The 68,240-nt window shown below is 57.6% G+C and overlaps 2 protein-coding genes across 4 annotated transcripts; one reads left to right on the top strand and one right to left on the bottom strand.

Annotated features, from left to right (window-relative positions):
• Nucleotides 1–15,048: 15,048 nt before the first annotated feature.
• Nucleotides 15,049–27,306, bottom strand: MRPL21 (mitochondrial ribosomal protein L21). Its single transcript, XM_059399392.1, has 7 exons — nucleotides 27,163–27,306; nucleotides 23,327–23,384; nucleotides 21,359–21,444; nucleotides 19,856–20,019; nucleotides 17,303–17,355; nucleotides 16,321–16,424; nucleotides 15,049–15,163 (listed from the first exon to the last, which is right to left on the bottom strand). Exons 1-7 carry the CDS (start codon nucleotides 27,260–27,262, stop codon nucleotides 15,099–15,101), a joined length of 630 nt encoding a protein of 209 aa, XP_059255375.1. The 5' UTR covers nucleotides 27,263–27,306; the 3' UTR covers nucleotides 15,049–15,098.
• A 17-nt stretch (nucleotides 27,307–27,323) lies between these two features.
• On the top strand, nucleotides 27,324–52,295 carry IGHMBP2 (immunoglobulin mu DNA binding protein 2). Of its 3 annotated transcripts, none has more exons than XM_059399367.1 (15): nucleotides 27,326–27,485; nucleotides 29,613–29,782; nucleotides 32,527–32,710; nucleotides 32,940–33,037; nucleotides 34,969–35,132; nucleotides 36,364–36,564; nucleotides 37,982–38,129; nucleotides 40,440–40,614; nucleotides 42,230–42,412; nucleotides 42,728–42,846; nucleotides 43,338–43,432; nucleotides 44,175–44,298; nucleotides 45,100–46,035; nucleotides 48,504–48,676; nucleotides 51,190–52,295. In XM_059399367.1, exons 1-15 carry the CDS (start codon nucleotides 27,400–27,402, stop codon nucleotides 51,385–51,387), a joined length of 3,054 nt encoding a protein of 1,017 aa, XP_059255350.1. In that variant the 5' UTR covers nucleotides 27,326–27,399; the 3' UTR covers nucleotides 51,388–52,295. The 3 variants fall into 3 exon arrangements, with proteins under 3 accessions (XP_059255360.1, XP_059255350.1, XP_059255343.1); XM_059399360.1 differs by having other exon boundaries at nucleotides 36,364–36,594; XM_059399377.1 differs by lacking the exons at nucleotides 32,527–32,710; nucleotides 32,940–33,037 and having other exon boundaries at nucleotides 27,324–27,485; nucleotides 36,364–36,594.
• The last annotated feature ends 15,945 nt before the right edge of the window (nucleotides 52,296–68,240 follow it).

Below are 68,240 nucleotides of genomic sequence, written 5' to 3'. Positions count from 1 at the left end.
TGGTGGGCTGAGGTCCGGAGCCGATGACCAAGAAAGAATTCTTGAGACCTCTTTGGTGCAAAATGGTGGTTTATTTAAGCACGGGGACAGGACCCGTGGGCAGGAAGAGCTGCTGCTCCGGGTTGTGAGGGATGGCAGGTTATGTACCCTGCTGTTGGGGGAAGGTGAGGGGAAGGGAGCTTTCAGTGGAGTTTTCATATGCTAAAGAGGGCCTACAAGGTGCCAGGGTGTTCCAGGCCTGCCGGAGGCCTTGCCCTTGCTGCTGGATCAGTGTTGTCTTCAGAGCAGCCATTAACATTAAGATAGTTGGGAGACTTTTGGTGGGGTGTCACAATCCTGCTATCAATCGTCTTTGTTAGTGAGATTTAGGACTAACAAAGACGATTGAAGGGAGACTCCTGTCTAGCAGGATTCTGAGCTCTGCAAGTTAACTATTTGCTTATTGTTCATGGCAGTCAGGGCTGCCTGAGGGATGCTACACTTATGGAGGGGAAAGGGTGAAGAGGGGGTGCGAGGCGCCAGCTCCTGCTTTGTCCTCAGCCAGCCTCCTGCTCCCTCATCATTCCCCCCTGAACAATTTTGACCCTTAAATCTTTAAGGTGGTTGAAGGTGGAAGGTCACATCTTCTGTACCTTCTTCCTGCTGAATAGGGGCGTAGAGCTGTCCCTACCTACTGGGGTCAATATTGATCAGTGGAGGAATGTATAGGGGAGTTACGAAAGGCGGAGGCAGCCGAATCCAGCGCTGACAGTGAAGGAGTGTCTTTGCGCGCGGTAAGGATCATCTGTCGTGGTGAAGTCATTGCAGCAATGGAGTCTCGGCACCAAGTAGAAAAACATGGAACAAAGCAACATATTAAAGTTAATAAGGCGATAAGAATGAGAAGCCCGAAAAGGAGATTTGGCCATAGCCCTCCTTCAAGCCAGGAACTTAACTAATCACTAAAAGAGAGAGAGACCTTGTAGAGCCTTAATCTGGCCATTCATATCCTTTATTAGTCCTGTGATACTTTTGTGATAGTCTGGGATGTACACACAACATTCTGTCTTGATAATTGCACATGTGCCACCCTGGGCTGCTGTCAGGACATCTAAGGCCATCCTATTTTCTGGAGTGCCTTGGTATCTGTGAGACTTCGGTATTAAGTAGAGAGATTAGCTGGAGTGGTGATAAGTTTTAGTAATGTGCCCATGAATCCAGGCAAGTCCTAAAGCACAGCGACCTATCCCACCCTGGAGGAAGCCAGGGCCACAGGTTGGTTCCACATATCCAGTGGGTTCCATTTGGAGCTGGCCATCTAATGCCAGGTCGCCTTGCCCAGTCGGTAGCAAACCAGTCAGTAGCCTGGAGTACTATTACTTGGGAACACATTTCTAGTGATAGCCATCCCAGATACCGTGCGTTCTTTGCCCAAGTATCACTTGTATGATTTCTTTTGTTCCCAGCATAAAACTGCCTTCTGAGTGAGCTGTCCAATGGGTGTGGGTATGAAACACAAATATGTATCCTAGATTTGATATATGCCATCCTTAGTATAGCCATACGGAGGGTCTTGTAATTTAGACCTATATTTGATTGGGGAGTTATGGCTTGACAGCAATCCCCTTTCCTTCCAAATAGCTCCATGGGCATGTAATACCAGGAAGGCATATTTGGAGTCAGTGTTAATGTTTTTAGGCTTTGGCAATTGAAAAGTGCTAGTGAGCACTACAGTATACCTAGCTTTTCTTATTCTTTCTATGAACACTACTCTCATCAGAAAACCAACTGTCATTCATATTTTTAACCGGGGCATCTTAAATCTGGACAAATAGAGTAAGCAAGATCAATAACCTTTTTTGCTCTATAGAGAAAGAAGTACAGGTCAGGTTCAGGCATACAGGTAACTAGGTTTAAAGTCTGACAAGTTTTAAGTATTATTTCTGGCATATCTGTTAGTGTAGCCCAGTATTTAATAAGTCGGCCTCCATCATCCATTGGTGGCCTTTGGCTTCTAAGACAAGTCTGGACCTGATGTGACATCTTTACAGTCAGGGACTGTCCCATAGTGAGCTTTGAGGCTCTTTTTATGAGGGCTGTTCTATGCTTAGCTAAAGCATCTGTTTGCAATCGCACCTCAACAGAGGTGGCCTCTAGGATAAATACGACTAAGGGATGAAACCAATAAGACGACCTTTGAGTGGTCCAGCCTTAACAATATCCTGATTACAGAGGATCACTGGCAAGTGAGAAAACTTGTCAAGAGATAAGGGGAGTCCCCCATGGATCATTCAATCCAATCATAAAGAATGTGGGGTCATCCATTATCTCCACAAGTCCATAGTTAATCCTATGGAGTGCAGTATGCTGGCTTTTAGGCAATTTCATTATTCCAGTTGTTTAATCATGTGCTGTGGGGTCTGCTAATATCCCCACAAAATAAAAAAGCAAGAAGATCATCTAAATGAGCTATTGTGTAACTTCTCTGAAGTTTACCTCAAATTGTTTAGCTTAGGTAAACAAACATTTAAAGACAATCAAATCTAGAATTTAACACCCATAAAGGTGTGTTACTAAAGCAATTTTTCTCTCTAAAATAACCCTCATTTACAGAGATAGCCAAATCAGGACTAATTCACTTGTGAAACAAGTCCAGTTTTAACAAACTTGGCCCATTATTTACATAAGCTCAGCAAGAACAGTTGAGTGTGATCAATAGATCTTTTAGAATCTGCTTTGCTGGAACTTCTTATAAGGAATCTCTAGGTTGAACTTTTAGTAGCCTCTCCGGGCCAGAAGCCAAGCCCTGTACTTGCCATCAGGCATGCCTGGAATACCTGTTGATTTGGGCGAGTTCTTCTTCTGAGTCTCCGCACCTACCAAGGAGTGACATTCTTTACTCACCTGGTGGGGCTGCTGGGAACTCTGTAAGCAAGGTATCAGGCCAACAGTCCCAAGGGGCTTTATGGCTCCAGGTTTCATAAAGTCAACCTTAGTTCCTTTAAACTGTCTGGTCATATCTGAGTCTTTTCAAATATGACATCCCAGTCAAAGCCTTGGTAAAATAACCAGTTTCCAATGGTGTCCTGTTACAAGGAGAACAGATTCTTATTGAACTTATGCAAATGACTGATTGCCATGGAAGAAAGAATACTTAACTAAGACCTTTTGGTTTCAGAGGGTTCAGATAGAGAGAAAAGGTGAATGCTTTGAGCACTTTACAAATGAGCACTTTTACATCTCTGTAAAGTTACAGATAACTTAAGAAAAAGTATCCCTAGTCTGGAAGAGCAAACATTAGAGAGAACCAGCAATGTTTAAAGTAAGATAAAACATTAAGAGACACAACACTATAATCTTTTAGTTCATTTAGTCCCATGTTACGAATTCTGGTGAATGCGGCTTTAGTCAGTTCTGGAAATTCTTACCCATACTTGCCCATGGCTCAAACCCCAAGGGTGCACAACGGCGAACATGAAAAGCCTGCGTCCCCGCCCTCTGGTCTCCCCGCTCCCCACTCTGAAGAGACGCGCTCCCGTCCGCCAGAGACAGTCCGAAGTTGGACACACACATGCTTTTCTGCAATTTTTGCCCAAGTGAAATGGTATCTTAGGACAGCTCGTTCGTCGTGAACAAACATTTCCTGATAACTAGACGAGACATGGGCCAGACCGGATTGCGAGACCCTCAAGGAAAAGTGTCCTGTTGTGATTTGAAGACCCTCAACCCTGAATGCAGTGTGAACAGGGCAGCTTCCCCTGCCAGGAACTGGGTAAGTGTGTGTTCGAACCCATCACAGACACGGTCTTCGATGATGAGAGACATCAAGACAGGCCCTCTCCTCAAGCTTGGCTTTGGTCCCAACTATCCCATGTCTGTCTGTGGCAACGAAAACAATCAGAACAAGGCCCCTGGGGGTCTCCGTCCGTCGGTCCAGCATCTGACTCTTGATTTCGGCTCAGGTCATGATCACAGGGTTATGAGATCGAGCCCCCTGTGGGGCTCCTTGCTCAGTGGGGAATCTGCTTGGGGTTCTCTCTCTCCCTCTCTGACTGCCCCGTCTCCCTACCGCCTCCCCCTACCCAGCCCGTGCTTAGGTGCACTCTCTCTTTCTCTCCGTCTCTCTAAAATAAATGAATAAAATGTTAAAACAAGAAACAAAGTGACCAACCAGCACGACTGGCTTTGTTCTCAGAGGGCGTCCCCGCCCTGGCTCCCTGCATCTCCACAGTGGCACGGCGGGGGCCCTACCCAGGAATCTGGTCCCGTCCGCGTGGGAATATCTTCTATGAGCGTAACTGGACTGAGAAATCACCTGGCCAGGACTCTCTCCCAGCACGATGTATCTGTTGTTCAGTCGCTCATTCTGCCATTTATTTACACAGACTTCACAGGAATATATTTTTAACTTTTTATTTTAAGTAGTCTCCATCCCCGATGTGGGGCTTGAACTCGGGACCCTGAGATTAAGAGCTGGATGTTCTGGGGCACCTGGGTGGCTCCGTGGGTTAAAGCCTCTGCCTCCGGCTTAGGTCACCATCTTGGGGTCCTGGGATGGAGTCCTGCATTGGGCTCTCTGCTCGGCAGGGAGCCTGCTTCTCCCTCCGTCTGCGGCTCTGCCTGCTTGTAATCTCTTACTCTGCCAAATAAGTAAATAAAATCTAAAAAAAAAAAAAAAAGTATGAGACTCTGATCTTAGGGACATAGGTTCCAGCCCCATATTGTGTGTGGAGCCTACTGGAAAAAAAAAAAAAAAAAAAAGGAAGAAAAAAATCTTGGTTTACCCACAGTTATTTTGCCCATTTTGCAGCAAACATCTAGCCAGAGACAGGCTGAGCCACTTTGTCCCAGCTTCCACGGCTTACGAGGGCAGAGCTGGGGGCTGACCCCGCAGGTAGGCTCCGTGGCCGGTGGCGACAGACAGCAGCGGGCTCCACCAGCCCGGGTTGGCCAACAGTTTGTCACCAGGGTGGGGCGCCCGGCCGGGCTTTCCGAAGGACGCCGAAGCTATAATTATGTTGTCCTCGTCTGCTGGTGTCTCGGCCTCCCCGGGGGACAAAGAGCAAGGCTTGGAGACCGAGTGCGTGGGCTGGGGCTGCGTCTGCAGAGAAGGACAAACACGGAGGCAGGAAGGCTGGGCCGGAGGCTCGCACAGTGCTCAGGCATCAGCTCGCCGCTCTGCTGCCAAAGGAAACAGGTCCAGGAGGAACCATCCAAGCACCGCTGTGAAGGGTCGAGTGAGTGGCAGGGCACATGACCCGCTGGTCCAAGCAGGAGGAGGAGGGGTGTGTCGGGTCCTGGCAGGGTTGCTGGAAAAGTACATGGCTGGGGGCCAGGTCCATAGTCCTAGAGAGATTTCTGAAAGAGCTCCCGATCTCTCTACACATCCCCTCGCCCTGGCCTCGGGTCCCTACATTTGAAAGGTGACCTTTCATTACCAAGGGTGACCTAGAGTGGCTTCAAGCACACACAGCCTGGGTTCCGTTCGGGACACCCCTGGGGTCCGTGGCTGCCTTCGGGGTTAAGGGATCAGTAGGGATAGGAGTTAGAGGGAAGGAAAAGTTGCTGCGACTGCAGTCTTTGCTCCTAGCGGCCCCTGGGAGGTCCGACGCGAGGTGCTTTGGGTTAAGTCTTAGCGGCGGGGGCTGGTCGGGGCCACACCCTGTCGAGGTGAAGAGCGGACAAGCCGGCGGGTGTGTCTTTGGGACTGATGGGTTTGCTCCTCCGTGACTCTAGGCAGCTCACGCTGGGCAGTCCCTGGAGGGACGCCGGCCACCAGAGCGAGGAAGAGCCCGGTCTCTGTGAGCTGGCTCAGCTTTTGAAGGAAAATGAAGAGCACGTGTGGCTCAAGCCCAGGGCTAGACGCAGGGAGCCAGGTGGGACATCAGACGGTGGGCATCGGAGTTCCGGGCTCAAGAATGTGTTCACCACCACCCCCCCCCACCATCTTCACCACCGTCTTCGTGTCCTGGGGCTGCTGGATGAAGGTCCTGCAGACCCCGGGGCTCACGCAGCGGGCGTCTGTCTGTGGTCGCATGGTGCAGGAGGCCCGGAGTCTGAGATCACTGGGTGGGCAGGGCCGGGCTCCGCGGCAAGTGCCAGGAGGGGCAGTCCCAGGCCTCACCCCCTGAAGCGGCCGTGGCTGTGTCGCTCCCGATGTCACAGTGTGTCCTCCCGGTGTGCGTGCTCACGTTTCCCCTTTCCTAAGGACACCCAGTCTCAAGGGATCAGGACCCACCCTAGCCCAGTGCGACGTCATCTGAACGGGTCACATCTGCAATGACACTGTCTAAATAAGGCCACATTCTGCCATGCCAGGGGTAAGGGATCCAACATAAGAATTTTGAGGGAACACAATTCAACGCAGCACGACCGTCTAATGGGGCTGCCTCCCTTCTCCGTGTCGGCCCTGGCAGCAGGATGCACCTGTGTGCGCTCAGGGCTGGGCTGTGACGTGTCTTGCTGCCCTGAGGCTGCTTGAGCTTGGACTTGGGCTTCCCTTGAGTGGCCAGAGGCCCTGGGCTTGTGTTCTGGGTGACGATAGGATGCCTGAGTCCCCCAGGAGCAGAAGCAGAGAGTGTGGTCCGAGAACCGCGTACATGGAGGTGGCCTTTCTCCCTCCTTGCTGTGAGCAGAGAACGGGAGACTCCGGCAGGAGACTGACATGCCACGGCCGCTCCTGCTCCACGAGTGGCCAAGAAAGGCCAGAGTTCCTTTAATCTCTGTTGATGCCCAAGGCCCAGTTACCCAACAGGTACTTGTACTTACCAAGGGTCTGCTGTGCGCCAGCGCAGACTTCGCCCGGAGCCGGAGGCTTCTGCATGCCGCCTGGACACCCTGGCAGGGCTCCGCTCTGGGAAACTGGCCCCAAGTGGCAGTTAGTTTGACACGGGGCACAGAATGTGGCTCAGCTGCTTCCCGAAGCAGAGAAACAGCATGAGACACATCGAAATGCGCTTGCAACAAAGCCTATAGTTACTCTTAAAAAAAAAAAAAAAAAGATTTTATCTATTTGAGAGAGAGAGAGTGAGAGTTAGCAGAAGAGAGAGCAGCAGAGGCAGAGGGCGAAGCAGACTCCCTTTGGGGCCTGACATGGGGCTCGATCCCAGCACCCTGGGATCATGACCAGAGCTAAAGGCAGAGGCTTAATCAGCTGGGCCACCCAGGTGCTCCCGCGTGTTTACTGTGGCCACAAAAGGGATTTATTCTCTCCAGTCCAGCTTTTCGTAATGGTGTCTCTTGGCCTCTTGGTCCCCTCCCCCGTAGTGACCGCCTGATGGACAATTCCCAGAACCTTCGAGCTCTTTCCTTCCTCCAGGGCGCTGGGAACTCGGTGCTGTTTATTTCCTCTGAGTGGCATCACGGTCAGTGTCCTGCTGAGGGGTCCTCTCCTGGCCCCACGCTGCTCCTACCTTGTCGGTCGAAGGGTCAGCCAGTGGCCCAGCTGACTGCAGTGTCCCCTGCCTGGGCCTCCTGCATGACGCCGGGTCTCAGTGAGGACTTGAGAGAGGAGCGAGTCTCCCGGCTACTGTGTGCGTTTGTGTGTGTGCATACGTATGTGCGTGTGTACACACGTGGGTGTGCATGCATGGGTGTGTGCACATAGGTGCATGTGGGTGTGCACATGTGTGCGTGTGCATATGTGTGGGTGTGTGCATGTGTGTGAGCACTAGGCGGCTGTCCTGGGAGAAAGGCAGCATGGACAGGGCTTGGCCATGTTCTGGGCGTCACCACGCACGTGGCCGTATTGGACTTGGCCCCAGTGGGCAAGGGGGTTGTTTGCTCTGATTCGTGTGCAGGCACTAGAGGCTCACAAATTTTCCGTGCTATTGGCCTGCGTGTGTGTCAACCGCGTCTTTTATCTTCTGTGTTTCTGAAACTCTGGCGCTGGGGGCCTCGCTGACTCTGGGGGGACGGCGCCTCTAGGGTTAGTGATTCCTAGAGACAGTGAATAACGAGCCCGAGAGGGCGACTTTCCAGTGCCAAGAAGCCCACATAGAGCCTCACCCCCCCACCTGTCTTACTGGGCTCTCCCGCTCGAGGCCTCTGTCTCCCGTCCTAAGGCGCCCACGGCAGGTCCAGACAGCCAGGGACAGCCCCTGGGTCCCAGATCCCCTGAAATTATCCAGACTAGCCAAGCCTCTGCCTGTTCATTCTGCCCCCGCCTGTTTGTCCTGCAGAAACCACAGGGAAGGCTCCTGCCCACAGCTCCTGTCTCCCTCTGCCTCCTGACCACCCCTGGTGCTTTCCTGTGTGCCCCCCGTGGCAGTGCGCCCCTGCCTCTCGGGATCTGTGAGCAGCACACGGTCTTTTCAAGGACAGCAGACTCCGGATCTGACGGCCTCGCTGTACCTCACTGGTGACGGATCCGGGGGGGCTCCGTTGGTGAAGCGTCTGCCTTTGACTCACGTCATGATCCCAGGGTCCTGGGATCAAATTCTACACCAGGCCCCCTGCTCAGCGGGGAGTCTGCTTCTCCCTCTAACTCTGCCCCTCCCCCCTGCTTGGGCTCACTCTTAAATAGATAGAGAGGTAAATAAATAAATCTTAGAGAAAAGAGCTCTGTTTTTTGAAACCGTGGGATGCGGAAGGGAGGAAGGTGGCGGCAGCTTAGGAGGACCCCAGGCCTGTCTTGTCCCTTGAGCACGACTAGGTAATTATCAAATCATCCTGAATGTCCCAGAAACTGACCTGAAGACGGACAGAACAAGCCCCACAACTAAAGACGGAGAAGAGACCGCTTCGAAGAATGGTTTTTGTTTTTTTTTTTTTTTAAGATTTTATTTATTTATTTGACAGAGAGAGATCACAAGTAGATGGAGAGGCAGGCAGAGAGAGAGAGGGAAGCAAGCTCTCCGCTGAGCAGAGAGCCCGATGCGGGACTCGATCCCAGGACCCTGAGATCATGACCTGAGCCGAAGGCAGCGGCTTAACCCACTGAGCCACCCAGGCGCCCCCCGAAGAATGGTTTTTATTCCGTAGAATCCCACTCGGCATGACTTGTTACCGGAGAGTGTGATGCATAATTTAACAAAATCAGTTATAAAAGATGTAAACCATATGCCAAATGGAATAAAATAAAAGAAGATAAAATAAAATAAAATGAAACAAGGCAGAGGGCTGCAGCTCCCCCAGCCAGGAGGAGAGGCTCGCCCAGGTGACCACCGGGCACGGGCCCTGAGGTCCTGGCCAGGTGGACTGAATGGCCAGGGAAGGGCTCACGGGTCCTTCTGGAGACTAAGACTGATGGCTCAGGAGGATGAAGTGTTCACCCGTGAGAACCGGAACTCTTACAGGGCCGCCCGTCCTGAGCTGGTGAAGGGATCCCACCAAGAGAACCCCGCCCAGACCCTGCGTCATGAACACGGCAAGCTCAGCAAGGCTACGTGCTCATACGGTAACTTTTTTTTTTTTTTTTTTTTTTTTACAGATTTTATTTATTTGACAGAGATCACAAGTAGGCGGAGAGGAAGGCAGAGAGAGGAGGAAGCAGGCTCCCTGCCGAGCAGAGTGCCCGATGTAGGCCTTGATCCCAGGACCCTGAGATCATGACCTGAGCTGAAGGCAGAGGCTTTAACCCACTGAGCCACCCTTCAGGCGCCTCTTCATACAGTAACATTAACCCTGTGATCACTGGGGAGGGCACAGGAACAGGGGGGTGTTAGCCGGAGGCGAAGGCGCAGTGGGGGGAGGGTATTTTCTGGGGTGATGGAGGGGTCTGAGCCCAGGCCTCGAATTCTGCTGCTTGAAATGGCTCCGCTTTGAGAATCTTAGTTTTTGTTTTTTTTTTTTTTTTTTTAAGATTTTATTTATTTATTTGACAGAGAGAAATCACAAGTAGGCAGAGAGGCAGGCAGAGAGAGACAGAGAGGAGGAAGCAGGCTCTCCGCTGAGCAGAGAGCCCGACGCGGGACTCGATCCCGGGACCCTGAGATCATGACCTGAGCCGAAGGCAGCGGCCTAACCCACTGAGCCACCCAGGTGCCCCGAATCTTAGTTTTTTTTTGTTTTTGTTTTGTTTTGTCTTGTTTTGTTTTTTTAAAAACAAACAAAAGTAGGCTCTACAGCCCAGAGCAGAGCCCAGTGTGGGGCTCGAACTCGTGACCCTGAGATCATGACCTGAGTGGAGATCAAGAGTGGGACGCCTAACCGCCGGAGCCATCCTAGGACATTTTATTCCAGTCCAAACATTCCAGGAGAGAGAACTCTACAAGCCTCAGCTGAGCCCCAGAAAGTTCTGGGCAACAGATGGGGGCGGGGCCTGGGGCTGTTCGCAGAAGGGGGGACATCAGAAGACACACTTGGCTCCCACGTCCAGCCTCAGGCTGTTCAAGGGAACAGGTTCCCTTTGGCACCTTCAGAGACTTAGAAGGTTTTCTTAAAGAAAACATCCCTTACCAGTGGAAATACCAGTTTCTTTACAAAGCCTGGACTTGGCAGTTTCAGTGGAGACCCCCGGGAGGGGCGGACATACCAGGTGTGCCCACCTGCATGCACGGCGTCATCCCTGGAGAACTTTTCCGGAGGGCCAGACCCGGGGCGCAGCACGTGCGTCCGCCGTCAGCCAGGCCCGTGCCGATGAGGACGTTTCCCCCAGCACAGGCGCTGGTGCGGGGCTAGGCCGGCGCTGCCCCTGGGCCCCCAGCACAGACAGGAAACCGAGGAGTCTCCTGGGCTCACTCGGGGCACGGAGGCCGACCTCCCCGGCCGACAGACCCTCTCCTTTGAACGATTCAGAAACCCCCCTCGAAAAGACAATTATCGTATGATCTCACTGATATGTGGAATTTTAGAAACAAAACAGAGGATCATAGGGTAGGAGTGGAAAAAACAAAACAAGATGAAACCAGAGAGGGAGACAAACCATAAGAGACTCTTAATCATAGGAAAGAAACAAACTGAGGGTTGCTGGCCTGGCTGGGGGAGGGGAAGGGGGGGGTGACTGGGGGACGGGCATGAAGGAGGTCACGTGATGGGATGAGCGCTGGGTGTTACATGCAGCGGATGAGTCACTGACCTCCCCCTCTGAAGCCAACCATACATTATATGTCCATTAAAAATAAAATAAAATAAAATAAAATAATCCTTGCCGATGTGCTCTGTCCCTCAGAGATTGTTCCCGGAGACAATCTGATAGACTCTGCCGGCCCTGAAGTTTGGTGAGAAGCTCGGTGGGGCAGGGCAAGACCCCCACCTCGCCATTCTGTTCTCACGTGGACCTTGAACTCTTGGCCGGGCCGAGAAGGGGGTGCTGCATCGCCCGGCAGCAGGAGCAGGAGCAAAGAGAGAAGAAACCCGGAGGGCATCTCTAGGGGACATTAGGTGTCCCTAGTTAATGTGTCCTCAGTCCCCACAGTGTCGCCGCACAGGAAGTGGGTCGAAGTGCACCCAGACTCCCGGGGTGTGGCACCGGTCCCCTAGAGCCATGGTCTGTGCCCCGCCTTCACGGAAGTGGCCCTTGGCCCCTGGAGTCTGAGGCCCAGGGTGTGTGCATGGCGGGAGGAAAGGTCAGCGTGGCAGCCACGTGAAGCCTTTCCTGCGGGCTCCCGGGAGCCCTGGGCCTCCCTCCGTCGCTGAGTTCCTCCTGTGCCTGCGCAGTTTACATCTCTGATGCTCCTAGAGCTCGGTCTGAGCGTGGTTCCCGTAGACACGGCTCATCTCCCCCACGAAACCCCTGGGCCATCAGCATCGCTAGGGAGCCAGGCAGAGTCATCCTCGTCCTGGGGCTGGCCGTCCAGGGAGGGCAGGAGGGAGGCCAGCGGGGAACCTGGGGCAAATGAATACACATGCACTGACCCCAGGGAGAAGGCAGGGATCCACAGTGACCCGGGGAAGTGTCCCCTGAGGTGGGATGGCCCAGCAGCCCCATCCGAGCTGGTGACTCATACCCACAGCAGCCTGGCGTGCGGGTTAGTGGTGGGGGGGACCACAAGGGGTGGGTTAGTGGGTTAGTGGTAGAGGGGACCTAGCCCTTGTGCCTAACCTTGGGGCTGTCCTGCCTCCCACTGGCCCCTTCCACGGTCTCCTTACAACACCTGATACCCCCCTGTGTTCTTGGGACATGCTGGGATCGGCCGAGAGTTCTCATGGTGGCCTGGAGAGGGTGAGCGCACTCTGCAGGCCAGGGGGGCACACTGGGGCGCCACGTTGAGGGGCAGCGGTCAGAGAGGGTCAGGCCAAGGTCGGTGCCGCTGTGCAGAGGGGCTAACAGGTGAGGTGGGCGGGTGCTTGGAGGCCCTGGGTGAAGCCCAGGCCGTTCCCGGAGCTGCAAGGCGTTCCTGCGGAAAAGCACGCAGAAAGCTGGCCTGAGGGAGCTGGGGGCAGCTGGATGGGGACAGAGCAGGAGCAGGGCTAGGGTGCCCTGCCAACCCTGGGGCGCCCGTCCACCATCCGTTGCCAGAACTGCACTGCTGTGTCGCAAAGAACCCATGAGCTCATGTTCATACTCTGCAAAAACACAGACGTGGGTCATTTTTTTTTTTTAAGTCAAGGGATATCATTAACCTAGTCCGATTTTCTTCTTCTTTTTTTTTTTTTTTTTTTTACTGTGGCATAATCTATGTCCCATAGAATTTACCATCTTCACCATTTTCTTGGGAGAGAGAGAAGGTGAGAAGAGGGAGGAGGCGACGCAGAGGGAGAGAAGATCTCCAGCAGACCCCGCGCGCTGAGCCAGGAGCCCGCGTGGGGCTCGGTCCCAGGACCTGACATCAAGACCTGAGCTGAAACCAAGAGTCCGCTGCTCCGCTGACTGAGCCCCCCTGGCGCCCCCTCCTCAACCATTTTGAAGATTATTTATTTGACAGACAGAGATCACGAGTAGGCAGAGAGGCAGGCAGAGAAAGGGGGAGGCAGGCTCCCCGCGGAGCAGAGAGCCTGATGTGGGGCTCCATCCCAGGACCCTGGGATCATGACCTGAGCCGAAGGCAGAGGCTTTAACCCACTGAGCCCCCCAGGCACCCCTCCTCAACTATTTTAAAGTGACAATTCAGTCACTTTAAAGTTATGACATTCCCAATGTTGTGTAACCTTCACCCCCATCTGCTTGCAGATTTCCCATGACCTCCGACATCAAGCAATAGCTCCCTCTTCCCCAGGGCTTGTAGCCCTGGGAGCCTCTCTCCGGCTTTCTCTGCGATTTGCAAATCCCAGGTGTTTCATTCAAGTGCAATCACACAACACGTGTCCTTTTGTGACCGGCTTCTTCCACTCAGGGTCACTCAAGGTCCATCCACGCGGCGGCCGCGTGGGCCTTCGTCATCGTTGTGGCTGAACAACGTCCTACCGTACGAGGGGCCACCTATGTCTCTCCACCCACCTGCGGACCCTGGAGTTCTGTCCACACTTTGGCTGCTATGAACAAGCCCAGTCCAATTTTTTGTGATTTTTTTTTTTTAAAGTTTACTTATTTATTTGTGGGAGAAAGAGGGGGCATGCATGCACAAGAGTCAGGGGAGCAGAGTGTGAGGAACAAGCAGACGTGGGGCTTGAACCCACGACCTGGAGATCATGACCTGAACTGAAATCAAGAGTCAGATGCTTAGCTGAGCCCCCCAGTTGCCCCAAGCCTAGCCCAGCTTGTAAAAGCAGTGAATGTTCACGAGCTCAACAGCCCTGCTGATGCCCGGAAGGCCCATCCCGTTTCCCAGAGCAGCGGCCGCGTCTCGTTCTGGGTGATGCGCTCAGCGGACACAGACCCAGCACTTCCCTTCACCCGGCGTCCCCGGCGTCCCCGCGGTGGTCCAGTGAAGCGGGTACTGCGATCTCCCCCATTGGACGGGGGGAGGCAGTCTCAAGGCCCAGGGTGCACGGGTCTGGGGCTCACACCCCAGCTGTGTGGCCCAGAACCACCCCGAGCCCCAGAGCTATACTGCTGGCTGGAGCAGGCGTTCCAGAACAGGCTTTCCGGAACCTACTGGATGCTTCCAGCATGTGGCTGTGCCAGAGGCAAAAACGTGGAAGGGGAATCCTGCCGGCCTGAGGGACATCCACGGAAGTTCGCAGCGTGGCCCTGGGGGAGAGCAGTCCTGGTCTGGGGTCTGGGTCCCGCCACCCCTCACACCCCAGCATCACAGCCCCCACCAGCCCCCTTGGGCCTCCTCGTCCTGCAGGACTGCGCCCCCTGCCGTCCACGGAGGGTACTACAGGGGGAGTGTCCCCAGGGGCCACCGGCTCTGCGGCCACCAAATCCACGTGGTAGGGACGGCCCCCGACCCCCACGGGACTGTCCGAACACTCCTGCAGAAGGAAACATCCACTACGGTTCCACAGAAGGTCCTCTGTGTGGCTCGCAAGCCCCGGCTGTCCTCTGGGAGGAAGGCCCTGCCTCTGGGAAGGACACAGCTCAGGGGGCCCAGCCGCCAAAGAGCCCCTCCTCCCTACCCGCTCTCCTGTTCCCGCAGCCACTCAGGGGCTCAGGACCTGCTGTCCCTCCTTGCCCGACAGGTCCCACACAGATCTGGGCCACCCCAAAGCCTCCCAAGACAGGTGGCTTTTTTGGATCCATCCCCGCAAGGCCTCTGGCCCCTCGCCTGTCTCTGCCACTGTCCCTCCACCCCCCCTGCCCCCCGCTGCCTGTCCTTCCGCGTCCTGGTCGGAGTACCAGCCCCTGCACTGTGACCCTCCTCCTCTGCTGGACCAGGAGCAAAGGACAAGAATAAGAGCTCTGGGCCCAGACTGGTTTGAATCCAAGCTTCTCAAAAGAGCAGAACCCTAGCAACCGGTCCGCTCAGAGACGGGGTTTGCTCAGGCCTTGTGCACCCCACCAGAAGCGGAATCCAGACTGTTTCTCTTGGCCTTAGCTCCTGGGTCCCAGCTGCGCCCCCTGCACCACGCCCTTGGGCCCTGCCACCTTCGGGGCGGTGGAGTAGCCAAGAACACGACCTTGTCTCCCGAGCAGGCCTCCGGGCTGCAGCCCTGGGAGGGCCGTGCTTGTCACTCCTCCCAAATCCCAGCTTCTCCAGCTCAGGGAGCTGCTTACGGAACGAAGCTCACAGACACGGTGCTCAGGTTCGAACAACTGGCCAAAGGAATGCCAAGCTTTTTGTATCAGAACTCAGAAACACGGTCTCCAGAAAACAGGCGTTTATTTTTATATTCTGTAAACATGGCCTTCGTGGTTAGCACAAACGTGGAGCAATCTCGATGGTGTTTATCCGGAGGACAGTCTGCGGGTTCACGATCACTGGGAGGGAGAGAGCAGGGTCACAGCTTGGCCGCACCCGGCGTGCTCATGAGCCGCGGTGAGACCCTGCTGCCGGACCACCTGCCCTTTGCGAGTGAGTGCGGGTCAGCCTGGCACCAGCCCTTCCCAGATGGCACCCAGACCCCGTGTGGGCCCTGCCAGCCACATGCCATGAGGGCCTCCTGAGGGTGCTCCGTGAGCCCCCATCAGAAGCAGCACAGGCTGTAAGACCCGGGGCCTCGGAGGCCGGGAGCAGCCCGGCCCTCCTCCTGGCATGCGGTGAGACCTGAGGGCTGCCTGGGGGTGACAGAGGGCGGAGGAGAGTCTCCTGTGGCCCTGACCTGTGGTAAAGGCCACCCCACGGTGTCAGGGTATTTTACCAACTCCCCACTACTGGTAGTTCAGGCCAGCAGTTCCCGTGGTGACCAAGGACTGTGAGGGCTACAGGTTTCCCCAGACAGGCTGCCGCAGCCCATGAGCCCAGCCTTGAGCAGCCTCACAAGGTGACTTCCAGCAGAAGCTCCTGCGGGCACGGCCCTGCAGAGAGCCAAGCTCCCGTCGAGGCGTCCCCCGACCGCGGGCACACCGAAGCCCACGCTCCCCCCCCCCGGCTCCCCCCGGCCCCTCTGGCTCTCCCTTCTCTATCAACAGCCCCCACCTTCTGGCCTCCCTGCTCCCCTGGAGGCTCTGCAGACGGGCTCGCCCTCCCATGTTCCGTCACACACACGTGTGGGTACAAGCGTATGTGGACGGACATATGTGCCCGGAGGCACAAGGTCAGGTGTTGCTCCAAGATTCGTTCCCGTTCTCTGTGACGTTGCGCTGAGAGGACCCCCTGGCAACCACCACGTCCCGTTTCTCTGTCCAGTCTGTGTGGGACGTGACTGCTGCCTCTGGCGTCTGCGTCCGTGTCTCCCGGGGCACGCGGCGTCAGGCTGTGGCGAGGGCCTGAAGCTCCCGGGGTCCTCTCCCTCCACACCTCTGGCCTGTTTAAGACGGGCCTCCATCTGCCCCTCCACACCGGAGTACTGGGGCAGAGCTCTCTCCCCCATGTCTGTGGCTGGTGCATCCCAGTGGCCCCAGACCCCCAACAGCCGCAGGACCATCCGACGGAGCAGGGTGGGGACATGACACCTGCCACGCTTTCTCTAACTTACCTTTTTTCCTCTTGTAGTTCTTCCTTTTCCTAAATTTCATATTGATTTTTGGCCATGATTCTGTCTTTTCAATGACTGTGGCCTCTACACGAACGAGATCCTTTCTAGGAGGGAGAAAGATAATCAATGACACACCTTCTCAATTATTTTTCGATCTTACTAATGCTCTATGTAAGAATTTCCAAAACAAACCTTTACTTTCTTTTTCGCCAATTATAAAAGTAACACGTCCTTCCTGCAGGTATTTTTTGAAAACCACCAAGAAGCATGATCGAGCCCGGTATAGAAGGAAGGGGCGAAGGCTGAGGGGACGGGGACCAAGGGTGTGAACTTCTGGTCACGAAATAAATCAGTCACGGGGCTGTGACTCCGCTCGGGGAATCCAACTGATCAGACTGTAATCATTTTGGGAGGAGACAGAGGGTAACTAGGCCGATGGAGGTCTGCACTTGGTAAGGTATAGAGAACAGATATGATACTGTAAGTGAGCTGTAATTTAATAAGAATAATAAAAAAACAGGAGCGCCTGGGTGGCTCAGTGGGTTAAAGCCTCTGCCTTCAGCTCAAGTCATGGTCTCAGGGTCCTGGGATCGAGTCCCGCATCGGGCTCTCTGCTCAGCAGGGAGCCCGCTTCTCCCTCTCTCTCTGCCTGCCTGTCTGCTTACTTGTGATCTCTGTCAAACAAATAAATAGAACCTTAAAAAAAAAAAAAACCAAAAAACAGCACATGGGCCCTTGGCTCTCTCGGTTGGAAGGGCACAGGACTTGATTCTGGGATTGCGAGTTCAAGTCCCACATAGGGGAGGTAGTATTTACTTAAAAAAACAAACAAACAAACAAAAGAACAGGGTAGTCTGTCAACAAATCTTACACGCCCCACAGTAAGAAATTAGCAGCACTAGTTGGGCCCGGGCGTCCTCTATCTGGCCTCCCCCCACAGCCCACTGAGTCCCAGAAAAAGCCCCACACAAGTGCGCGTTACCCGAGGAGCGGCTTGCCGAGTAACGTGAAGTTGTCAGCTCCAACCAGCAGGACCTGTGAACGAAGCGGGCGTGTCACCAAGTGCCAGGAGAGTCAGTGGCGCAAACACCGGAGCAGGAAGGAGGTACCAGCCACCTCATGTTTCCCGGGATTCGAACTGGTGGGGAGGCAGCCAGCTCTGGCCCCAGTGCTGGGTCTACCTTCCTGGGCCGGCCCAATGGCAGAGCCCGGACCGGTGTCCCCTGAGCACTTGACATGCTGATTGCCCGCCCGGAGGACAGTGTCAACCGTCCCGTGCAAACAACGATGTCCTTTTTTTTTTAACTTTTCATGGGAAGGTACAATGTATGCGGGAAAGCCACACCGTGGCGTCCCTGAGGCGGTTCACAACTGCTGACCCCGCAGAGACGGAGGCTCAGGTGTGTTCTTTTAAAGACTGGGAAAGTCCACGTGGACGGTCCAGAAACCGTCCTCGGCGCGGCCAGGCGTGGCCAAGTGTGGCCTCAGATGAAGACATCTTTGCATTGCGAGGACAGCGGTGTTTTTAGCAGATGTTGGAAGGCCATCTTAAATTTTACTGATAAGAAAAATCCCTGATCAGGGCGCCCAGGGGGGCTCAGTCAGTTAGGTGCCTTCAGCTCAGGTCATGACCCGGGGTCCTGGGATCGAGCCCCGCACTGGGCTCCCTGCTCAGTGGGGACCCTGCTTCTCCCTCGGACCCTCTCCCGCTCATGCTCTCTTGCTCTCAAGTAAATAAAATCTTCAACAACAACAACAAAAAAAAAGAAAGAAAGAAAAAGAAAAAAGGAAAATACTGGATCGTGTAAAACCGAAACATCGACAGACGAAGCGTACTTTATAGCGACTTCAGCGACAAATAACCGAGACACCGTCTCACAGTGACTTTCAGGCTGACGCGTTCTCTGCCACTCAACCTAAGTGAGGACAAGCAATCGGATCGCGTGGTCCTTTTGAGAATGTTTCTGTTCATGCGACAGGTTTCAAAACAGTATCTTTCTGGGGGGCGTCTGCCGGCTCAATTGGTAGAATGCGTGACTCCTGATCTTGGGGCCGTGAGTTCAAGCCCCACATGGGGTGTAGGGATTACTAAAAAAAGCAAACTTCAAAAAAAATGTCTTTTTAGAAATATTCTCAGATACACTCGAGTCTCCTACTTATTTTATTTTTAAAGGTTTTATTTATTTGACAGAGAGAGACACAGCGAGAGAGGGAACACAAGCAGGGGGAGTGGGAGAGGGAGAAGCAGGCTTCCCGCCCAGCAGGGAGCCCGATGAGGGGCTGGATCCCAGGACTTTGGGACCATGACCTGAGCTGAAGGCAGACACTAACGACTGAGCCCCCGGGCGGCCCCCTCCTACTTTAGACGTTATGGAGTAAACGAGCCCATGCTGAGGAGCTCACGACAGAGCCCCCGTGGCATTCGGGAGAAGGGAGCTCTGGTGGCTCTTGCAGTCCACACAGTCAGTCAGCGCAGCTCGGAGCTCAGACTGAAGGCGGGGATGACACCATCTTAGAAACAGAGTTTAGGGGTGCCTGAGTGGCTCAGCCGGTTAAGCTGCTGCCTTCGGCTCAGGTCATGGTCCCAGGGTCCTAGGATCAAGCCCCGTATCGGGCTCCCTGCTCAGCGGGAAGCCTGCTTCTCTCTCTCTGCCTGCAGCTCTGCCTGCTTGTGCGCGCTCTGACAAATAAATAAATATAATCTTTAAACGAAACAAAAGAGCATTTAATGCTCCCCTTGGTGTACAGACTCGAAGAGTCTGCAGTCACAAAAGAAGAAAGGTATAGAAAGTTAGTGCAGAACACTTGAGTAAATATATATTTTAAGCTTTATTTGAGAGAAACAGAGTGAGCTCGATCGAGTGCACAGATGGAGAAGTCCCAAGCAGACCCTGTGCCAAGCGGGGAGCCCAAGGCGGGGCTTGATCCCGCGACCCTGAGACCATGACCTGAACCAAAACCAAGAGTCAGACACTTCACTGACTGTGCATCCCAGGCACCCCTGAAAACTTAGACTTTATATGCTTTTATAAACAGAGTAAGAGAAAAAACAAAAAGGCCACCCGAAACAGCAGGAAGCATTTTAAGTGGTGGGTGGAAACGCCAGACTCGCAGACCAAGGGCGTGGAATGGCCAGTAAAGCCCACCAGTGCCAGCCAGATGCCCCGGGATTAGCCGCCGTCCATCTGACACCAGCGCAGCGCTCCCGCCGAGACACTCTCCACGGCCATGCGGCTGCAAACCCTCTGCCTGTACCTGGGAGGCTCATTCTTTTTTCCGGGAGAACATTCCCGAGACGTGGGACCTCAGCACACATATTTTCCTGCACGGAAGGAAACCCTGGAGACCCTGGGTTGGGGCCAGCCACCCGCACCTCCCCTTGCTCCGCTGGCCGCCTGCACCCAGGGGGGACACCTGGCTCCTGCCTTTGGCTCTGCTCGCCTTCGCCTGCCGACCTGAGAAAGCCTCCTGAGGACGAACCCGGGGGCAGGAGGGCACATTTGGTGACCGCGCCCTGAGATGTGGATGCTCTCACCTTCTCCAGCCGTATCCGCTCTCCACACGCGATGTCTAACTTGTTATTGATTAAAATCAGGTCCTCGGAGGTCACTTTCCACTGCTGGCTGGCGAAGTGCACCACGGCGAAGAGCCGGCCGTACTGGCCCGTGGCGATCAGCTCGTTCACCTTCCCCACGACCTCTGTGGGGGAGAAAGCCAGGATGGTGGCGGGCCGGTCGGCCACTCACACCGGGCATGGCAGCCACGCGGCCCCACACAGCCCAGGCCCGCAGCGATGGTCATATGAGGCCCCGTGCCCCCGCTCTCCCTCACAGGACGGCAAGCTCCAGTGGCGGTGGGGGTGGGTGTGACAGCTGTCACCGTGCCTCTCTGCACAGCTGGGGCTCAACCTGCCCTTCCCAGGGGCATGGGCTCCTCGGCACGGGGGGCACCTAAAGACACGTGTCCCCCAGACCTCACGGAATGCCCCACGGCCGCCTGTGTCCTCTGGCCTGAGCACTCAGCGTGCCTGACTCGGTCTCTCTGACTGGGTAGGGCAGGGGGCAGACCTTCACCCTGTGGAGCTCCCGGTCTTTATTAAGAAAAAGCCAGAGGACTGGCCAAGTGAAGGAGAGGCCTTTCTGCACCCAGGAGAAGCTAGAATGACCCCCCACCCTGTGCTAGATTCTACCTTCAAGCTGCTGCCCGCACAGCTCTGGGCTCCACGGCCTCACCTCGGCTCATCACCTGCTCTTTCCCACCCTGGTCATTGTCTGGTAAGCGTCTATGAGCCCTGACCCTCCCCGCCTGGCCTGGGGCCGGCGCTCGGAGAGGAACACACACTTCTTGTTCCCGAAGCAGAGTCAGGCCAGAGCCGTGGCTGGAGAAGGGGCAGATCACCGCGGATCTCGCGCCGCATCTCAAATGGTACTTTAAACCTGGAAGATGGGGCGTCTGGGGGGCTCAGTCATTAAGCGGCTGCCTTCGGCTCTGGTCATGATCCCGGGGCCCTGGGATCGAGCCCCGCATCGGGCTCCCTGCTCAGCGGGAGGCCTGCTTCTCCCTCTCGCACTCCCCCTGCTTGTGTCCCCTCTCTCGCTGTCTTTATCAAATAAATAAGTAAAATCTTTTAAAAACAGAACAAAATAAACTGGAAGACGCCCCACGCGGACCTGCATCTCCAGCCTTGTGAGGGAAACAGAGCCCTGCGCTCGCTCACACACTGGTGGCCGGCCACCTAGTCCCTCCTCCTGTCGCAGCACCCTGACAGTCTCGCCACCCCCCAGGGCAGCACCAGCACCCAGTGCTCCCCCGGCTGCGGAGATGGAGAGGCCCCGGGCCGCTCCCTCGCTGGTCTGCCTCTTTGACCTCGGCGGGTGCGAAATGAACGAGGGGTGACGTTTTTGTGTCCAGTGGCAAAAATGAGCCTAAGCGTTCACCCCACGCTGGGTCTCAGGGCATGTGAAGACGTGAGATCCTGTTCTGTGGCCGGGGACAGGCCCTCCTCCCCGCCCCTCCCTCCGGCGTCCGCCTGGGTCACCTGCATGGCGTTTGGTCTCCTCAGCGGGGTCTGGCAGGACAACTTCTGGCCAAGGCGGTGAACTCAGCGATGTTTTAGGAACGTATCTGTAAAACACGTGACGCGTGTGTGGCCCGTCCGTGGGAAAAGACAGTTCAGAGTCTGTAAGAAATGGCTGTGCTCGGGTCGGAGGGCCGTCACTGCCTGCCGACATGGGACTCTTTGGTACAGACCCGCCCCCTGGTGGCACTGGGGACAGCTCCCACATGACCCCGTGTTTCAAGAAACACCCGCTTATCCCTCAGTAATCAAAACGGGAAATCCAAACATTTTATTCCAGAAGAGTCCCTCCTGGGAATAACTTACCCCCCCCCCCCGGCCATCCAACACCTCCCCCCCGCCAGGCCATGAGTTCTCTGCCTCCCCACCGGGCTCCTGCGTGTCACCCCAACATTCCGGGGTTCTGTAGGCAGGGCTCCCACGACAGGAACACCACTGCTCTGCCCCTAGCAGGTCTGCCCTGACCCCTAACTCCTCTACCAGGCACGTGCCTGCTTGGCCTTCATGCCCAGACAGGAGCCCCGGGACTGAACCCCGCCTCGGCCACCAGGTGAACATGACCTTGGCAAGCCCCTCATGACTCCGCGCTCCAGTTTCTTTCACGGAGCAAATGGGTTCAAAAGCACCTGCCCCCAGGGCCGCGCGGACTGGGTGGTATGGGGACGTGCTCAGGGCCACGGCACTGCCTTCCGTCTGTCCTGTAGCAGAGGAGTCAGCTGTGCGTGGAGCGCAGCCCATGGGCAAAAGGAGGAGGCAAAGTCTGTCTCATTTCCTGCCCTCATTTGGCCTTGAATTTCTGTAGACTACAAAGAGGGGAGAGTTCAGGAGAACCCACATCGGATTCAGTTACTCAGAACCATTTTAAAGCTCTTGCTGCTGTTTGCCGCCAGAAGGAAAGGTCAGTCTTTCTGTAGCAGAGCTCCTGCAAGGAACAAAGGCAGCTCGCCAGGGAAGAGCCGCTTCTGCAGCCACCCCGGGCCCCTGTGCTGTGCGGGGAGCCAGCAGGCGCTTCTCACAGCGGAGCTCTGGGCGCCGTGGCGTCAACTGGCCAAGGAAATGAAATGGAGCTCGTCCACTGCGCTCAGCTCAGAGCACCTGGAAACACGCTCCTGAACTGTGGCCTGGGGACCTCTGATGGACAAGGAGGAACGGGGTCGGACGGGGGAGCCCCGGCGTCCTCGCGGGGCCTGGCCATCCCCTGCTACAGACAGCGAAACAACGGACGCTGGAAACCCGAACTCCAAGGGGAAGAGACAGAAAGGGCAAAGTAACGGACATTCCCCCTTAGGATCTCTCTCTATCACCTGGTTCTGTTTTTTGAGAAACCTAAGAGCCCCCTGATCTCCCCACTTCTGAGCCTGTGATGCCAACACTTGACAAGTCGCTGCCCGGCGCGGTCCTAAGCTCTTCAGATGCAGGAATCTACTGCAGGCGCACAGAACCCTACACAGAACCCTACGGAGAGAGACACTAACAACATCTCCATCTGGCAGGACGGGAAACAAAGCTCAAGGACCCTGGCCGGCAAGGGGCGGGGCCAGCAGAGGGCCCAGGAGCTTCCTAATTCCTAACTGCTATCCTCCACTGCTCCTGGATATTCCTACGAGTGGGTGTGATTTTTCTTCCAAATGGTATTTAAGTTCTCCCTAAAAATTCTGATCCAACCTTCCTGTGATTCCATCTTCTCAGAAGTTTCTAATTAGGAGCCATGAACCTTCCTTAACAGAATCAGCTGCATAAGCCCTAGCAGCACATTTGTCCGGACACTCAAAGTCCTGTCTAAGTTTATGTCAAGGGTTTTTGAAAAAATACCATCAAAAAGTTAAGAGAAAATGTAGATGTTCTTGAAAACCCACGCATCTGCTGTTTTGACTTGAGAAAGACAGTCCTACAAAGGACAAGTCACCCAAACCCACATCTCGGTATTACCCTTCCGGAACCGTGGTGCTCTGCGAACCGAACCTTCGGGAAGCGGACTCCAGGGAAGCTGAGGGAACAAGAAACAGCAATCGTCACCGGTAAGAAAGGCCACCGCTCTTCAGAAGGCAAAACACACAAGAACTGCTTCTGCGGGCGCCCGTGTCAGGGCGCCGGCTCCCCACGCACCTGCGGGAAGGCCAGGTCAGCAGCGCTGGGACAGCAGCGCCCAGTTACAGCTCGCGCGTGCCGAGATGTGTTCATCACACCACGGGAAAGCGCCTAAACCCAGAACCACTCACCCACTGATCTGTTCCTTGACCGCCACATGCCTGGTGGGCTCAGATCCAGCTCTGTCCCCCCGAGACAGCCTGCAGAGCCCACCTCCTGAACACAGCTGGTTTCTGCGGCCAATGGCATGCGGCAGAAGGAAGAGCACGGCACTTTTTTTTTTTTTTTAAAGATTTTATTTTTTTATTTGACAGAGAGATAGAGAGCACAAATAGGCAGAGTGGCAGGCAAGGGGAGAGGGAGAGGAAGAAGCAGGCTCTCCACGGACCAGGGAGCCCGATGTGGGGCTCGATCCCAGGACCCTGAGATCATGGCCTGAGCTGAAGGCAGATGCTTAACCCACTGAGTCACCCAGGCGCACCAAGGGCATGGCATTTCTGAGATTAAATTCTAAGACTGGCACGGAGGCCGCCTGCTCATGGCCAAGGTGTGAGCTTGGAAACAGAAAGTCCAGCCCCAGCTGACGAGAGTTCCAGAACCATCCAGCTAAGCGGCCCCCGGACTCCTGACCATTGGAAATGGTGCGCACGACAAATGCTGGTCATCTCAAGCTGCTATGTTTTGGGGTAACTCTTGTTCTGCAGCGACAGGCGACTACTACGCCAAGGGACAAAGGCAATCACGGTCTACCCGGTGAAGGGCCGGGAATGCAGAGCTTAGGAGTGAGAGGCAGAGGACGGCAACGCAGGAACTGTCGAGGGTTTATTTATTCTTTCGTCTGAAGATGTCCTGTTCCCGAAGTTTCCTTCGTGGGGGCTCCTGGCTGGCCCAGATGGTAGAGCACATGGCCCTTGATCTCAGGGTTGTTCCGAGCCCCATGTTGGGCATGGAGCCAACTTAAATTAAAAAAAATAAAAGTTTCATCTGCATCTATCTGAGTTTTTGTTACCAACGCATGTCGACTTTCGTCAACTACTTCCTGCATCTACTGATGCATTTTTTTTTTACGTTGAGCTGCGATTTACATTTCCTGAAATTCACCTTTCTGTAGTTACCTGTTAGCAGATATTCCCAGTTATTGGTGTCGTGGGCTGGTTTCTCCCCTACTGCCTTGCCCTACCTTCGGCTTTATCTCTTCTTTCTCTATGACCATTCCTCCGCTGACTGACCCCAGAGGAATGACTTTTAAATATCCCGTCTACACTGGCGACTCCCAGGTTTACACCCGCAGCCTGGATTTGACGATCCACTTGTGTATTTGCTATCGCCACTCGCAACTCTAGGAGGCATCTCAAAACCTGCGAAGGCTCCAGACCCCCCCACCCCCCACGCCTGCTTCTTCACCCCACCCCCCACCATGGCATCCTCATCCCCCCAGGGCACAGGCCAGAAATCTCAGTCACTCTGGACCCTTCCTCTGGCATGCCCTCAGAGCTGTCGGCAAATCCTCCTGGCTCTCTCTTCAAGAGATCCAGGCTCTGCCCACGCACACCCTCCAAGCCACCCCCCCTTGCCCGACTGGTTACGGACACCCTGCCTTCCCCATTACCTCCTTTCTCTGCAGCCGCTAAAGTGATCCTGGGAAAACTTAGGTCAGATCCTGTCACTATTTTGCTGAAACTCTCACAAGAGCTTTCTGTTTAACTCAGAGAAAAAGCCAAAGCCCTTACAGGGGCCTCTAGGGCGTGGCTGCATGATGCGTCCCTCCACCCCCCATGTCTCCGGCCCTACCTCTTGTTCACTCTGCATCTGCCACTCCAGCTTCCTGGCCATTCCCATAACGTACCAGGCACGCGCCTGCCTTGAAGCCTGGGTGCCCGGACAGCTGTTCCTCTGGCTCCCCTCCCCCATTTTCTCTTTGTGTCCATTCAAACAGCATCTCAGTGGAGAGGCCTTCCCTGACTGTCCTATTTAAAACTGACCCCCTCTCTCCACTGCACCCTTTATCTTTCTGTATAAGACTGAACGGCTTCTAACACACTATGTCACTTATTTTTAGACACTGCCTGTCTTGCCACGCCCCCCTCCCCCACCCAAATGCCACCTCATTAAAGCAGGGCTTATCTATGCTTGTTACTCCTGTATTCCACCCCCTCCCCACCCCTGCTTGACCCAGAAAAGGTGCTCAATAAATGGTGGGTGAATGAAGGAAGCCCAGTCTGCTGAGTCAGCACACGAAGCCCCGGTTGGGAAGATGCTCTGACGGGGGACTCCGCGCCTCTCCTGGGGGCCGCCCCACTGCGGAAGGCTCAGCTGCAAAGTTTCTGCACCTGATCTGCTTCCCTGTAACTCTGAGCTACGGTCCTGCCTTAGCCCTGGACCCCAGAAGGAACAAATGTGCTCCTTCCTCTCCTGGGGGCGGGGGGGGGGGGTCGTCCTTTAGCTCTATAAGGACAAGGACTGTGGTGCGCCTTCCATCCTGCTTCCCTCTCTCAGTCTTCACGGTCCCATCTGCCTATCACTCCGGCCCCTTCTCTGTACTCCATGGAACTTGTGTTTCCGAACGCGGGGGGGGGGGGTCGTCTGGCATCGAACACAGCATTCCAGAGGCGGTTTTGCGTCCGTAGGCCCCGGTAACTCCCCCTGCTTTTGCGAGAACGTCCCTCCCGGCTTCAACCCGGGCTTCACTAATGGAAGACGTCGGGCGCACAGAAGGAAAGAAAGCCGAATGGTGGGTCTGGAGCCCTCCGGCAGCCGCCTGGCCAGTTACCAGCTCACCACCGGGATTTTGGATTCCCACGGCCTCGGGCCCCACTTGGCAATTTCTTCTAAGCAAAGCCCAGGAACACGGCTCCATCGGAAGGTCGCCAGCGCTTCTATCCGAAGTAGACACCGTCACCAAGAACTGCAGGCCTCCGAGGCGCTGTGTCCACGCCCAGGAAGAGAACAATTCTTTACTATCCAACATACACTCGGACTTAGTTTTAAAACACAATGAAACGGGCGCCTGGGTGGCTCAGTGGGTTAAGCCGCTCAGGTCATGATCTCAGGGTCCTGGGATCGAGGCCCGCATGGGGCTCTCTGCTCGGCAGGGAGCCTGCTTCCCCCTCTCTCTCTGCCTGCCTCTCTGCCTACTTGTGATCTCTGTCTGTCAAATAAATACATAAAATCTTTAAAAAAAAAAAAACACGACGAAACGCTTCCGGACACAGATACCCACACCCACCACTTCGAGCAGCAATCCACGGTCTCTGCCGGACCGAACCGCTCGGCCCTGCCGGAGAACGGGGCCGCTGCTTCGGACGCAGGCGTTAAGGTCCGGGTTGGGCCCGGCCGCTCAGCACCGGCTTCCGGAGGCCCCGGCGGGCGCGCAGGGCGGCGGGAGGGCCGGGGCCGCGGTCCCGCCCAGCTCGCGGCCGGACACACCCGCCGCCCGGCCGCGGCACCCGGGCGAGCCACGTCGGTCGGCTCCCCCGGCCACACAGGCTCCGAGCGAGCTGCGGAGCCGACGGCAGCCGCGAAGCCGCTAACCGAAGGAACCGGCTCCCAACCCGGGTTTCCGCGGCTGCAAAGCGAGTACTCTCCTCGCGCACCAAAAAATAGGGGTCAACACCGAAGCGGCGGACACGGACCCGCGCGCCCCGCTCCCTCTTCTCACCCCGCCGCCAGGGTCTCACCGGCTCCGGGCCCTGGCGCTCTCAGGACGCCGCGGCTGCACGCGGACACCAGCCGTCCGAGGGCCACCGTCGCGGCCCGCGTCGTCACGGCCGCCGCCATCTTCCCGCGGCTTCGGCCGGAAGCGGAAACGGCGTCGGCCCGAACCTCGTGCGTCGACGCACAGGGTCCGGCCCGGGAACTCCGCCCCGCGCGGCAGCCGGCCCTCCGTTCCCCCGGGCCCCGGCCCGGCGGCGGCCATGGCCTCGGCGGCTGTGGAGAGCTTCGTGACCAAGCACTTGGACCTGCTGGAGCTCGAGAGAGACGCGGAGGTCGAGGAGCGCAGGTACGGGGTCGGTCGGCAGTTCCCCGGCGCGGCCGGCCTCGGGCACAGACTTTCCCCTGCCACCCTGAGGCCCGCCCGGGGCGCTGGGGGGTTCGGCGGCCGCTGGAGCTGGGACTGTCGCCTCCCGGGCGGCCCGGCCCGTCTCGGGGCCCTTGAGGAGCCTTTTCTTTTCGGCCGGGAGCCCCCACTCCGACCTTTCCGTCCCGGGTCTTAACTAGCGTCAGCGCGTCCTCAGCCCTTTTCCCTCCTCCGGTGCGGGCCGGTGGGAGGGCGCGAGGCTGCGGCCGCCGGGGCGGGGCGGGGGAGGGGGCGGCCGGGGGTCCTGGGAGAGGGGTTGGGCCCGGGCAGGGGTCCTGGGAGAGGGGTTGGGCCCGGGCAGGGGTCCTGGGCAGAGGGGTTGGGCCCGGCCGGGGGTCCTGGGAGCGGGGTTGGGCCCGGGCAGGGGTCCTGGGCAGGGGTGGGTCTGGCCGTGGGCAGGGGTGTGGGCAGGGATTGGGCCTGGTCGGGGGACCTGGGCCAGGGAGTGGGCTCGGGTGCTTGTGAACGGGGCCTTCCCAGCCGATGTGCTCCCACCGTGAGCGTCGTGGGGACGGGAGCGCGCAGGCGGGGGGAAAGACCAGCCCCCGGGCCCGGTGAGGCCAAGGCTGGCTTCGGGGACAGGTGGTGCCAGGCTCACAGAAAAATGGGTGCAGTGGGTGGAGGGGGAGGCTTCCTGGAGGCGGTGCAGGGACAGGGGCTGCGGAGCGAGCTCTGCTTGCTCCTGAAGGTGGAGACGCATTTAGCTGAAATAGTAGCATCGAGCGCTCACCGAGGGCCGCGCGGGCTCCTGGAACCCTCTGTGTTGTTAAGATTTTGTGCCCGAGGAGCTGTGACAGCGGGTGCTTCGGTGACTTGCCCGGGGTTGGAGGGGAGGCAGTCTGATTCTGGGCCTGGCAGCGAGTCGCTGCACTGCAGACGGGCAGGGGTTTGTGCGAGAGGCTTTGGCTCCGGAGGCTCCGAGCGTTTGCGGTGGCAGGACCTACGTAGAACCGCAGCTCCACGTGTGGCTGTGGGACCTCGCAGGGTCCGTCCCTGAGCCGCAGCCACCTCGCCTGCAAAGTGGGAATGTTCCCACCTCGCAGGTTTGCTGTGAGCGCAGGACGGGCCTCGGTCAGGCCCTCCGCGCGGTACCCAGAGCAGTGACCACCCGCGGAGAGGTCGGCAGCGCTCAGACTGAGCAGGGCCTCGTGGGCGAGCGTGTGCTGTTCCGTGCCCAGCGATGGCTCTCTGGGCAGGGGGAGGGGCGGCATTAACCTTAAAAATAAAACAGCCAGATGGGTTTATCCGTCCCAGCAGAGAGTTGCAGTTCGGGCTGAGGGAGCTGTGGCCCACGCTCTGGGCTAGTGTAGCCGGTGACGGAGAGGACCTTCAGTTCACGGAGAAGGAGGGCGTGGGAGGGGTCTCTTTGAAGGGAAGCCCGTTCCGGAAAGGCAGGAGTTCACGTGGGTGACTGTTGCTCACTGCCTGAGTTGCAGGGGTGGCTGGTTTCTTGAGGGTGTGCGATGTGCATCTCTCCCTGCTGCGTGATGGAGGGTTCTGTCCTGTCAGGGTCTGTAACTGACGGGGCGGTGCTGCTCCTGCTGGTCTCCCCCCTCCACTTTGGTGAGGCTTCCCTCTATTAACTTCCATAGATTTCTATTTCAGGTGGATCGTGTGGGCGCTGCTGCTTGTGACTGGTCGGGGCAAGCCCCCGAGGTCAGCCAGTCTGGAGGCAGGAGGCTCTGTCTGGTCCAGACGATGAGGGGTGTGGCTTGAAGCAGGGGTGTGGTGGTGAGGATGAGAGGCAGAGTGGATTCGTGTGGGTACAGATGGCAGGCGTTGGTGGGGGGGCACCGATGGGCTTAGTGACCCAGGGGAACCAGGGTGCAGAGTGCGGGTAGAGCAGGTAAAGAGACCAGCTGTACCAGCAGGACAGGATGGGGAGGGGCAGGACGCCAGGGACAGGTACAGAGCCCGTTGGGGTTTTATTTAGAGCCTGGGCACAGATCCTTGTCTGTTTCCCTCTCCCTTTTACGTTCATCCCGGGTAGGTGGAAGTGAAAGCTGGTGGAGTGTAAATACTGAACCCTCAGTGTTGGGTGTCTTCCAGGTCCTGGCAGGAAAACATCTCCCTGAGAGAACTCCAGAGCCGAGGCGTGTGTTTGCTGAAGCTGCAGGTGTCCAGCCAGCGGACGGGGCTCTACGGGCGGCTGCTGGTCACCTTGGAGCCCAGGAGATGTGTGGCGGCCGTGGTGCTTCCCAGCAACAGCTTTACGTCAGGTCTGTGCGTTTGCAGCGGAGGCGCGTGCTGCACCCGCTGGCCTCCGGGCCGTGCCTGGTACTCCGTGAAGCCCGGCTCGCACGGGGCTAGCGGGAGAGTTAACGCGGACAGTGAACGCTTAGAGAAGTTTGCCTCTCACGTGGCTTCTCGGTAGTCCAGGTCAGCGTGTCCAGGATGGCAGCCGCGAGCCGCAGGTGGTTCGGGGCGCCCGGACTGCGGCCGTGAGTGCTGTGTGTGCGGTGCTCATCGGATTTTGAAGCCCCAGTACAGAAAAATTCAGATTATCTCCAGAGTCATTTCTGATACATGTGGAAATAGTATCTGTCGTGTGTTGAGTTAAAATATGTTGTTATTAAAATTAATTCAGTTGTGTCTTTAAGAAAAATTTTTTTAAAAGATTTTATTTATTTGATAGAGCATGAGCGGGGCAAAGGCAGAGGGGGAAGCAGGCCCCGCAGAGCAGGGAGCCCCGCATGGCTCCATCCCAGGACCCTGAGATCATGCTGAAGGCGGATGCTTCCCTGGCTGAGCCACACAGGCGCCCCTTAAATTTTTTTATCGCGGCTCCTAGAAAGTGCAGAACTCCACGCGACTGCCGTCATATTTGTCTCGGACCGCCGTGGTGCTGTGTGCAGTTCTGTCTTCCCCGGCTTCCTGAGCCCAGCTCGCCCGGGGGCCGCTCGTGCCCGCCCTGCTGGGGAGGAGCAGTGGCGGTGAGGAGCTGCTGAACCCACATGAGGGGTGCCTGGTGTCGCCCTCAGACCTGGGGACAGCAGCCTTGCCACCGCTGTACTTGGCTCTAGAAAACTCTCCATCTTGTTTTGGTGGTGATGGGGGTTTCTCATTTGCTGTTCGGATTTCCCAAACTCTTGCGCAACGTTGTAGGAGTACCAGCTGGATTCGGAGACAGGGGGGATGGAGGGGCTGCTGGTTGGAGTCCGGTCTTCCACGTTCTTGTTAAGTGAGCGAGAGCTCTTCGCCGCCCCGCGTCGGTAGGTGGGGCTGGGGGCGATATGGTGGCCCCTTTCCGATTTGCCGTCAGGGTCGAATGTCCATGTGGGGGACACTCTGCAGTCCGAGAGTGGACGCACGTTCAGTAGTAGATGCAGCAGCCCGCACCGTGCGCTGTGACCGCAGAAACTGCTGAGTGGTTCATATACGGGAAGCCAAGGAAGCGGCATTTCTGTGGAAATCTGGTGTGTCACTGCAACTGTGGATCAGATTGAGGTGGGTTGTCACCTCTTCATCCTCTGAAGAGCAGTTTGCAGGCTCGGCCTAGAAACATGGACCCCTTGCAGGGCGCTGGTGGGGAGGTCCCAGCAGGCGTGGGGTCAGTATGCTCAACCCCATAGTGGGCCCCGCACACAGAACCAGACCCTGCCCCAGGAGCACTGCTGCCGCCTGCTGCTTGTCTCTGTAACGTTGGGAAGGAGCCCGAGAGAGGTTCTAGGTGCAGATGAAGCTCATCGCCTGGCGGAAAACAGCCTGGGCTAGGAGCGCGCCTGGTGCCTGGTTGTTCCAGGCACCCGTGGTGTTCACTTTCTGACGCAGAATAAGGGGAGTGTGGGGGGTGGAAATCTGTGAGTAGCTCTGGCTTTATCTGAGTGGGGTCTGTTTGGGTCAGAACTGTCTTCTGTTCCAGGTGATGAAAAGCCAAGCCAGGGATGCCTGGGTGGCTCAGTCGGTGAGGCATCTGCCTTCGGCTCAGGTCATGATCTGAGAGTCCTGGGATTGAGCCCTGCGTCGGGCTCCCTGCTCAGTGGGCAGCCTGCTTCTCCCTCCGCCAGCCACTCCTCCTGCTTGTGCTCCTTCTCTTTCTCTGACAGATAAATAAATAAAAATCTTTAAAATAATTTTTTTTAAAGCCAACCCAAATTGACTTGGGGAAGAAGGATTGCATTGGTTGCAATACTAGGAAGTTGACTTCAGGGCTCACAGGAGGTCGCTTGGACTTAGTTTCTCTCCATTTCTTGGATTTGCCCTCTTCTGGGTTGGCTTCCTTCTCAGGCGACACATGATAGCCCTTCCGGCCCGACATGCCCTCAGGTTCCTGATCCGGCGGGACAGACGGGGGCCTCTTCGCATTCTGCTTGGAACGTTCCTCCCTAGATGTGCTTGTGGCCCCCACTTTGTTCAGGGCCCTCCTGCTTACCTGTCACCACTCAGGGGCCCTCGCCGTACTGTTTCTAAAATGATGTCCTCGTCTCTCCCCATCGCCTCCTGGCTTCATCTTCCTTAAAACCTCTGGTGCGGATGTCTGTGTCCTGTTCCCAGTCAGACCCCTGCCTAGAGCGGTGTCTGGCACAGAGCGAGCGGCTCTTGAAGTGTTCTATTGACGGGTGTGTTTGTCTTAAATAGTTCATTGGTCTCAAGTCAGTTTTCATGTTTAATTGAGGGATTGGTTAAAAGGCTTTTACTGTGGGCACCTGGGTGGCTCAGTGAGTTAAAGCCTTTGCCTTTGGCTCAGGTCATGATCCCAGGGTCCAGGGACCGAGCCCAGCATTGGGCTCTCTGCTCAGCAGGGAGCCTGCTTCCCTTCCTGCCTCTCTGCCTACCTGTGATCTCTCTCTGTCAAATAAATAAATAAAATCTTAAAAAAGAAATTTTTTTACCGTTACTGATTTCATTTCTAAAGAAAGCAGTGTAGATGGGATATTTGAAACATGCTGGAATTTATTACATAAAATAATCCACGGCTTAAGTCTGCTCAGTGTTCGTGTAACGTGAATCTGTGTTTCTGCAGGCGATATAGTGGGTCTGTACGACGAAGGGAGTCAGCTGGCCACGGGGATCCTGACCCGGATCTCGCAGAGATCGGTCACGGTGGCCTTTGACGAGTCCCATGACTTCCAGCTGAACTTGGACAGGGAGCAGACCTACAGGCTGTTAAAACTGGCCAATGATGTCACTTACAAGCGACTGAAAAAGTAAGGGGGTGTGCGTGTGACTGGGAGTCCCATGTTCCTTTTCCTCAAGCAGCGCGCCCTGACCGCGCGTCCCGCTGGACACAAGAGAGCTGTTGGGCTGAGTGTGCAGTCACTGGGGGCCGCTCGTGCGAGACGGTGGCTGTGGTGGCCGTGCTGGGCAGAGGCTTGGGCAGGGAATCTATGTCTGGTTTTCACCAAAGCTCCTAATTCTAGTTTTCTCCCTTGGCAGGGCTCTGATCACACTGAAGAAGTACCATTCCGGCCCCGCGCGCTCACTCGTAGACGTTCTCTTCGGTGGCTCCGCCCCCAGTGCCGCCAGTGAGATCCGTAAGAACCTCTGTGTTTTCTTTTCTGCTCAGAGTCACTGCGGAAGCTCTGAGAACAGCAGGGCCTCGGGTGTCGGAGCGAGAGTTGGAGGACACACGGTTAGACGGCGTCTTTGTGTCTTCTGTAAACCTGAGTGACTCGTGTGGACTAGACTCTCATACTCCGCGCAGAGATGCAGCTCGTTCTGCTGACTTTACAATGTCCTCTCGAACGAATGTATGTTCTTTTAGGATGTAAGATGTTCTAGCTCAGTGGTCTGTGGAAATAGGATGGCTGAGCACAGTCTGTGCTTAATAGTGTTCTTGTGTTTGTTTGAGAAGTTCAGATTCTAAAGGCATTTGATCGTTTCTCGACGTCCTTCAAATTGAAGGTTGTTTCTTTCTGATGAGAAGAGTACTGTGTTAGGTGTTAATTATAGAATATTTGGAAATGAAGACCTGTGTTAACGAGGGAAACAGAAGCCTTGCGAACCTGCCATCTGGAGTTAACCTCCCTGTGTTTGTGTCTAGTCTACTCTTTTCCATGTGGGAACACCAGGTCTTTCTCATACAGACACGTGCACACACGTGCTCACACGCACCCCTTCCTTGTAGGTGCGCTTTCTCCCAGCCTTCTGTGGTCTTGAAGAACTCCAGTTTTGAGGGGAGCATGTTGTCTCAAGCGGCTGCCATGACTTGTCAATCTACATTCTGATTTTGCCACCTTCCCAGCATGCCCTCAGTGAAGCCTTCGGTCTCCTGCTGCCTGGGGGGATGGGGGTCATCCTGGGCCCACGTGATGTCGTGCCTGTGCCAACCACGCAGGGTCGTGTTGGCTTTAAACACAGGGCTGCTGGGTGGCCCCTGTCTGGGTTCTGAAGGCATGACGTTTCAGTGTTTTATTCTGTCAAATATTTATCGAGAGGCTGCTGTGCAGTAGAAGCTGAATTAGAAATTTATATACTGTATTTTAGGGAGCACGGTACGTTGTGGTTAGGCGGGCGTTTAAGGAAAAGGGAAGCAGTGCGGAGTGGGACATGCTGGGACTTTGGGTCAGGTCTGCTGCTGCTTTTCAGCTTTGTGTCTGTCTGGCCAGCCTGGACGAGGGTGCTGTGCCCGGGAGTTCTCACTCACGGGTCCGGTGTCTCCACGTACAGGGGCCCTGCAACTCTGGACACGCAGTAGCTACTCTCAGAGCATCCAGCACGGGAGGCAGATGACTGGTCCTTGTGGAAGATTCAGCGGAGAAACAGGATTCCAAAATTTGCTCCTAATTCTTTTTTGTCATTTTATGGGCACTTAAAAAGGGGCAACGTGGTAGAAATAAATAACTTATTTTAGTTTTTGTTGATTTTTAATTTTCTTTTTAGTTTTGAGAGAGTGAGCTGGAGTGGGCGCACGTGGAGGGGAGGGGCAGAGAGGAGAGAGCATCCTAAGCAGGCCCCCTGCTGAGCACGGAGCCTCACGTGGGGCTCATCTGTCTGGTGACCTTTAGATCATGACCTGAACCGAAATCACGAGTCCGATGCTTAAATGAGCCACCCAGGCGCCCCTGGGAGAAACAGGTTCCAAGAAACATTTACTTGAGGAAAATCTGTTATCGTGGAGCCTGAGTTGGCAAACTTTTCAAATAAAGGGATGGATTGTACATATTTTCGGCTTTGTGGGCGCTGTGGCAGCCAGAGACCGTGGGCCAGTGAACGGGCGTGGCTGGGCCCCCGAAAACTGCACTCATGGAAGTAGGCGGCCGGCTGCATTGGGCCTGTGGTCCGTGGTCTGCCACTTCCTCTCCTGGTGGGAGACCCAGCAGGTTGCTCCTGTGTCGCCTGGCTGGCTCCAGGGAGGTTCCGAGCCCCACGGGCGGTGCTTCCTTCCACCGGCTCCGTCTGCCGGGAGCAGTCGCCAGCCGTGCCGAGCCAGAGCCTAACACTGTCCCACTGTCCTCTCCCGCAGAGCCGCTGCCGTTCTGCAACCCGTGCCTGGATGCCTCCCAGAAGGAAGCCGTCTCCTTCGCGCTGTCCCAGAAAGAGCTTGCCATCATCCACGGGCCTCCTGGCACCGGGAAGACCACCACCGTGGTCGAGATCATTCTTCAGGCTGTGAGGCAGGGCTTAAAGGTGGGCCCCGTGAACACGCATGAGCTCCTGTGAACACGCGTGAGCTCCTGTGCCTGGCTCGCGGGTGCGCGGCTGGGTCCCAGCCTGGTCAGGACCGCGCTTGCCTGTGTGCTGTGCGCCACTGTCCGACCTTCCGAGGCGAGTGTTGTGTGTCACTGCTCACTTACGTTTTTTTGGCTGGGAAAGGGTCTTTTTTCTTCCCGCGTCATCGTGAGTCATCATGGATTCTGAGCACGTGCGAAACTTTTAGAAAATCTTTCTTGTTTGTAGGTGTCAGATCATGGTAAGAATTAGAATAATGTCAACATTGTACTGGGTGTTTTTTATGAAGCAGTTCCCCTTCTGAGTGCTGTCTGGTAATCCTCACAGAAACCCTGGGTGCTGGGGATGGCCGGTGCCCCCCATTTCCGGAGGACACAGAGCTCAGGGCACACGCCCCAGTCCCGAGCTACGGGTGGCAAGGCCAGGGTGTGCGCTCAGGGCGACGCTCTCCAGGGCCCGGTTCCAAGCCCCACGCTCCTCTGCAGGCAGAAGTGCTGCTGCTTCGGGGCGAAGGTGGGTCTGGCGCTGGGTCCCGGAGCTGGCCAGTAGTTTCCTACGAGTGAGTGACTTGGTGGAGGCACTGGAAAACTTGAGGGAGTGACGACTCACCGGTAGGAAGCGGGTCTGGAGGTGTGATTGGACGGCCTCTGTGTGCACAGGCAGACGGAACACGCCCCTGTTCCCGCTCAGGCCCTGGGTGGGGGTCGGGGGTCAGCTGCAGCGGCCCCTCCCCGCCGCCCCTGCCGGCTGTCACCTGCTCCTCACAGCGGCACTTGAGGCTTTTCTCTCCTGATTGAAATCACTGCAGAAAATAGTTTTAGGAACAGGACTGAGCCCACCAGAAAGATGTTCCCTCTTTCCACTTTGTCAGACGATGAGGTGATTCCACTGGTGGTGCGCTGGTCACCAGACCCGGTCACCTCAGGGCCTGCTTTCACCTTCGAGGCCTTTCTTCCCTGGTCGCAGATGATTTAAACTTCTGGTGCTTCGGTGACTAGTTCTGCAGACCCACGTTCCAGCTCCCGTAGAGTCTGCGGCGGTCCGAGTCCTCTAGGCCGCGCCCACCCATCCCGCCAGCCCTGTGTTTGCGTTCTGACCACTTGTGCACACTCCGGCCTCCTCTGCCTTCAAGACTGTCTCTTTGTTTTCTCGCGAGCTTAAGTGGTTAAGTGGAGCTGTGCTCCCGCAGGTTCTGTGCTGTGCTCCCTCCAACGTCGCCGTGGACAACCTGGTGGAGCGTCTGGCCCGCAGCAAGCAGAGGATCGTGCGCCTCGGGCACCCTGCCCGCCTGCTGGACTCCATTCAGCAGCATTCCCTCGACGCGGTGTTAGCGCGGAGTGACAGCGCCCAGATTGTCGCAGACATCAGGAAGGACATCGATCAGGCCTTCGTACGCGCTTCCTCCCTGCCACTGCTCTGCGTGGGTTCTGACCCGCAGACTTTTCTAGGAGTCACTTCTGTCTGTGTTCCTCTCGCTTTTTTTGGTCTCTTGTCAGTTCTATTAAGGATTTCAGATGTCAGGGAGGCTCAGTCCATTAAGTGTCTGGCTCTTGATAGCTCAGGTTTTGGTCTCAGGGTCATGGGTTCAAGCCTCGTGTTGGGGTTCGCACTGGGCCTGGAGTCTACTTAAAAAAAAAAAAAAAAGGAATTTCAACTTCAGGACTGCTCATTAAAAAAAAGTTTTCTCCCAGTTTTATTAAGAAATAAAGGACTGGCCGCTTTTGATAGAAACTTATACTCAGCATGTAATAGGGACTCTACTGTTTTCTGAGTAGTTTCGTGAGCAGGTGAGGGTCGTCTTCAGGAAGCATCCCTGGGTCTGGTCATGGCTGGGTAACGTCAGCAAGAAAAACCCCAGCAGCCTGAAAGTGAAAATTCAAAAACTCATCTTCCCAATTTTTGGTCCATTTTATACCTCCCTGTGGGACAGACGCAGCAGTGACAGGTTCCTTGGAGACATGTTTTATCTTGCAGTCCAGTACTCGGGAGCTCGCTGGTTCTCTGAGCCTCACGTCCCCTCCGCGTGCTCGCCGTCAGCTGGTCTCACGGCCTCACGGTGGTGCCGGAGTGGTGGGGTGGTGCTTCAGATGCCCCTGTTGGCCCAGCAGAGGTGGGGACAGATGAGGCATGTCACGTGAGGGTCGAGGGGTTAGCAGTACGCACAGATGGTGTTGCCTCCGCCACAGTGTGGAGGACTCTGCCTCTTGTCCCCATCGACCTGGGTCTTCTCCGGGAGGGAGGCGCAGGAAGACCCTTCCGGCCGACCCGGCCACACCCCGTCCTCCACAGCGGAAATCACACGTAGGAAGGGTGTCTTATTTAGTATTACAGAAAGTCGAGGCTTAGGTAAGCATTTTATAGGCTGAAGATTTGTTGTTCTCTTGGCAAGTGTGGAATCCCCGCTGAAGGGTGGCCTCACTGGGAAGCAGCGGGGACCCAGGTCTGGACGGCAGGGGCCCTTCTTGCGTGGAGCCTGTGTGGGGCCTGTGCTCGGGAGCGTGGGTCCCGGTTCCTGGTTTCATCTGAGTTAAGCTCAAAATGCCGTGTGGGTCGAGGGCCTGGACTCCACCCTTTGCCTGTCCCTGTGCAGGTGACACTGGCTGGAGGGCCACATGGGGTGTCAGGCACTTGCTCACCTGTATGGGTCTGTTGCTCCTTTAAGACAGGTTTTGAACATTTTAGTGCCTTTCGAGAAACTTATGAAGTGCGCCAGCTGGTCATGAACTCAGTCGCTTCATGAGCGTGAAAGAGCGAAGTAGGTGCAGAGTCGGTGCACATACGTGTGTGTTCTTGGTTTTCCTTCGCAGGCGAAGAACAGGCAGACCCAGGAGAAGAGAGAGAAGAGCGGCGTTTGGGGTGAAATCAAGCTGTTGAGGAAGGAGCTGAAGGAGAGGGAGGAGGCCGCGATGCTGGAGAGCCTCAGGTCGGCTGCGGTGGTGCTGGCGACAAACACAGGTGAGAGGGCCGGGGCCGGCCGGCTCTGACCCCCAGGGGCTGGAACGCGCCCTCCTGCTTCCTGGGGCAGGCTGGAGTGGTGTAGAGTTGTCCGGAGAGGGTGGGTAGGGTCCGCCGGGGAGTTGTCCTGGTAAGGAAGTTTTGGTAGTGACACAGGAACAGGTGTCTTCTTGAGCGAGCTGCTCTCTTCGAGAAATTTGTTCGTATTCTCACCGATCGAATGCGTAGGTCTGGAGCTGTCTGTGTCATCTCCTAGTGGTAAGAACATCTGTGTGGTCTGTAACTGGTTTGGAAATCGGGACCCCTCCTCCCCGGGGCTTGCTGTGCTCCGTGTTGAGTGACTTTGCAGTGCTGACTCTGAAAGGCCTGTGTCGTCCCACGAGGCCACGGAAGCCGCCGGCTTGGGCAGGAAGGACTGTGCTGAGTCCCTCCTCCAGAAGCAGCACGTCTGCTGGGCTTGGCCAGGGGGCTCAGTGTACGTGTTGGGGTGCACTTTTTACAGCCCTTAGGCCTCACTTTCTGTTGGTGCAGAGCCAGGGGTGGGCCAGCTGGTAGCATTGGGGGCTTCCTCATGTCTTGCATGTGCACACGCGTAGCCCGATGCGTGTGTGTGTCCCTCCAGGTTCCCCAGGGACAGGCTGGAGCTTTTCTCGCTCCCCGACTCTTCCTTGGGAGCTTTCTGGTTACCTCTTGCTCTCTCCAGCTGTTCCACGTTGCCTCAGAGAGGGATGGTTTTGGGCAGCTGCCAGGAGGAAGGGCTGTCTGCACTAGGGCAGCTCCCAAGTTGGGGGAAATACAGTCCTGGTAGTGGGATCGCCCGGGGCGCTGGCAGACGGCCCCAGCTGTGGCGTTTCTCAGGGAATGGGACTTTAAGGGAGTTCCTGCGGCTTTTCCCCATGATCGCTGGCCCTTGGCTTCAAGGCTCCCACAGAAGTCAGGACACGGGCAAGGCTTTTCCCATAGGAACACTGCAGAGCTCACTGTTCTGGCCCAGATGGAGCCATGGCTTTTTTTTTTTTTTTTTTTTTTTTTTTAAAGATTTTAATTATTTGAGAGTGAGAGAGCTCAGAGAGAGGGAGAAGCAGACTCCCTTGCTGAGTGGAGAGCCTGATGTGGGACTCAGTCCCAGGCCCCTGAGACCATGACCTGAGCCGAAGGCAGAGGCTTAATGGATTCAGCCTCTCAGGCACCCCGAGAGCCGCGTCTTCTAAAACAAACACTCCCTGGATTGCTCTAAGCCTCTAGCTTCTCTGTAGAGTTCTGAGAAGATGGATTCCGGCAGTGCTGCCAGTGTTATCGTTTTAGTGGAGGGAGAGGGTTTCCAGAGGTCCTTCTCCACCGGACCAGATCTTTAAATATGGTGCTTCCTGGAAACCACAGTGCAGCCTTCCCCCTGCCAACTCAGCAAGGTCAGCTTGTGGCTCTTAAGTCCTCCCGTCCTGTAGGGAGGGGAGCTAGACCGGGTCTCTTGCACGTGCTTCTCTTTGCACCGTGAAGTCGTGTCCGTACGCTGAACCCACCAAGCCTCTTCCAGCGGCTTCTCCAGCTACCCCTGCAAACCCTGTCCTGTGGGGTTCATCACGACACGCGTCTGAGTCTCAGAGTTGTTGCAACCGCCCAGCTTGCGGCAGGCACCTTGTGTCCTTTGTGTTAGTGCCTGTGTGCCGTGTTAGGGTTTGGTCATCGTCACGGGCCTGTGCAGTTCAGGTGGTGCCCGCGTTTGTAGATGAGGAGCAGGCTCAGGCGGGCGGCCTGCCTGGGCCCCTGCTGGTTATGAGGCTTGGCTTGGGGTCCGGGTCTTGCTCGCACGTGAGCTCTTGCCAGGGTGGGGCTGTTCCAAGGAGGAGCTGGGGCTGTTGTCAAGTACACGGTGGCGGGGGCGGGGGTCTGTGTGTCCTTCCTTCCCTGCCGGACCGGTGCTTGGTCCATTGTTCTGTGTGTCCAATAGGACATCTTACGGGGGAATTAATGAAGGTTTAGATTTAGAAAATGGTATAAAAATAACACTAGAAATCAGATGCCCTTCCAAGGCTTTGGTCCCAGCCACAAGGGGTGATGGATTCTGATGCTTGGAATGTTGGGGCGGCCCTTCCTGGGGGTGCACTGCCCCACACTGAAACACAGGTGGGCTGGAACAGATGTGCTTAATGTTCTTCCCAGGTGTGTATTCCAAGACACACACCTCTTACACACTCTGAATGCCAGACTGGGCTCTGAACCAGCCGGCCTGTGGTGTCTCTTTCGGTGAGGTCGCGGCGGTGGGACGCAGCCAGCACCTTCGGTGAAGGCTCACACTTCCGGTTTCCCCAGGCGCCTCTTCCGACGGCCCTCTGAAGCTGCTGCCCGACGGCCACTTTGACGTGGTGGTCATCGACGAGTGCGCACAGGCCCTGGAAGCCAGCTGCTGGATCCCGCTGCTGAAGGCCAGGAAGTGCGTCCTGGCCGGCGATCACAAGCAGCTGCCCCCCACCACCATCTCTCACAAGTAAGGGCCCTGCCCACGGAGCCCTTGTCCGCCCTGCCCGCCACCCCTTTGGTGCAGCCTGGGGTGTGGTGACCAAGAAGCCCTGACATGCCCTCCCTGGGGGTCTCCTGCCCATTGTACTGTGCGTGCCGCTGTAGGTGTCAGTGGGACAGGCTGCGTGTGCCCGAGCTCGGGGTTCATAGTCACCATGTGCGTCTCCGTAGTCGTGGCTCCTGGCACCGTGCCCAGTCCGGGCCAGTTGGATGGAGTTTCCCCGGCACGGCCAGCCGGTCGATGTGCCCATTCCCGCCGGGTGGGGTCTGAGGGATGGTTCTGTGGGCCGGCCAACTGGCCTCTGGGTCGGTCCACCCCTGGCCTGGCGTGGAGTCTTCGAGTCCTGTCGGCACATCCTGCGACCTAGGCCACAGGGAGCGATTCCGTAGGCTCCAGTCCCATGTGCCGTAGACGGCAGTGGCAGTCCCCGGCGTGAGTGAGCTCAGCCGCCCCAGCCCCCTCCTCACCGCGTTCCCGCCGCTCCCCTCACCCACTGCTCTGGCCACACGGGTCTCTGCCCTTGCTCTCTCCATCCGGACGGCGCCTTCCCGGACCCGGGGTGGCTGTGCGCTCCTCCGTTCCGTAGTCTCTCAGGTGAGCCCCCCGGGGCGCCCCGTGACCACCCTGTCTCAGCGCCTCTCAGTGTTCCTGAGCACTCCTGGCTCCCTCGCGGTGGTGCGAGTCGGTCTGCGGGTTCCTGGCCGTCCCAGCCAGGATGTAAGTCACAGAGCAGGGACCCCCCCTCCCGTGCTGGCGGGATGCGTGCCGGCCAGTCCGCTGTGGTTGGGACTGGCAGCCGCCTCGCTTATGTCTTTGGCGCAACTTGGGTCCAGCAGGCGTCCGTGTGGGAAGAGGGTGACCACGAGGTCATACGAGCCCACGGAGTGAGCTCCTGAAGCACGGGGAGCTCTCGCGTGGGTTTAGCCTCGCCGGCTCGGAGGGAGCTGGTGTGCCTTCGTGGAGGAGAGACGCTCCTGGCTCTGCAGCCCCCTGGCGGGGTGGCATTGGGCTGGTCCCTTGAGCTCTCTGTGTCTTGCTCCCCTCCTGGGGCAGTGGGGAGCACGACAGGAACTACCTCCTGAGGTTTTGTGGGGCTCGGGTGAGTCCGTAGCGGGGAGCGTTCCCGGGAAGCGTGGAGGGAGCGCGGAGGGCCTGCTGCCCCTTTAGAGTCTGTCCGTCGCGGCTGTTGTTGCTGTCCGATCACCAGCGTAAGCCAGGTGGATTGTCTCCGGCTCTGGACTTCGGAAGTCCAAACTCTGCGTCCGGGGGTCACAGGATGGTGGCAGGAAGCTCCAGGGGAGGGTTCATTTTGGTCGCGTCTTCTGCCCTGAGCCTGACCCTCCTGCCTTTCTCTTAGAAGGCGCCCATGATTCCACTAGGCCCAGCTTCACATCAGGTCGCATGGTCGCAGGTCCTGGCGTGAGGCCACGGACATCGCTGGGGTGACCACACCCTTAATTTTCAGTCCTAACATGGCAGGGGTTGGGTTCTGAGGCTCTAGCACTGCCTTCCTCCCTGGCCTTTGGTTTCAGGCTGGACGCGGGCACTCAGGCCTCTCTCCCCGGTTGCTGTCTTGGCGCAGGGCCGCGCTGGCGGGGCTGTCGCGGAGCCTGATGGAGCGGCTGGCGGACGAGCTCGGCGCGCAGGTGGTGCGGACGCTCACGGTGCAGTACCGCATGCACCAGGCCATCATGCGCTGGGCCTCGGACGCCCTCTACAGCGGGCGGCTCACCGCCCACCCTGCCGTGGCGGGGCACCTCCTGCGGTGAGTGGTCTGGTTCTGCCCACCCGGCCTGACTTGTTTCCCCCAGGGCCCCGTGAACTGCATTCAGGAGAGATTTTAGAGTCAAAGTTATCTCTGAGGCTGATCTTCAGGAGGGGAGAGGGGCCTTGCCCTGGAGAGCTGGCGTGGGGTGCTCGGTCTCTGACGCCGTTCGCGCCCCCTGTGTTCTCTGTGGAGCAGCCTCGTTCTGCCGTGGGAAGAGCCCGGGCCCGGGGGTTGACGGGAGACGCGAGTTCTGTGGTCAGGACCTCGGTCCCGCTTCATCGCCTCACACGCTCAGTCTCCCGCTGTGCGCAGGGACCTCCCAGGAGTGGCTGCCACGGAGGAGACGAGTGTCCCCCTGCTGCTCGTGGACACGGCCGGCTGCGGGCTTTTTGAGCTGGAAGAGGACGACGACCAGTCTAAGGGGAACCCTGGTGAGCTTGCTCGGATGGGGCCAGCTTTCTGGCTGACGCGGACCCTGGGCTCCTCTTTGTAGAAACCCCAGTGTCTGCAGCTGCCGACCTCAGAGGAGCTGAGCGGGGCGGGAGGAAAGGGGCAGTGGGAGCCCGTCCCCAATGAGCTGGGGGGTTCGAGGCAGACAGGAGCCCTCGCAGTGCCCTTCTCGGCTGGCAGCACTAGTTCGGGGGAGCAGTAGGCCTGGGAGCTCTGCCTGCTCAGGCTTGGGCAAGATCCTTCCTCACCCTAGTACCAGCCTGCCGGGCTGCATGCTCCGTGTTGCCGGGTAAACTGAGGCTCAGCTACACGGCCTGCATCTTCGTAGGCCGGACCTGCGACCCCGCGGCTCAGGGCGTTACCCCAAGCGTAATGTAAGATCTGGCAAAGTGGGGGGCAGGCTGAAGGAATGCGCACGGGTGGCGGGACAGCATGGGGTGACCTGGGCCAACAGCCTGCTTGCTGCCCCCAGGTGAAGTGCGCCTCGTCAGTCTGCACATCCAGGCCCTGGTGGACGCTGGTGTCCAAGCGAGTGACATCGCTGTCATCACGCCGTACAACCTCCAGGTGCGAGGAGCTGCTTTGTCTGTGTGTCAGGGGCACAGTCACCCCCAAGTGCCCGAGGACGGGTCATGTAGCATCTGTGGCTATAAACTCCAGGTAGAATCAACTGCCTCATGACTGCGTCTGGGGCTCATGTGACATCGGCGAGCATCTCTGTCTGCCCACCCGCCCCTTGTTCTTGCTCTGCCCCTCCCCCCTTCCCTGGTTGGCTTTGTTTTCTGGCCACCTCCCCGGTGGCCCTGCTGCCTCGGGCATCCTTACAGGGTGGCCCTGGACCACCAGTCCCTCCACGGCATCTCACACAGGCTCTCAGCTTAGAATCTTATGAGTCTGGCTCCAGCCCCTGCCCCTGAGCTGGTTGCTGTGGCCAGAGCAGGATCCTTGCCCTCTCCGGGTCAGTGGAAGCACCTGCCAGCTCCTTTCTTTCCAGGGTTTCTCATGTTTTCTCTCTCCATGCCTGTGTGCTTGATGCAGCCGCAGCAAAATACTGTGAGGTCTGTGGCTCGGTCGCCACCCTTCCTGCGTCACAGGCACCACCCACCGGGGCATCTGAGGCCCGTGGCTCTGCGGGGTCAATGTCGTGCTGGGGTGCGGGGCCCCATCTGACCTGTCCGTGTGCTGCTGTGTGAGTTCGCTGAGCTGTGAGACAGCGGCGGGGACCGTGCTGCAGTGGGAGGCCCTCTGCTGAGTGTCGAGGCCACCCCGGCCTGAGCCGAGCTGAGAACATGGCTTCCTTGTGTTCCAGGTGGACCTGCTCAGGCAGAGCCTTGCCCATAGGTACCCCGAGCTTGAAATTAAGTCTGTCGATGGTTTCCAAGGCCGAGAGAAGGAGGCTGTGGTCTTGTCCTTCGTCAGATCCAATAGGAAAGGTATGTGGGGCTCAGTAGAGTCCCTTTGGGTGGCACAGAGGGCGGACTGGGGTTCTGCTGGGGGCTGTGCTGGGCCCCAGTGAGAGAGCAGGCAGGGAGTGGGGGGCAGTGGGGCCCCATCCGGAGCCTGCTGGAGGCCAGAGCCGCAGGAGGTGGGCGTGGTCCCTGGGGTGCTGCAGGAGTGGGGCCTGGTGTCCCCGGCAGAGGGAGCAGAGCATGAGGTCAAGCTGCGTGGGAGTGCGGGCGCGCTCTCGGGGACCGCCTGGACGCCCTGCCTGGGACAGGGAGGCCCTTGCAACACAGAGCTCGGTTTTTGGCCTTAGGGCGCCATTAGCCTCAGGGCCCGGCTTCTGTGCCACTGCAGTTTGGGGCTCTTCTGTTCAGTGTTGCACCCAGAAACGGCTTATCTGGGCTTCGTAAGGCACCGTCGGCAGAGAGCCGAGGACAGCGGAGTGGGGGGCTGCTGGGGAGCTAAGGTCCTGGAGCACCGCTCATGCTGTCCCTGCTGCTGGCTGCAGTCACCCCCCAGCTGGGCTGAGGGAGGAGCTCGTACTTGGAGACAAACAGTGGTTTGGTACCCGCCACAGCCAGACCATGTGCGGTGGGAGCCAGACTTGGGGAGCCCTGGGAGGGCAGCAGGACCCCTGGGCAGGCTGCCAGGTGGGGGCGGGGGGGTGCTCGGTGCGGGGGGTGGGGGTGTTGGGTGATCCCCTCGGTGACCTGTGCTGCTCCGGTGCAAGAGTCCATTTCCCGTTCCTTAGTCTTGGGTCCACTCTGCCACTCACCCTGGCTTGCTCCTAGGCGACGTGGGCTTCCTCGCTGAGGACCGGCGGATCAACGTTGCGGTCACCCGCGCTCGGCGCCACGTGGCGGTCGTGTGCGATTCTCGCACGGTCAGCAACCACACCTTCCTGAAGACCCTGCTGGGGCACTTCACGGAGCACGGGGAAGTGCGCACAGCCTTTGAGTATCTTGATGACATCGTCCCTGAAAACTACTCCCACGAGAGTTCCCAGGGCCACAGCCAAGCTGGGGCGAAGCCCCACGGCTCCGCGGTGTCAGCCAGGAAGCCTCGTGGAGGCCGGCCGCAGGACGGGACCCGGGAGACCAGAGCAGCCGCGGGGCTGGAGCGGAAGAGGACGGGTGGGAAACCCTCTGGCCCTGGGGTCCCTTCTCAGCCCAGCCTCAATGGAGGCAGCCCAGAGGGAGCGGCGACCAGAGACCCCGCGGAGCACTTCCGGGCCAAGATCGCCGAGTTTGTGGCGAGCGAGAAAACTGAGCTGGAGTTTCCTGCTTCCCTGAACTCCCACGACAGGATGTGGGTCCACCAGATCGCTGAGGAGCACGGGCTGAGGCACGACAGCTCCGGGGAAGGGAAGAAGAGGTTCGTCACCGTGAGCAAGAGAGCCCCGCCGGCCCCGCCCACCCTGCCAGCCCCGCCGCCTCCAGTTGGGGCCGGCAACCACACCCCTGGGGATGCGCCCGGTCCCACCCAGACAGAGCCCCCTGCTGGGGGGCAGAGCGGCCCGGACACCCTGAATCTGAAGGCCCTGCACCTGGAAAGGCTGCAGAGAGCGAAGAGCAAGCAGGAGCGGCCCGCCATGGACGGGGCCACCACGGACAGGGCCGCCACGGACAGGGCTGCCACGGACAGGGTTGCCAGGGACGGGCAGCAGGCCTTGCACTCTGGGCCGCGCACGTTACCAGAGAAGAAGAAGAAGAAGAAAGAAGCAAAAGGTAAGTGGGTTCACCTGGTGGGGGTGGTGCCAGCTTGGCGTCCCCTTCAATGTGGTATTTCCCCACTTGAAGCCCGCTGTGACCCTCGGAGAGGTTTGGGACTTCCCCTGCGTGCTAAGGCCCTGATTGTGCATCTTGTTACTTGTTTTTAACTGGTTTGTGAGCTTTCTGGGGGCAGTGATTGCTTACGGTGACCATCGCGTCCCCAGACCTCAGGCAGGGCCTGGCCTCCTCATTAATCAAGAAAACATCTAAACACGAGGTCGCTCCTCGTGATGGGAACCACACCAGGGAGCCGACAGCGTGTTCGGGTGAATCCCGGCGTGCTCACGGGTCACAGCATGAGGGGACCTCAGTGTCCCTGACCAAGTACACGGAAATGCAGGAGGGCCCCGAGGTGCGTACACTGCTGGGGAAGAGCCTGGAGGAGGAGATGAGGACGGCGGGCAGGAGCTCTCAGGCAGGCAGAATCCGCGCTGGGTGACGGCTTGTTCTGCCAGACCCCATCGGGCTCTCGCACGTCCCGCTGGCCTGCGTCCCGGCCCTGCGTGCACTGTGGTGGCTGCGCACTGACGCGTCCCCTGGGGCCCTGCTCCGCCACCCCCGTACCTCACTGTGATCGTGCATCCACGGGCGCTGAGCTTGGAAGACTTGGGTTTTCTGAAGCCTCTGGGTAACCTTGTACCCCAGCTATTCCTCTCCGAGCACACCCGTGGAGCCGCTTGTGTCTTCTTTTTTCCGTTGAGTTCCTCTGAGCAAAGCTGTACACACCTGACTCGGTCTTAGAAAGCAGCCTCGGGCCTGAGGCTGTAGCCGATCCACCCTGTGGACAGAGGAAAAGAAATGTTGCGCAGAGGAAAGAAATGTTAAGTGCTTTTCTTTTCTTTCTTTCTTTCTTTTTTTTTTTTTTTTAAGATTTTATTTGACAGACACAGGGAGAGAGGGAACACAAGCAGGGGGAGTGAGAGAGGGAGAAGCAGACTCCCCGCTGAGCAGGGAGCGTGTTGTGGGCCTTGATCTCAGGACCCTGGGACCCTGACCTGAGCTGAAGGCAGATGCTTAAGGACTGAGCCACTGAGGCGCCCGTTAAAGTGCTTTTCTAAGCCGCACTGAGAAGATGGTTCGTGCCGTGAAGGGCAGGTGCGGGGGCACCGTGATGGGGTCCTGGTCTGTGCTCCGCAACGTGTATGGCGCGCTCACTGGAGGACAGTATCCTGGGGAGACTTTGCCCCGTTTAGGCGATGGTAGCTCCACTTAGGTTTGAAGTTTCTTCAGGCCGCCACCTTCAGAATTCACCTTGCCCCTCAGGCTCAGAACGTGACCCTGTCCAGTTGGTCCCCAGGCTCTGCTGAGGTTGTCACAGCTGAGAAGCAGAGGCTGGTCTGAGCAGGCCCCTAGAGCCATGGCGGTGGCCCCCCGGGAAGGCTGCCGCTGAACGCATCGAGGGCTGCCTGCTGCTCGGGACGGTCGGGGGAGTGACAGGCGCTCGGGCCCGTGGGAGAAGCGGTCGGAACACTGAGGTGTCATTCTGAACACTCTGTGCCTGGTCCCTGCGTCTTCTCTGTTCCCTGAAAATGCCGGCGAGCAGTGGGCACCTCGTCAGCCCTTCTCCAAGCTTCCTGCTGCTGCTCCTGGGCCTCAGCGTGTCTGTCTCGCCCCTGCCCTCTGCTGCGCGGCTGCTCGGCGCGTGTGGGGTAGAGCCAGGCTCCTCAGCCCGTCTGGGGGAAGGGCCAGGGACCGTGGCAGAGTTGTGCCTGTATGGAGGGAGCGGCGTGGCCACGGCCGGCTGAGGTGCCGGGGGGGCCGAGGGCCCCATTTCCCCTGGGTCCCCTCCGCGGCCGACCGTCCTGACCTGCGTACCAGCCGAGTGTGAGGAATTCACTCAGGGAAGCGTCTCGTCTGTGCTGTGCCCCCGTCACTGGCAACGGCCTCCTGGCGGATGCCGTCCTGGTGTTCCCCGGCTGTCCACGCCTGTGTGTTCGGGTCATGCACGCCTGTTTCACAGAGCTACACTTACACGCGGTCTCAGGTTCGTTTTCCACTTGTGAGCATTTTCTGTTCTTCAAAAGGTTTCTGTGTACTTGGTCAGAAACGCCGAGGTCCCCTACCGCGGGGACCCGCGAGTACGCCGGAGTCCTCAGAACACGCTGTCGGCTCCCTGGTGCGGTTCCCATCGTGAGGAGCGTCCTCGTGCTTAGAAGTTTTCTTGATTAAAGAGAATGGGCTTTTCAGGGGCACGTGCCATGCCAGCCCCTTCTAGGAAGTCCGCGTGCTGCCCACACCTGGCAGGGCCGGTTATTAGGCCGCTGAAGGACGGTCGCTCTTGGCTGGACGGACACCAGGCTTGACTGAGGGCCATTGGCCTGATCACTGTGAACCGAGAGTGGGAGCTGCTCGCGGCAGCTCGGGGCAGCCGTGGGCCCGACATCCACGTTCTTCCCCATTTGAGTGACCCTTTTCTTCTCTAGGGAACACGGCCATAGATTTGCCTGGCAAGGAGGACTTCGAGGCCCTGGTCGCGGCTGCCATCAAGGCTGATAACACCTGTGGCCTCGCTAAGTGCACAGCCAGCGTGGCAACCCTGGGCCAGCTCTGTCTGCACTGCGGCCGCCGGTTCTGCCTCAGCCACCACCTGCCCGAGGTACGGCTGCGGGGCGGGCGGCGGGGCGGCTGTGTCTCCGGGGCTCTGGGCAGACGTGCTCCACGCACAGATGGGAGCTGGGGCTGAGCGCTGGGTTTTTCTGAATGGGTGTAGACCCGTGCTTTGTTTTGAATGCATCAGGGTATGAGAAAGTAAAATGTCACACTTGGCCAAACTGTGAGAAAATTGGTGGGAATTCTGGACAGAGAGGACTTTGTTCCAGTGTCTTTGGGGTCTGTCAGTGGGTTAGGCTAGGGGAGGTGGGAGGTCTGGCTTTAGATCTGAAGTGGGCTGGCTGCCCGGCTGCTTTTTCATTCATTTCTTGAGCTTGTTTGGATGGGAATGTCGTCTGCCGGGCCTGGGGAGCTGGGGGCCAGAGCAGGCTTCATCTCTGCCCTGAGGAGTGAGGACCTGTAGGCACCTGGTATGAGACCACATCTGGTGCCACGTGCCGACCGTGGTGAGGGAGCATCTGGGGCCAAGCTGGCAGCAGGGTCGGGGGCTGGGCTGGGGAGGACACGTGTGAAGGCCCCAGAGAGGGGGTGCCCTTGTCCAGCTGGGAGCAGAGCGAGGCAGGGTGACGGAGTGCAGGCCGAGAAGCCTCTGCCCCGAGGAGCTGAGCCCTGGTTCTGGAAGCTGTGGGGCTTCTGGAGCGCCCTCTGTGTTGCCGGAGCGCCGGCTGCAGTACCGGGGAGGCTCAGGGCGAGACTGGGACGTCCTGGGGTGGGTTGTGGAGAGCGTGGGGCGGTGGGCGTGGGCCCTGAATGGGTTGTGGGTCACGATAGCAGGGGAAGGAGGACCCAGAGGGGTCATTGGGTTTCTGCTTCGGGCCGATGGGAGGTGGCGGTGGGGCTCTTGGAGGCTGGTGAGGGGTGGGTGTGGGGAAGGCACGTGGCACCTGTCCTGGCACTGTCCCGGCACTGTCCCAGATGAGCTGCGTGGGGGTCGGGGCGGTGTGCCACTCTGGGTCAGGGGGTGCGGCTGCCTACCCACAGGGAGCTCTGCTGCCTCGGAACCTAGACGGGGCGTCCCCCTGGGGCAGGGTCTCCTCCCCCTCCTCCTCCCCCTTTCCCTCCACGCGCACGCCCGCGCACACTTTCTTCTTCTCACGCACGCGCACGTGCGCACGGTCTGTGTTTGTTCCTGTTGACAAAGCATGAGGCGTTTTAGGATCTGTTTATCTAGAACGTTTAGAGATCATCAGGTGTGAGGTTTGGGCAACCAGCTCGCATTCCTGGCACAGCCTGTGTGGGTCTCTGTGCAGGGTGGTGAGAGGCGGCAGCCCCGGGCGGCTCCCGCTCCCGACCCGAGAGCACGCCCTCCCCGTGCGGCTGGTGGCAGTGTCGAGGAGGGCACTGGCACCGTGTCTGTCTGACGGGATGCTGGCTGCGGGCAGGGCCACAGGTGCCCCTGCTCTGAGATGTTCTGTGGGCTGAGGCTGTGCAGAACTGGCGCAGGGCTGGGTGGCAGGGACCGGGCCGCAAGCACCAGCTGTCACCTGCTTCTTCCGGGACGTGGGCGAGGGAACTCTGCCTCAGCCCGGGGCCGCTCTCCCCACACGTTCCCTGGGTGCCGTGTCTCAGTCTTTGCCCCGTGACTGGGATGCGGTGAGGAGCGGGGACACTGCGTGTCGGGTCCTGGGCCACGTGGAGGGCATGGCGCCACACGACTGTCTCTGGGGGAGCTGTGGTAGGCAGCCTGCGGGCCCAGGGCTGCCCAGGAGGGGCAGGGTGGGGACACCCCGTGAGTAAGGGAGGGAGGGGGACAGGTGCTGCGTGGGTGGTGGGCCACAGGGGTCTTCGCTGTCAGGCACAGGGCTGGGGACGCCGACAAGCGAGGTCCAAACTGGGTCCCACCCGGCAGTTCCTAAGGGAACTCCCTCGGTGTGTGCAGCAGGGAAGCGCGGGCTTTCTGGAAGGCCCCGTGACCTGCGTGCTGGCTGTCACGCCTGGTGCTGGAGGTGCTCGGAGGGTTTCCTCCCGTCTCCCTTCCTCTCCTTTCAAATGGAGGAGCTACGTGAGAGTTTCCTGGAAACGGGGGCCCTTCATGGGGTCAGGCACGTTCTGGGGCTCTGGCCCAGGCCTGGTGCTGGGGACAGACTAAAGAGTGCAGCCTTTGGCCCAGAGGGGACGGCGGTTGCACTTGGGCTGGAGCTCGCGGAAGGGCAGCGTGGCCGCAGGGTCACGCCGACAGCGCATTGGCGTTTTGTTGCCACACCGCTGCCGGTGGCTCTGTGCGTGCGTCACCCCCCATCGGGAGCTTGTGGGGATCTGGCCACGCGTCCGTGTGTGCTCAGAGGATGGTTCGGGCTGAGCTGAGGGCGGGGGTGGAGGGTGCTTCCTCATACCCCCCACCCCGGCAGCCTGATGGGGAGGGGCCCGGCTGCAGGAAGAGGAGGGAGCCCCTCCGAGACCTCATGCTGGGACTTAACGGTCCCCAGACTCTGCGATGGGCGACGTTGCAGGGCCTTTGTTCCCGTTAGGCTCCGCGCTGACTGCTGTGTCCCCCCGCAGATCCATGGCTGTGGGGAGAGGGCTCGTGCCCACGCCCGGCAGAGGATCAGCCGGGAGGGAATCCTCTACGCCGGCAGTGGAACCAAGGACAGGTCCCTGGACCCCGCCAAGAGGGCCCAGCTGCAGAGGAGGCTGGACAAGAAGCTGGATGAACTGAGCGGCCAGAGGAAGAGTAAGCGGCAGGAGAAGGAAAAGTGACGGGCAGGCTCTTTGCGTGCAGCCCCAGAGCTGCTGTCTTTGGAAAACATCTGTGAGGGCAAGCAGGGCTGCTTTCTGCTTCCCTGTAGCTACTCCGTGACAGTGTGCAACCTGACCCACCTGCCTGTACCGGAGCCAGGTGGGGCACAGGGGCTGGGAGCAAGGGTGGGGTTCTGGACTCTGGAGATGAGCTCTTCCCCCTGACAGCTTTCGGAGGAGGGTGCCCAGGGCACGTGGTCATTGCCGCGTGGCCCTCTCTGGAATTGGTGTGGGTTGGCCCGTCTGTGCCCCTGTCCCCCTTCTCTTGCCTGGAGCATTTCCCGGTGTCTTCCTAGTTAGAACAGAAATCCCACCATCTGAACCTTGGGGTGCTGCCATGAGAGTCCCCCTGCCCTGGACTGATACCCCCTCAATCTTTGTACAAGGAAATTCCCACCATCCGGGGCCGGCCAGCTTTCAGGCCGCCGGAAGGAGGGAGCACACCTGAAAAGTCAGATCACGTGTCTGAGAACGCGGGCACCTCTCCCATGCGTCCGCATGTAGCTGCCTTGGCAGAGGCCCGCTTCCGTCTGTGTCCTGTTCCCTGCCGGCTGTGGGGCCCTGTCCTGGTTGTGCAGGGCAGCGGACAGAGCTCAGACCGCTCCTGCTCCTGCGAGGTCTGGAGTCCACTGAGGCATGGGGCCCGGGTGAGCCCTCCGCGGGCGGCGGTCTCGGGAAAGAGCTTCCGCAGAGCGGCGGTGCGGCCGACACGAAGCAGGAGCCCTCCCATAGGTGCTCCCCAGCGTTCTCCACCAGCTGCTTCAGGGAGGACGGCCTCAGACGGATGTGATGTCTTCGTCTCAGAGTTTTATTTGTTTAAGTGGGACATAAATTATTTAAGAGTAAAATAAAGATCTACGCGCACCGCCTGCCGTGTGTGTTGTGTGTCTGTGGTGAACGCGCTTTCCCCTCTCTGCTCCCCGTGCCTTTCCCGGAGTGGCCCGGAGCTCAGGGCCAGCCCACGTTTGCTCCGAGCGCTCGGCATCTCGAAGGCGCTGGCAGCACCCAGAGCAAGGAGGTGGCCATGCAGGGCTCCTGTGGGGGCCTTGTCCCCATTCACAGATGACAAAGGGCAGGGAAGAAACCCTTGGCATTTTTATCAGAACAGAAGTTTGAAGTCGGGAAGGCTGGGGTTGTAACTGGTCCAAACCAGGCCAGCCTCCGTGGAGAGATGGCAGGAGAGAGGCTGCCGCCCCCGGGAGGAAAGGCAGGTGGCAGAGACCCTGCCTTCCTGCGGGCTCAGAACCCAGGGTTGACCCGCCTGCCCTCACCAGACCTGGTCTCACAGAACTTGCATCTGCTGACCCAAAATGCCATTCGTGTCCCTGTGACCTCAGCCTCCCTGACCAAGCGTTCAAGATGTCTGTGTTGTTCTGGGCGCCTGGGTGGCTCAGTCAGTTAGGTGTCTGCCTTCAGCTCAGGTCATGATCCGGGGTCCTGGGATCGAGCCCGGCATCGGGCTCCTGCTCAGCGGGGAGCCTGCTTCTCCCTCTGCCTCCCCCATCGTGAGTGCTCTCCCTCTCTCTCTCTGACTGTTTCTCTGACAAAATCCTCAAAAAAGAAAAAAGATGTCTTTGTTGTTCTTAGGAGCCTTCTCTGTCTTGTCTTGCCACTGGTCCCCAAGTGCCCTTTATTCAGCTCGTTTATTGACTGTGTCTTTGGCCCCAGGCTCATGCTCTCGGACTGTCTGCTTTCGCAGATGTGGGGCCACCCTCTTCCGGGGCCAGCCCGTTCCCTTGCCTAGGGCAGACACCCTCTCTCCATGCCCAGGGTGGACCGTGGCCCCCTACCTCCTCCTCATGTGGACGCCTTCCCTGCTCCTGTCAGCTGGCTTTAGGACTGAACTGTGCAGGAAGGGGAAGCAGTGGGGACCCCATGGCTGTGTGTGTGTGTGTGTGTGTGTGTGTGTGTGTGTGTGTGCGCGCGCGCGCGTGCGTGCGTGCGCGCATGCCAAACACAGTCCTCTGGGTGGTTTGTGTCAGCACAGGGTGCCGCCCCCTGCAGGAGCCACGTGGAGCATCGCAGATGGCTAGCTAAAGTTCTCGCTGCCCCTAGCAGCCAGTGGTTGGTGGGAAACAAGATTTCGAGGAAATGAGATCTATGCACACAGAGCAGTGTTTCACTGTCCTCGAGGGACACAGTGGCACCTGTCTCGCATGCTGAGGATGCTTGCTTTTTCTCCCTGTCTTTGTGGTAATAAACTCTGATCCTCTGGCCACAGCAAGGCCTGGTTCAGGGACGGGCCAGAGTCCAAACAGGGCCCATCAGGGGTCTAGCCTGGGGTTCACATGCGGATGCTGAAATAAAGATGTTCGCTCTTTTTCCTGAGAGTGGCTGGCAGAGAGGAAGCCCGTCTGTAGGCGGGAAGGAGGCCAGCATAGAAACAGGTAAACAAGGGTAGGAAAATAACACAATTATGTGGTTTGAGCACCTGGATCCAGCCATACCTGACCTTTACCCCATTCTTCCCAGTGTCCTGAACTAGTGTCTTTTTTTAGCTGAAGAAGGTCTGCCTTAGGTTTCTGTTACTTGCAGCTAGCACGATCTTTGCTGGTCCAGTCATGCCTTTGTCTGTACATCTTACTGGGCATACTCAGTCCCAGCATGGAGGCAGTATCGAATCAGGACACCTCTGCTCTAGAGAGAGCTCTTCCCAGGGGCCACCTTGCCAGGAAGAGCGCGAAGTAGAGGAAGGAAGGCAATACAGCATGGGCTGGGGTGGTGGGAGGCCTCCGGAATCAGAAGGCCCTGGGTGGGCTTCCACAAGTGCCCACCTCCCTGAGCTCCTCTGCTCATCGGTGATGGGGTTGACAACAGTCTTCACCTCTAGCCAGGCCAAGGCATCCACAGAAGGATCTGTGGGCAGCGTCGTGTGTCCTAAGCCCTAGGTCTGGGTTAGGCTCCGTGGCAGTGCCGGGCACAGGGTTTGCTGTGGCCGCCACGCCCACCTGCCCCTTGCAGGAGCCTGTACCCTCCCCCGCCAACCTCCCGGCTGGTTGTGACGCCTTGTTAAAATGTCAGAGTTGACTGTTGCAGCACAAAAAGTTTCTGTTTCTCATCCCAGGGAGACCTTGTTAGGATGATATTTGTAGCTGGTTGCTTGAAGAATGTTCTACATTTGGCCCGGACAGGGTAGCCCAAAAAAAGAAAAAAAAAAAAAGTGCCAAGCCAGACATCTTCCCAGGCTGTGAGGGTGGTCTTGCTGGTAACCTGCGGGCCACAGCCCTTCTGGAGGAGCCGCCCAGCGCTGAGGATTCCCTTCTGGGTGGGCACTGAGCAGGGAGCCCCGTCTCTCCTTTTGGGGTTAGGGAGCAACATGGCACAGGATGGAGCCCCAGCGTGGACCAGGTCAGTTTGGGGGTTCATTCAAGATTCACCCCATATGGGCTGTGTGGCTCCTGCCTCTGTTTCCCCATCTGTAAAGTGGGTGAATAACAGGACCTGCCACCACCCCCCCCCAGGTTGCTGTGCAGGTGAAAGGCTTTAAGGTCCCAGGGCCCCCAAGACTGCCTGGCACGTGCGTGCTCAGGGAAGGTCTGCAAAGCTGCAGACACCAGGAGGGGCAGGTGCCTCGGGAGGGTTTGACCCACAGCCTTGCCCACTTGGGGCCCTGGGGAGGGCGCCCGGGGCCCCAGGAGCCAGTCAGCCCTGCGTGGGCACACCTGGCTTCCTTGGGGACAACAGGGCTCACCCTCCCCCCCCTGCTGGTGGGCCAAGGACGGGACCCGCCCGCTCTGTGTTTACCAGATTGTTTGGACCGTTACCCGAGGGACCGGCGGGCTGACGGGCACCGTGCTGCTTTGGGACGTTTGAGGCCGGAGTTATAACCTGGCACTTAAAGGGAACTGTGGCGTGTGCTGGGAGCAGTGCAAAAGCTGCAGCCTTATTTGGTCTGGAAACTTCTCTGCTTGGAGGAAAAGGGGGACGAGGAGGCCGACGGCTCATCTGGGCGGGTGGATCCGTGACGGCCGGGACACCGTGTCCAGCGTGAGGACTGTTTTGCTCCCTTGTCCTGCGTGCGGCTGCCTGGCCATTCGTCTCTCAGCCCTGCCCTCGTGGCCGGTGTGTCGCCGTCGCCAGATCATAAAGCCACCCCTGCAAGCCTGCGGCTCGGTGGGCGGCGGGGGACGCAGACGGCTCTGCTGGCCGCCGCCCACCCACTCCCTCGCACCCCGCTGCGGCGATGAGGCCACATGTTCCCTGCTGCCCTTGCTTTGAGGACCCTTGATGTATTCATTTAGTTATTTACTTGTTTTTTTTAAGACACTTTTAGGGGCGCCTGGGTGGCTCAGTGGGTTAAGCCTCTGCCTTCAGCTCAGGTCATGATCTCGGGGTCCTGGAATCGAGCCCCGCTTACGGCTCCCTGCTCAGCAGGGCACCTGCTTCCCTTCCTCTCTCTCTGCCTGCCTCTCTGCCTACTTGTGATCTCTGACTGCCAAATAAGTAAATAAAATCTTTAAAAAAAAAACTTTTTTAATTAAGTTTTTTGAGATGGCACAAGTTGGGGGGCAGAGGCAGAGGGAGAAGCAGACTCCCCACTGAGCAGGGAGCCCAATGTGGGGCTCGATCCCAGGACCCTGAGATCATGACCTGAGCCGAAGGCAGACGCCTAACGACTGAGCCACCCAGGCACCCCCATTTACTTGTTTATGCAGGTTTTATTAGACTTTTTATTTTTTAAATCATGCAAAGACTTGGGACTTCATCAAAGGTTTTTTGTGCCCTTTGAGATGGTCCTTTATTCTGTTAATATGGCCTCTAGTACATTAATTGATTTTCTTTAAATATTTTATTTATGTTTTTGTTTTTTGGGAGAAGCAGACTCCCCGCTGAGCAGAGAGCCTGATGCAGGGTTCGATCCCGTGACCCTGGAATCATGACCTGAGCTGAAGGCAGAGGCTTTAACCACTGAGCCACCCAGGTGGCCCGCATTAATTGATTTTTGAATGTTAAACCAAGCTCGAACTCCTGGATAAATCCCACTCGGTCATGGTGTCTAATTTAAGTACGTGTGGCCGATAGGCTGTGTGGTCGGGCATATTTGGAAACCGTCGTTTTGGGGTCTGCTCCGAATCGGAAGTGACTCTCCTTCTGTGGGACAGCCGCGCTTGGGTTCTTATCGTCAAATGAGACAGGGATTCTAGGACTTCGAGAAACAGACCCCGAAGGGTTTCTCGTGCCCCTTCTTCCCCACTGAGCGCAGTGCCGAGACCGTCCTCGGTGGGAACGCACGCATGTTCGCCCTTGCCCCGAGCACGCACCTTCCGCGTCAGGCCCCCGTGTCCGACCGTGCGGGGGGGCTTTGGGGCTGAGTTGGGGCTGCCGTTCTCCATTGAGTTGTGCCCTCAGGCTGCGGCCACTCAGAGGAAGGGACGCCGGCTTCCAGCTTGCTCGGCGCCGCTGCGGGGGCTGCTGGCGGCCCTGGCTGTGGTCTGGGAGGGGGCGCGAGAGGGAGATCACACAGCCCACCCCGTGCAGGGAGTTTCTGCTCCATCCACTGTCGCAAATGAAGGAGCGTCCTGGTGTCTCTGACACTCGTCCCTCCAGTCGAGAGGACAGAGTGGACAGAGCTCGAGGCTTGCTCCTCCCTGTCCCCCTCTGTCCCCTCCTCACTGAGATCTTCGGGGCGGAGCTGTAGCAAAGCCCCTCCAGCCCGCTAGCTAGGTCTCCGAATGTATGGGAAAACACATTCCTGCGGGTGGCCAGAGGGTCGTTGAGCGGGGAGGGCCCCTGCAGCCGGGAATGACTTTCCTCTCCCTCCACCGAGCCCACACGCAGCTGTCTTCCAGGCCAGGCAGCAGTCCGCCACGGCCTGCTCGGGACAACCGTCACGGTCCCGTGGCGTTCATTCCCGAGCGGTGAGGCAGCAGGAGGCTCACCCCACGGGCGTGTCCCCAGCCCCCAGCATGGAGGGCAGCTCGCTTCGTAGGAGGTCAAGGTGACATGGCAAGTTTATGCTGGGAGGCACGGCCCCCCTCCGCCCCCGTCTGACCTGACTCAGACTCAGCAGCGACACACAAAATGGAAAAAGTTTTAAAAACATGGAGCCACATTCCAAAGAAGATAAACATCTCCACCTTCCAGAAACCCAGCAGGGCAGGCAGCGGTGTGGACAGCGTGGGCCTGCCAGGTGCTTCCCCGTGGCTGAGAGGGACAGACAGCGCCGATTCTCAGGGGGGCTCAGAGCCCAGGTCCCGCTCTGGAGCTAGAAGCTGGGGCAGGATTTCCTGACTCAACAGAGGAGAAAAGGCTGTTCCCGTTACCACGGGTGCATGAGACGCTTACCCGAAACCATTTCCCGTGCCTGTGGGTTCTGGGGCTTAGGAACTCAGATAAGGCAGACTTCCGAGGTCAGCCCTTTGCCCCCTGTGGGATCAGCAGAGCCACCGTGGGGTCACGCTGATGGCACTGGTCTCCACCTAGGACCGTGTCTTCTCTGACTAGTGCCGAGTCTGCCCTGTGGCCGTCCTTCTCCCCCGTGGCCTCTCCCAACAAACCCCGCGCACTGGAGTCCGGTCCCAGGCTCGTATCCTGCAAACCAGGCCTGAGCCCCTCCGCACAGCCTCGGGCTCTAAGTGCCGGGCGCTCGCTGAAGGTCCCCAGCTGTGGTCTGCTGGGCTGTCCTCCCCCAGCTCCGAGTGACCACCTACTCACATCCCAGTTAGGTATCTAAGAGGCATCTCAGACTCACATCCCAACCTGAGTGGCCTGGTGTGCCGCTTGGCCGTGGGCTGAATTGTGATCCCCAAGAGATACGTCTGCATCCTCATACCCAGAACCTGTGTGGGTGCCCTTCTTTGGAGAAGGGGTCTGCAGAGGTAGGTAAGGATCTTGAGATGGGCTCGTTCTGGGGGCCGGTGGGCTCTGAATCCAATGACAGGTGACCTTCTGAGAGACACACAGGGGACAGACACACAAGAGGAGGAGATGCCCATGGGAGGTCAAAGGTTGAGGCCAGGGAAGGCCTGGGGCCCCCGGAAGCTAGAAAAGGCAGGGAGGACCCCGTCCCCCAGCCCGGAGCTTTGGAAGGAGCGCACCCACATCTTCATTTCGGATTTCCAGAAACCATGAGTGAGTAATTTTCTGTTGTTTTCAGCCATCTCGTCTGTGGTCATTTGTCACGGCCACCGCAGGACAGTCACACACCTTCCAGATCTGCGCCTTGTCCTCCAGGCCCCCAAATGCCTGTGGTCACTATGTACCTCTCTGCCCTGCACCCTGATCTGCCAACTGCTCCTCTTTGCTCAGGTTTCAGAATGTGCTCGCCTGTCCCCGGACCCCAGCAGCGGCTTCACCCCAGGGCCGCGGTGTTCCCACCACATGCTTCTGCTCCAGATGCCCCTTTCTCCTCTGCTCTCTGACTCGGGGCAGACGCTCCGAAGGGGACTGGGAGTGGGGAGGAGGGACTGTGGTCCTGTCCTTCCCAGCGTTCGCCCAGCAGTGGCAGCTGCCTCCTGTCCGGGCCTCTCCTGGTACTTCCCAAAGCAGCTTCTCGCCTGACCTCAGAGGCTGCACGGTGCCCCTGGAGTTCTGTGGGGCTCGTCCTGTGAGCTCCTGCATTCTGGACACGCTCTCTGTCCCCATCCGTCCTCCCTGTGCTGAAGGTGGTGGCTGCTTCCCGTGGTGATTCTCTCTGTGAATCTCAGTGTCCCAGATGAGATCCCGTGGTTCAGGGCGCCTGCTGTGGCTTCCCTTGTTCCTGACCAGATCCCCGCGGATCCCCCGGCCTTCCAGCCTCCTGCCTTGATTCTCAGCCGGGCAGGCAGAGCGGCCATCCTGGACGCAAGCGGGGTCTCTGGAGTCGGGCGGACAGAACGCGGAGCTTGATGGGAAGGGCCCGCGCGTGTCGGCCGGCACCGCCAGCTTCGTGCTCGGTTTTCATCTTCCCAGTGGCCGGCCGTGAAGTCCACGTGCTAGGTGGTGGGCAGGGCGGTGACCAAGAGTGAAACGAACGGACTAGAAGGTGTGCAGAGCCATCAGAACAAGCAGACGTGGTGCAGGGAAGCCCTGTGGGGTGAGACCTCCGTGCAGGGGTCTGCGCGCGCTGCCCACGTGGCTCTTTCTGTGACCCCCACCCCGGGGCGGGAGCATTTGCCTCTTGGAGGTTTCCAGGCATCCCTTGTCGAGCGCACCACTTGGGTGGCCCCCTCGGCAGCTAGGGCAGTGTCTCTTCATGCTTCTGTCCAGGAACCTTTTCTGCACCCATTGTGCTGATTCCTCTGCTCTTTTTAATTTTTTTTTTAAAGATTTTATTTATTTGAGATTGAGAGAGAGCGCACGAGGGGGGTGGGGGGAGGGAGGAGGGGGAGAGGCGGGAGAAGCAGGCCCCCCGCGGAGCAGCCCCTGCCCCCGACTCGACTCGGGGCTCCATCCCAAGACCCGGGGTCATGACCTGAACCGAAGGCAGGCGCTTAACCGACTGAGCCACCCAGGCGCCCCTTCTAATTAGGTTGTAAACATTTGCCCATGTTTTTACGGTTGAAGAACTATTTCCTGTGTCCCTCTGTGTCGCGCCCTCTCTATGGTGTTGGGGGGTGTTGGTGTGTGGTTTGAGGTCTGCTGCTTCCTGCCTCGTTTTTGTTCCATATTCTTCCTGTCTCCCGTTGGCACGAGGACTGTCCCCAGATGCCCGGTAGTCACGCGCTCGTGCCCAGGGAGGGGCCGGACCCGGGCGTGCCCTCGGGCCTCACCCACCGCTTCCTTCCTCCCTTACACCGCCGCACCCCGCCTCCCGGGCCCCCGGGGCCCCCGTCCCCGAGCCTTCAGGGAGCGCGTGGTGCGTGTCTGTTTCGCGAACCTCCATCGGTGTGGGGGTTCTGTCCGTCCTCTGTGCCCCGAAGCTCCTCCGTGACGTGAAAAGTCTTCTTCTCACGGACACTGTGTAAAGTGAACCAGTGGAATCATTTTTTTTTAATATTTTATTTATTTACTTGACAGAGAGAGATCACAAGTAGACAGAGAGACAGGCAGAGAGAGGAGGAAGCAGGCTCCCCGCGGAGGAGAGAGCCCGATGCGGGACTCGATCCCAGGACCCTGGGATCATGACCTGAGCCGAAGGCAGAGGCCTAACCCACTGAGCCACCCAGGTGCCCCAGTGGAATCATTTTGTCATTGCAACACACGGTCACGAGTGGGAATGTTTACCGGTAACGGGAGGACGTAACACTACGTACTCAGTGTCCCACTTATTCGGAACACCTGTCTACGCACAAAAGAAGGTGACAAGGCATAAGGCCAGACTGTGAACGTCTGTCACCTTTGGGATTTGGTGGGATTCTTACTATCTTGTTTGCACTTGTCTTCCTTCAAGTTTCCGCCGATGCTGAGTACTGGTTTTGTTGCTGGAACGGAATGACTCCTATTGGCTGGCTTTGCAGCCGTCGGTGGAGCGGGTCACAGGCAAGGGCAGGCGGGAATCCCCCTGGGTCTGGGGTCCACGCGCACCATGTGGGGCCCCGTGTGGTCATTGACTGTGGCTGTGGGTCTCACACGGGTTGGAGGAGGGGAAGGCAGGTGGCGGGGAGAGGAAACAGGCCCCAGCTGTGTTGTAGGAACATGGCTCTGGGGAGGCCATGAGGAGCGGGTGCCCCGGGGTGGGCGCGGATCGCATAGGGGGCCCTGCTGGGAGGGCAGCAGGAGTGTGCAGGGGCGCTGGGCAGGGCGGCGAGGCCCAAGTGTAGAACATTCGCAGCTTCGGGCATCAGAGCTCGCCCGGCTGACCCATGGTGGCGCGAAGGGTGGGGAAGATCTTCAGGTTTCTGGCCCAGGTGAACCATGAGTGGTTGAGGAAGGGCCGCCCCAGTGTTCTTAATAATAATGTATTTTTTTTGCTTTTAATCCCCACGTGCCGCCCGGAAGTTCTGTGGGCTCAGGGATGTATGCGTATGAGCAACTCCGGATTTTCCAGTCCTGTCGGGCCGCGTGGCACCTGCCGGCAGTCTGTTCTGCGGGAGTCCCTCCGGGGCTCACCGTGGGCGGCACGGGGCCGGGGACAGATGCACGGAAGGCTGCAGCGTCTTGGTGGAAGTGGAGCTTCCTGGGAGCTCTTTGTCCTCTTCAGGGAGAGGGTCCCCGTCTGAGCTCTTCCCCTCGCTGACCCAGGATCTGCCTCCCGGGGGTGCTGGTGCATGTGTATTGGGTGGCAGAGCCATGTGTGTGTGTGTGTGTGTGTGTGTGTGTGTGTGTCTGTGGGAGGGGCTGGTTAGGACTCCTGGCCTGGCTCTCGACAGTCCCCCACCCCCAGGCCCACTCCCCGGGCGCTGCTTTTTTTTGTGGAGGTAAAATTCACAAAACCTAAAACTAACCGCTATAAGGTGTGCGGTTTGGTGGGCTTCGTAAGGATGTACAGCTATTATCTGTAGCCCCAGAACGTTCTCACCACCCTACAAGGAAGCCCTGTATCCGTTCGCAGTCACCTCTCCTTCTGCAGGCCTGTCTTCTGTCTCTATGCACTCTCTCTATACGACATTTCTCGTATGCGGACTCGTACGCTCCGTGGCCTTCTGTGTCTGGCGGCTTTCACTCAGCAGAGTCGCTTCAAGGCTCACCGACGGCCCAGGATTTCCTTCCTCTCCACGACTGAACACGATTTCATTGTACGGCCAGACCCCAATTCATGGACCCGTTCCTAGTCATCCACTCAGTTGGGTACATTTTTGGCTGTTGTGAGTCATGCCGCCGTGGACATCCGTGTACACGTTTTTACGTGAACGTGTTTTCACTGGTCTCAGATGGTCAGTTTGAGTCCCCTTGACTTTTTTTTTTTAAGATTTATGTATTTATTTTAGAGAGGGGTGGAGGGGCAGAGGGGGAGGGAGAGTCTTTTTTTTTTTTTTTAAACAGTTTTACTTATTTATTTGAGAGCGAGAGTGAGAGTGAGAAAGCATGAGAGGAGGGAGGGCCGAGGGAGAAGCCGGCTCCCCGCTGAGCAGGGAACCCCATGCGGGACTTGATCCCGGGACTCCAGGATCATGACCTGAGCTGAAGGCAGTGGCTTAACCAACCGAGCCACCCAGGCGCCCGGGAGAGAGCCTGGAGCAGACTCTGTACTGGGCACAGAGCGCAGTGCGGGGCTCAGGCTCGGCCCCGAGGTCAGGACCTGAACCGAAACCAGGAGCTGGATGCTGGATGCTGGACTGATTGCACCATCCCAGCGACCCCCACCCCCCGACCCCGACCCCGCCGTCCTCCCCTGACTTCTTGAAAAGCGCCCCAGACTTCCAGCCTGCCTTGTCCGCCAGGCTCTTCGTGACGCCCACTCCGTTGGCCCTTACTCTCCTTGGTGAGGGGCGTGTGCTCGCTAGCTCCATATTTCAGGGGAGGAAACTGAGGCACGGGGCCACGAGAAGACTTGCTGACTCTCCCTGGCCGGTCTGGCCTCCCCACCTGGGCTCCACGCCTCCCTCTGAGCGAGGAGAGCGCGGCTAGTGCCTGTGTGGGCTGGGCCGGGCTTGCTGGCAGGCCGGGGGACGCGTGCGGGGCACTTGCTGACCACCAAGACACAGGAGACCGTTGTCCAGGAGGTGCCCATGAGGGACCGTGACCGAGGAGGACACCACACGCTGCAGTTAAGGCTCCAAGGAAGGTCCCCGTGGGAGAGGCGTCTCCACACCTGCGGTCTCCACGCCAGCGTAGGGAGCCTGCCGGACGCTGGTGCACACTTCCTGCTCGCAGCAGCCCCGGAGAGGAAGCGGGGGCATAGCCACGGCAAGGTCCCAGGAGGCTTAAGGACCAGAGCCGGGATCAAATCCGTTTCCAGCCAAAAGTTAGGATTTTAATCACCGGCTACACCGCTTCCCCCAGCCTCCGAAATCTCATTTTGCGACCAGAGCCGTTCCTTGTTATAATGGTTCTCCTTGGGAAAAAAAAAAAGTGAAGAAATCATGATAAAAATTGCTCATGATATGCTAACTGAGCACAGAGGTTTTAATATTTTGCAGATTAGGGCGCCTGGGTGGCTTAGTGGGTTAAGCCGCTGCCTTCGGCTCAGGTCATGATCTCAGGGTCCTGGGATCAAGCCCCACATCGGGCTCTCTGCTCAGCAGGGAGCCTGCTTCCTCCTCTCTCTCTCTGCCTGCCTCTGCCTACTTGTGATCTCTCTCTGTCAAATAAATAAATAAATCTTTAAAAAAAAAATATTTTGCAGATTACCCTCCGCACACGTCACACGTTTGCACGGTTGCCATCAAACTGCCCAGACCTGTGTGAGCTCCGCTGTTTCTCACCGAATGAGACACAAACATTTCCCATATTTGTATTTGTCACAACTGTCATTTTAAATAGCCTCCTGGGGTTGCATCGTGAGGTTCCCCATAATTTTGTAAACCACTCTCCCCGGCGTTTCTTATTTAGATGAATCGGCACGTAGAGCCCGCCGGCCAAAATCTGGGCCACCACCACCTTCTTTGTATGGCCCGCAAGCTAAGAATGGGTTTAACTTTTTTAAATGGTTGGGAAAATAAAAGTCAAAAGAAGACCTACAGTAGTGGTATTAAGTGTGAATTTCAGTGTCTGTTGGCAAAGTTTGATTCCAATTCGTTTACCTGTGGCTGTTTTTGACTGAAGTGGTGGTGCCAGGTAGCTGTGTGGGGACTGGGTCGTGCTCAAAGACTGTAATGTTTCCTGTCCTGGACTCAGGACGGAAAAAAGTTTGCTCACTCCTGAGTAAGATCATTTATGATTTTTTTTTTGGATTCTTTATTTCTTCAAAATATATTGTGAAATGGCAGGTGCTATCCAATCCTGGGGTACAGTGGGGCGTGGAGTGAACAAAGCATCAGGGTTCCTGATGCCCTTGGGAATGGAATGTTCTGGAAGTGATGCTGGATGGGGGTGGGGAGAGGGACAGTGAAGTCAGAGTATCTCAGAGAGTGGCCAGGGGAAAGTCATGGGATCCAAGAAGACCTCTCCAAAGAGGTGACACCCGCGGAGGTGATATTGGAAGCGAGATCTAACGTTGAGAAGGGGAAGCCATGTGAAGAGCATGGACAGGAGTGACTGCGATGTTAGCCGAATCGTCATCGGGGTGACGGGGTGATCATTTCAGGGTGTGTGTAAGTCAAACCATAATGCCGTACACCTTAAACTTGTAGAGAGATGCATGTCAACTAGTTCTCAGTCCAACTGGCAGAAGAAGAGTTAAGTGCAAATGCTCGGAGACAGGAACCCGACGGGCACTGTGGAGGAGTCAGTAGGAGGGAAGCGTGAGAGGGACAGAGTGATCGGAGGGTCCAAGTGGTGCGACCTCAGAGACCATGGAAGGGAGCTTGGATTTTGCGTAGAGCCACCCTGTATGAGGTCCTTGGCAGACCCCCAGGATTGTAGAAAACAGCCTTCAGGGACAGAGAGAGTGCAGGTTTGATGGAGAGAATTGGGCGGATGCAGAATATTTTGGGTGTTGGAACCTGCAGGGTTGCTGAGAGACTGTGGGAGATGAGGGGTTGAAGAGAGGGGTTAAGACACCTCCTCAGGTTTGTTTTTTTTTAAGATTTTATTTATTATTTGACAGACAGAGATCACAAGTAGGCAGCGAGGCAGGCAGAGAGAGAGGAGGAAGCAGGCTCCCTGCTGAGTGGAGAGCCCGATGTGGGGCTCGATCCCAGGACCCTGAGATTATGACCTGAGCCAAAGGCAGCGGCTTAACCCACTGAGCCACCCAGGCGCCCCACCTCCTCAGTTTTGGGCTTAGGCAGCTGGGTGGATGGGGTTATAATTCCTGAGATAGAGCAGACCAGGAGACGAACGGAGTTTTGGAGCTGGGATTTACACAGGACTGCAAGGACTCTTCGGGTGATGTGTGAAGTTTGTGGAGCCTATTTGACACCCGAGGAGAGATTTTTAAGAAGCCAGATTGAGGGCGCCTGGGTGGCTCAGTGGGTTAAGCCGCTGCCTTGGGCTCAGGTCATGATCTCAGGGTCCTGGGATCAAGTACCACATCAGGCTCTCTGCTCAGCAGGGAGCCTGCTTCCTTCTCTCTCTCTCTGCCTGCCTCTCTGTGTACTTGTAATTTCTCCCTGTCAAATAAATAAATAAAATCTTTAAAAAAAAAAAAAAAAGAAGCCAGATTGATACGAAAGTTGGAAGCTCAATAGGCAGGCGGGTGATGGGGTACAATAGGGGACAGGGTATCACGGACTCTATAATGCTAATCGGCCGTGGGACTAGATGGGTTCATGTGGAGGACAAATCAGGTTAGAGGAAATAAATATGATAAGTGCTGATTATATTTCCTTTCTTGGACAACTCTTTGTTTTTACTAGTTATTGATTGCCTTGTTTTTCTCATTTGCTTAAATTTTATGTACTTTTAAAAATGATTTTATTTTATTTATTTGACAGACAGAGATCACAAGTAGGCAGAGAGGCAGGCAGAGAGAGAGGAGGAAGCAGGCTCCCTGCTGAGCAGAGAACCTGATGTTGGGCTTGATTCCAGGACCCTGGGATCACGACCCGAGCCGAAGGCAGAGGCCTTAACCCACTGAGCCACCCAGGCGCCCTTTTATGCACTTTCTATGCACAGCCTCAAACACTCTCATAAAACTCAAAACCCCTCTTTCTTGCTTTTTGCTATTAGTGGCCTTTAGAGAGTAAAGGTATGGTAGAATTGTTGTTGTTTTTGGGGTTTTTTTGGGAAGACTTTTCTTTATCTGGTCTCAGACTCGGGTTGATGGTTGGATCATAGGCTGAGGATCGTTTTCAGCCTGATGCTGGAAGGCAGTATTTTCTGCTGCTTCCTGCAGCACCCTGCACGGTCTGTTTCCTCAGAGTTTCTTTCTCCATTTTGTTTTCACATCTTGTCTTTCATGTTTAAACTTTCCCTGGAGATCTTCGACTCTATTTTTATTTAAGAGTATGGTACTAAGAGCTGATGGATAATTCTGTGGATGGGGGGGCCGGCTGAGTTGACTACTGGCTTCACTATCAGTTTATAGAGAAGGGACCACTGGTTTTTGTAAGAAAGCACTACACACACTCTGTAGGTCTCATCTCTTGGATAGGCCATTTTGCAGGATGGTAGACAGGATAATGGTCCCGCAAGGATGTTTGTGTCACTCACATCCTCACCGTTAAGGATGTGAGTGACCTTAATGGTGAAGGGACTTTGCAGACATAATGGAGCATCTTGAGATGGGGAGGTGGTTCTGGATTGTCTGGGCGGACTTAATAAATCCTTAAAAGAGGGAAGCAGGCCTGTGAGAGGAAGGTGATGCGGTGTAGCAGAGAGTGATGTGAAGGTGGTGGCTGACTGGCTTTGATGATGGAGGAGGCCGAGGGCCTCCCGAAGCTGGAAAAGGCAAGGACACAGATTCCCTTCTACAGCCCCCAGGGCGAACTCGGCCCTGCTGATCCATTTTAGATTTCAGACCTCCTAAACCGTAAGATTATACATTTGTGTTGTTTGAAGCCACTCAGCTTGTGGTCCTTTGTCGCATCAGCCACAGGCATCCTAACACACCCGGTGAGGACCCTCCCACCTTCTGCCCAGGGAGCTGGGGGGTCTCTGCTCTGACCAGGGTGTGCTTTCACTTTTGTCTCCTTTCCAGAACGGCCCCATATTCCTGCTCTTGGTCTTGTCGCCGGATACAAACCTGAGGCTGGTTTGTTTTACTTTGGAGAATACTAAGCATTTGTCATCCGCTTGGTGTTTACGAATGTGAATTTGGGCTGGGCTCTGAGTTTGCTGAAGAGTGTGAAATGCAGCGATGCTCTCTCCCACGCTGGTGCCCACCCTCCAGAGGCAGGACAGCACGTGGGCCGAGCTCAGGGACTCTAGAGCTGAATACCTGGCCTCAGAGCCTCCTTCTGCGGCCTCCTGGTTCTCCGACAAGCCAGTCAGCCCTTTCCCACCCAAGCTGCCTCAGCTGTAAAGGAGGTGCTGGTAGAAGCACCTCCCAGTGCTGCGGGGGACTGTACAGCTCATGGCCGTATAGTGTTAAGAATGGCGCCTGGTCCGTCGTGGGGGCTGCCGGCCGGCAAGTCATGGCTGGTTTACAGTCACGTGCTGCGTCCGTATTATGTGCCTGGCCTTATGCGGTCCTTCCCCTGCTCTATCTCATTTCAACTTCACTGTAAACCTGTACGGTAGATTCAGTGAATTCTTTCCCTACGAGCAATCCCCTGGAAGGGGAAGTCCTGGGTCATGTCGCAGCGGGGGACGGAGAAGGGGGTGGCTGTGGTCGTCATGCAGGGGGCCTTTACTTAGCCCACGGCCTCCCCTGACCCGGCTGGGTAAGGGGAGGCTGTCTCAGGCGCCCCTGGGATCCAAGCTCAGGGGGCAGGGACTCCAGGGTGGGGATGTGGCTGCTGGAGGCTCTGTGCACGAGAGGGGCTCTCGCAGGGGGCTCTGGAGCTTCCAGGGCTCCCCGGTACTTGCCCCTTCTCCAGGCAGGCCTGCTCCTCTTCCGCCAGGCAAGACACTCCAGCCCTTGCTGGGGGAATCCTTTCTAGGAGGCTGAGGGTGGGGGGCGGGGCCCGGCGGGAGCTGGGCCCGGGTGTTCTTGTGGAGCTTGCTAGGCAAAGCGGGACTGGGCGTGGGGCTCGGGCGCGGCCTGGGAGGGGCCTGCAGTGGGCAGAGCAGGAGCCTGTGGGGGTGTGTGGAGCCTGGGGCATAGCTTAATTGAAGGGGCCTGCTGGAGTGGGTGCTGGGCTTGGGATGGGGCTTGTCTGGGTGGGGCCAGGGCTGTGCCCTATGGCAGGGGCAGGCGCGCCCAGGGTCCTGATTCGCATCCCTGTTCCGGTGATCAGGTTCTGTTTGTGCAGGATGAACAGCCTGGCCAGAGGACAGCCAGCTTCAGGTCACTCTCGGAGGGCTGAGCA

Source organism: Mustela nigripes, chromosome 1, assembly GCF_022355385.1.
Source record: "Mustela nigripes isolate SB6536 chromosome 1, MUSNIG.SB6536, whole genome shotgun sequence".
Lineage (NCBI taxonomy): Eukaryota > Metazoa > Chordata > Mammalia > Carnivora > Mustelidae > Mustela > Mustela nigripes.
The sequence above is the reverse complement of the archived record's forward strand: the minus strand, read 5'-3'. Positions and strand labels throughout refer to the sequence as shown.

Bases quoted from the DNA above. Each gene is read 5' to 3' on its own strand.
- IGHMBP2 (XM_059399360.1), top strand. From the start codon at position 27,400: ATGGCCTCGGCGGCTGTGGAGAGCTTCGTGACCAAGCACTTGGACCTG. The intron at 36,595-37,981 runs GTGGGTTCTGAC...TTTCCTTCGCAG, and splicing joins CCTCCCTGCCACTGCTCTGC to GCGAAGAACAGGCAGACCCA. The intron at 42,413-42,727 runs GTGAGTGGTCTG...CGCTGTGCGCAG, and splicing joins GTGGCGGGGCACCTCCTGCG to GGACCTCCCAGGAGTGGCTG.
- MRPL21 (XM_059399392.1), bottom strand. From the start codon at position 27,262: ATGGCGGCGGCCGTGACGACGCGGGCCGCGACGGTGGCCCTCGGACGG. The intron at 17,356-19,855 runs GTGAGAGCATCC...CTTCGTTCACAG, and splicing joins AGCGGATACGGCTGGAGAAG to GTCCTGCTGGTTGGAGCTGA. The intron at 15,164-16,320 runs GTAAGTTAGAGA...TCTCCCTCCCAG, and splicing joins GAACTACAAGAGGAAAAAAG to TGATCGTGAACCCGCAGACT.